Here is a 58,325-nt window from a genome sequence, read left to right on the forward strand (position 1 = left end):
ATCTTTATAACAAAATAATGAGAAAAGATTCATATTATCATCGAAAAAAAAAAAACATTGAATTTTTTTGTAAGTTCAACTTTGACCTCGAATAACTTTTGAAGGAGTGTGACTATCGAAAACTTTGTAAGGACTTTTTTTGTGGAGCGTCAAATTTCCTACAAAAATATGCTGTGCTCCGCCAATTTAATGATCCATTGCAAAAATACGAAATTGCAAAATTTAAAAAAATTTATTCCTGTGTTATTTAAACGGGAAATAGAAATTCCCGATGCGCGACCTCTTAATAATAATATTAAGGGCTCTGCTTCTTACAGGTGTCCTTTCACACCTTCTCGGAAGTTTTTCTGTAAGGATTTTGAAAAAAAAAAATTAGTCGTTTTTTTTGAATCAGCCTAATATATATATAGATCCTTCTCGAAGCTCGCTTTCGCTCGCGGATGCTGGAAGAAAGGACATCAAGGACCTTGCCACATTTCTTAAATTTTCGCACTGCCAAGCCGCGAGGATGTATTTTTAAACGTTGGTGAACCGACAATTTTTGAATTATAAAGAAAAATAAATATTTATCGATCAGTTTACGAAACGCTGAAAATCTCGGAGGTTTTTCTTCGATTGTCAGAAGACTATTTCACTTAAAGCAATTATCCTTGTTTTCTTCGATGATCAATTGAATATCGCTAATCTTTAATCGTAATCAATATCAGTACAATGTTTTCAAATTAAATATCCAGCGATTCCACCTAGAGTGATAAAATCAACGATTTCAGTGATTTTTTAAACATGGTCTTATATATAAAATAAACTATCGTAGAATAAAATTGAACACGTGTACCAGATTTTTAGCAATTTTAAAATGATTTGAAACGAAGCATCGATGTCTAAACTGTTATTTATAATTTTGGTACGTTCAATATTAATACTTTCACAGTATCGTCGAATACGAATATGATAATTTGATAAATACTCAATTCACGACTATACTTCGTAGTGAAATTAATTAAAGGATCGATTTTCGGCCAGCCAACCTTCTTAAATCTGCTACTCTTTTTTCCAAATTTCTTGCCGATATTACGAAATTTTCTCCCAACATTTCCGATACTTTGGAATCCTGCGAGATGTGAAAATCACTTTTCGATTCGGGGTAATTCCCATAAAAACAAGATCCGCATTTCGAAAACCGTATATCTATTTGTTTTCTTTCGATTTTTCTTCGTTATCTTTCCTCGCCGACAATTTCGGCTGCATTCTTAACCGCAGAACTGTAATTTAGACACCGATCTTTTAGCCTTAACTTACAATTAAACTCACTCGGAGATTCGATCAAGGTCTTCGTTGAAAGATCGAAGAAAGCCGGCCAGGCAACGCGAAACGGGGCCGCGGATTATACGTAGCCGCGGGTACGTTATGCGTTGCTTCTCTTATCTCTGTGAAACAAGCGTGTAACGTCAGATGGTATCAGAGTTGAATCGCAGCCCTGGTGAAAAATTTTCCCCATAAATGAAAAAGGAAAAAAAAAAAAAAACTTCGATATTAATACGCAATATATTCTGTAAATTAGCTGTTTTATTACGAAATCAATCAAAGATTTTTAGAAAAAGATATTAATTTTTTTAAATTTTGCTATTCCTCAATTTTTCTGTAAGGAAGCTGTTACATTAATATGAAAATATTCTTTTAGAATTTCTGCGAAAATTCTGTTTTATTTTTTATTAGTCCAACGTTTACGGAACTTTCGAGGTAATCGGGTCAAGTACCCGCACTTTTCAACTTCCTTCGAACGTTCCAGATCATCGTATTGTTCATTTTTCATCTAAGAAAACACCGACGATAAGAACACAAACGAGGATTGTAAATTATTGCAAATCATACCTGCATGCAGGGGGTGAAAAAGAAGAATGGTAATCTAGAAATGCGAAGTTATCGCACAAGTAACGAAAAATAAACAAGCAGGTAGAAACAGAAATTTCTAAAACTTGTCAAGTAAATTCATCGACTTATGATCTTGTAGCTGTATATTATGTGCGAGGAGTGATTTCGATACGAGGAATTTATTTTTACGATATTCAATCAAGAGTCTAATGAAACTGCTCATTACCTTGCGGCCTACAAGCTCGTTACTCGATCCGTTCGATAAAAGTTATTTTTTCATTATTTTCTATCCTGAAACTCGTAAAACGATCTCTTCAAACCGTTTTAATGGCGGCTAGCTAATCACCGGGACTTTATTTTTACAAAAATATATCATCTGCACGAGTATTAAACACGTAATTATGTTACATATACTGCAACAGTAATGGAAAGAAAACGAGTTCAATATTATACTTTCATGATCCATTGATTGTGATTCAACTGTAAATGCCTGATTTTTGTATTTCTGTAAATGAAAAGTAACACGAGTCATTCGAACAATAGATGGTGAACTCTACTTAATCACACCTTTGTTCGTTTGCAAAACATCGCTTTCAAATTCACCTAGAAATATTTAGCAACCTGCTGAAAAATCTGACAGCAAAATTTCCCTTGAGGCAAATGCATATATTCAATCTTTCTTTTTCGATCTCGTCGTAACTCTGGATAATTAACATTACCATAATGTTATTTTAAAAGCGTTTATCGGCTGCAGTATATAAACAGTCTAATTGCATCGGTTCGCGCTTGTAATTTCACCACCCGGTTAACCGATTAACGATTATCAAGTACGGATAATCGTCGTAATATTGCAGAATCTTCTGACCGAATTGATAAATATTTATATGGGGCATTCCACGTCAAATCACCGAGTCATCGGCCTGACTGATCAGCCCCTGGCATTCAGATGACCAATAAATTTTTTGTTTTGTTTCGGTAAAAAATAATACCTCTAAGTTTTCGAAATTTTTCCGCCATTTTATAAGAGTGAGGTGACCTCATAAAGTGAGAAAATGTCCACATTGACACGAAGATGGGTATTTTTCAAATACCGTGAAACTTTTTTACAAAATCAAAGAACTTGAAAACACATTTTTATGCCAAGGTTCAAAAATGGGATGAGAATGCTAAATATTTTTGTTCTTGTTGAACTTTGGTTTTTCAAAAAGCAAATAATTTTCATGGAAATTGTTTTAAATCATGGTTTCCTGTAGTGAAAAATGTGATAAAAAGAAACTGCGTTTTGGTAAAGTTCGATTTTCTTTTTGTTCCGAGAGTAAATAACGAAGGAAACGATGCTTGATTCGAAAAAAAATAACAGAACATCAATCAACAGTAACCTTGGATAAAATACATAATTTATTTAAGGAAATTAAGTAATTTTTATCATATTTCAATGTTACTTTCACAGAATTGTTCATTCCGAAGAACACCTGTACCTGTAATTTTCACTCGTTTTCAATACTCGTTGGTTTGACGTGGAGTGCTCCGTACACATTTTTTTGCTACAACAAGGTTTGAACATTATTCTTACCGAATTACGAATCCTCCCATAGTACGTAAGATTTTTAACTCAAGTCAACTACATTTTTAACACCGAACCATTATTTTCCCGTTGAAATTCGTCGACGAAAGCAGGATTCAAGACCCTTTTGCAGAAGAATCGTGACGACTCGGCTGTGACGACATCCAAAGTCCTTTGACTTTATTCTCGTCTTTTCGTCCCGGTCCTTGACTCAACAACGAAGTCAGAATTCCTCAACGAGCATCTCCTTCGAAACACCTGACGAAATTCGTAAGCGCCTTTCTCGGACATTGGCATCCACTTTAAATCTCAACTTTTCTCTTCTTTGCTCTCCTCTTCATCATCCTCGCTGCAATGTTTATGTTCTACAAATAAATGCCTCGTGCATCCCATCATCGCTGACTCACCGCACGGTGTGATTTGCACTCGTGTAAAAACAAGCGTTCGTTAAATAAAAAATAAAGAAAGCAAAGAATATTGCAACCGGTCATTTCTGGAAACGTCAAAAATTCTTTGGAGTTTCGCGCGATTGTATGCGAGTGCCTTTTCAAATTGATACACACGGAGAGACTTTCACTATCAATCTTTGCTTTGTTGATTATCCATAATTACAACAGGATGTATTAATTCAAGGGTAATCGAGGTAGTGTTGCAAGAAGTTGGATAAAGTGACTCTGAAAATTCAGAAATAATATCTTTCATTAGAATCATATCGTGAGATTCTTAGACTCTCACATCAAAACAATTACAGTATCTTAAAATCATTGTATTAAATTTTCTATTCTACTAGAATAACAAAAATTAGTTTAATCCTCTAGTAAGAGCGAAATAAAATTTTGAACGTTCGATACAAACGCATTGAAACGCATCTAAACCACCGTACAAAAAATGGGAGTCACATGATGTTGTGATTGACGTTGGCTCAGATTGATTTTGAATTTTTATTAATTCCCTTCTCTCTCCAGCATATATCGAGACAATCTCTCGAAACTTGAAAATCAACCGCGCATGCGCGAGTTTTATCGGCTGTTCGTGCAGGCTGGCCAACCCGAGTTTCAGCCGTCAAACTGTTTCTGCCGGCGATGTAGTTGTCACGAATTTTCGAGGTTAGAATCTCAAATAATTAAGGTAGCGATTCGGAAAGGCTTGGGAAGCATTTGTTATCGGGTCGGAAAGTTGATTCTTCAAAGAACGTTCGGAATTCAATGCTCATGCTCTTTGAAAATTCAAACGTACACATTTTGCGTAAGTTGGCCGGCCTGCATCGCAGACAAGAATATCGCTGCGGGAAGATTTCGCCGGCCAATGAGATTGAATTATTTGGCGCATGCGCGGTTGATTTTCAAGTTCCAAGTGATCGTCCCGGTACAATACTCGTCATAGAATTATTGGCGCATATTTTGAAATCATAAGTGTAACTTTGCGCCTATCGTCGAATGAAAAAAAGAAAAAATCATCAAATCCACCACGTACGCAGTGTTTTACTATCGCGAACGTACGTCGACTGCCATTGACCTCCAAAAATTGATCCGTTCTCCGGATCCTGCTTCCCCAATGTGACGCTTATATGGTAGACGTTACGTACGCAGATGTGACATTGTAAAATTGTACTTGCGCGAACGTCGGTGAGAGAGAGAGAGAGAGAGCGTCGAAATTGTACGACACAATGGGACAGGTGTGCAGGTGTTTGTGTGAAATGTGTATGTATTTGTCACACGATGTCGGCACTCATTCGTATACGTAAACGAGTGGCCTTGAACCTGACCTCCCGGTAACGTACGGTACGTGCGAAGAAGGTCATCCGATCTTGACGAGGTTTTACCGTCACCTCGACTCTTCGAACGTTGAGGATGTCTTTCTTTTTTCCTTTCTCTCTTTGGGGGGCGGAGTTGAAATTCCGAATTTGAAAACTGCCGAAAGCGACTGATTGCAAATTTTTTGGTAGCGAAACTTTAAACGAAGAAATCCAGCTTTTGACGAAACGTCAAGGTTTCGAATGGGCCGAAAGCCGAGACGCAAGATTCGAAAGTAGAAAGTTCCGAAAGGGCGTAATTCCGATAAGTCAAATTTCCGAAAGTGCGGGAATGAGAAACTTTTAAAACTCGAAACATCGAAATTCCGAATGATCGAAGATTTTCAGTTCCGTGAATTTTTAACTTGGTGAAATTTCAACACCTTGATCTTTCTTTGTCTTACATTTTCGATATTTTTACGTTCTGAATCCTGGTCATTCGGATTTTCGGTTTTTCTGATCTTTTACACCGATTCGTTGAGTAAACAACGCTCTGTGAGTATATTTTAATTTCCGGAATTTTACTCTATCGAAACTTTACTTTTCGGAACTTTGCTCTGCCGTAACATGAATTTCGGACTTTAAGCCGTCAGGTTTTCGACCTATCGAAACCTTATCGTTTCTTCAAAGTTTCATCTCTTCGTTTCAAGTTTCGCCAGCAAATAATTCGTAATCAGGCGCTTTCGGGCCATTTAAAATTTGAAACTTCAACCCCGCAAATTATATCAAAGAACGTGTCTCGTACAATTGTGCAGAGTGAAATAGTCGATGGTTATCATTCGATCGAGTCCAATCCGCGACTGGCTTCGAATCGCCGCAACTTTTGAGTCCATTCGTTTTATGACCGAACAAGAATAATTTTGGGAACAAATATGACCGACAATCGGATATTCAAGGCTCGATTCGAGGTGCAATGTCTAATAATCCGTTATATTATACGGTAATTCGAATAGTGTTCACCTTCGGAGAGACCGGGTAAAGTACCGCTATAGCTCTTGAACCGCTGGTATACCGATGTACATAATAATAATAATTCAGTCAGTCAGTCAGTCAGTCAGTCAGTCAGTCAGTCAGTCAGTCGAGTCCGAGTCCGAGGCCGGGTGCAAGAATTTGCGGCGTTTCAGGTGCTTGCCGGTGAACACGATCGTAAAGGAAAGTGGAACCCATCGGTCGTCAAATGACGCTTTGTACACCGCTACCGGTCATTATCCAATTACCGATGTAAGCGGCAGACGATTGATTGACGAAAAATATTGAGGAGAAGCGGCGAATTCTTTGATTCCTTGGGTGAAATTGATCTTCCCTATTTACGTTTAAGAAAATAATCACGCTTGTTTATTACGCGTATGATAAACGTGTAGAGAAAATTATTCATGTGCGTCGTTCAACGATGCCAATGATGAAAAATCGAATGGTACGACTTTGTGCGGGATTAAGAAAAATTATTAGATATTACAAGCCGTCACGATGCTGCGACGAAAAATTACTTGGAGTAAATTTTTCATTGCGTTACGTAACATTGCGGCGTTTTAGCGTAAATGAGAAGTATTGCGTTACGCGCAGGTGAATTAAACGTTTTTACAATTTCAAATTCCCCACTTTGCTCGACATCGCGTTTCAAATACCGAAGCAATGATTGCTCAATATTTTGTCGGCAGTGGAAACGATCGCCGGTGTTTTAAATCGCTTTTATTCCTTAGTTTGTATGTTTTTGTCGTTTATTCGCACTTTTCACCGCACTACGTGGAATTGCGTGAATTGCGTGAAATTAGAACAGCCACGCGGTGAAAAGTGAAAATAAATCAACGGTACAAGAGCCGAGTCGATGCGTTAAAAATAACCGAATCGAGTTGAATTTTTTTTTTTTTTTTTTATCAGTAGACGATAAAACCGTTCAAGCGATTTTATTCCTCTATACGATTACAATGAAAGTCGTAAAAAATCAAAGAAGATTCAAAGGTCAAGCCGTTGCAACCGGTTTCGAGTTTGCGCGCAACAAGGCCGACGAAAAATAGTTGCAATATTTTTTTATCCAATTTATAGCGTGGCTGTATAATGTGCGATTCGTTGATTGCTTAGCAATATAAATTTGCAAACCGCAGAAGACAATCGATATCTGCCTCGTGCAAAAACAAATTTGCAAATTATATGGTTGGTGAATATTTAAAGCTTGGAAACGATCCCATCGAGACAAAAGGGTTGCCTTGTATATAGAAATTTTGTAAATACTTGGAAAAAAAATATAAAAATTCTTTCCAAAATTTGAAACACCGGCACGTGTAGATATATTATTGAACTGGAAAGAATTTCGTCTTTATTCTGAATCATGGTTCGGGTCAGCAATTTCTGACGGTCGAAATTCATCACTTTGCGAAAATTTCTCGTGATCGATGATACGTTACAGTGATGAGGAGTTTTTATCGTTCGGTAAGTCGGAACTGCGTTAGGAGCTTTTAGCCATTCGGAATGATGAGATTGTACAGTAAATCTGCATTGCTGACCAGTAGGAATTTTGTCAAATAAATTTGAATATCGGTTCGGTATTTTCGTCAATTTTTCGAATTTCCTTGAGCGAAGGCACAAGCAAGATTTTAAACAATATCGTTTCCTATAATTTCAAAGAATTTTTGTGATCTCGACAAATGAAATCCGTCAAGTACAATTTACTCGCTTCGTCAGCACTCCGATACCTTTTTAAGGAGATTGTCAAACTAAGAGAATCTATTTAAAAATGCAATATCAGAAAATACTAAAACTCTAAACAAAAGCTTGTATTTCACTGTAAAACATTGTAAGAATTGATTACTGGAAAAGAAGGAAATCCGTTTCATCGCAACATTGTAGAATATGGTTTTCTAAGTAAAATGAGCCATCTCGGAATAAAAATTTAATTATAAACTTCCTATATTTTGCATTATAGACATGAATTTTAAAAATTACTTGATACACAACTTCTTACCAAACCTAATCGCTAACTCTGGGGTAAATTTCATTCCAAACATATTTCAAACTCCTCTCAAGAGTCCCTTAGTCGTAAAAATCGTCTTCTTAGCGCCATTCTTCGTGCTAAATGAAACCCTTTTTTGGAACTCTCTTCAACTCCGCCGATGTTTTAAAAAATTTGAACAATTGATTTCAGTTAGAAAAACTGAGACAGAGACCATTTTCCGCGATATTCAAACAATGATTAAATATTTTTGCTACGTTCTTAGAACTCATTTTTCACGCAAACTATCACGTTTGGGTTAAATCTCATCCAACGTGGCCGTAACGCGATTCAACCGACTTCCGATCGATCAAAAAGTATCGATCTTGGACCACCGATTCTCATCAAGAAAAAGCTCGACTCTCAAAGTGCGGCTACTTTCGATTCCCACATCCTGTTTGGCCGCACGACACGTTCACAAAACAGCCGCGAGGTTCCAATTCGACGTTCGCTTCTCGGACGTATCTGCGCCATGTACGTCGTCTAAATAAACAAATACATACATACATACGTAATTTCCGATGGGCGAGGACATGGCATCTCTCTCTCTCTCTCTCTTTCTCTCTCTCTAAGAGATCGTGAAACGCGGGTGTGTAATTGGTATTCGCAAGAAGACGAGAGGCCAACGTCGTCGTCCTATCTACGCACACAAGGAGGCAGACAGGCCTGAGCAATGACGCGTCATTCACCGCTAACCCAGTCAAAGCACGACCTTCCGGCTGCGATATGTGGCAAGCTTATTTTCCTCAAATCCTCCCCTCCCTTCCACCTAAACATCGTCGTCACTAAACGAGCTGCTCTCACAACGAACAACGTGCCACGGAGTTTTTCTTGCCCAACAACCTACGCCTCTACGTCACTACCGCGACCCGGCTTCCTGTTGTTCCATAATAACGATCCATCCATCCACTCATCGCGTGATGAATTCCTCCTCGCACGACACGTGACCAATGTATAGTATACCTATTAAGAAAAATTAGGATGAGAGAAATTTTTAGGTTCCGGTTCCGGTTACCGCTCGGTCCTTGACTATCTTCATTTTTTGAATCAGAATCAAAAAATGTAGTTCTAGGTAGAAAATGAAAATTTGTTTGTTGCCGCTTCTTCCGCGGCTTCACTTCCGGTTGCATTTTAATTTTGGTCTTTTCCCATTTTCTTTGCCCTTCGTTTGTCTTTTATTTTTTTTTTTTTTTTCTTCTTGTTTTTCTTTACTTAGTTTTATTTTTTCAGAGGCACAAAGACGCCGCGTGTCGCCCGCGGCTCAATACTCGCGCAAAGAGAGAGGGGCCTTGGGCCCCTTCAGGTGGGACTTCGTCGCTGAATCAGCGGAGCGTCGTCTATGACGAATACCGTTACTTACTGTATATAATAGTACCGCCGGTATGCGTGCGAGATACTCGCGTCGAATTCCTCGGGCGAATTTTTGTTTATTTATTTATCTATCTCTTTACTCGCTCAATTTCTTACGTACCGCTTGCTTACCCCTTCGCTGTTACTAATTTACCGTCTTACGTACTTCTTGATTGATCGATCGAATGGAATCGAGGGTACGCTGGAATCGTCATATTTTATAGATACTGGTAGATAAAAAAGGTGAGCTAATAGTGGAGAGGAAAGGAGACGGAAACTAGTCCCAATTTTACGGGAAGTTGTTACGTTGTCCAACCACCTGTGGTTTCCTGTTTGCACGCGAGGTACTCACGTGGATCAAAAAAGAAAATTATAAATCACGAATCTTTGTTCGTCTTTTTTGTTTCGTTAATTTATACGTCGAGCGGAAATTTTCCTAACCATGGCGTATCGGGCGGATAACCTTTTTTTTTTTTTATCAATTTTACACAATATTGATCATTTTCCGATAGACTGCGGTTCGGATAATTGTCAAATAGATAAAGTCTGTATATTCGCATGGATCTAGAAACTACGCAGTTTCTTTTTTTAAATATAAACTTTCAACCCAGCCATGGTGTATCAGGAACACGGAGGCTAAGGATTATTTGAGTCAAGTGATATTCGTTCGATTCAATTAAATGCTGTGGTCAAATACAATACTTGCTTAATTCAACAAAATATTTTTATGGCACGAAATACTTGTGACAACTTGATATAGAATCGAATCAAGCCTTTGAATGATCATGCTGACTATCACAATTTGTTCAAGATAAGACGGCGCGAGTTTCTTGCGATAATGTGAATTGTTATAAACAATAATATGTGATTGAGGTGACTAAAAATTTGATTGAACGCATCTCAATCGTTTTGTTTCAAAAATATAAACTTGTTCTATCAAAACCAATTAAGCTTGGTCTAATTCATGTTTTGTTAAGTCAAGAATTCTGTGTTAATTGTTAAGTCATTTATAATTCTGTGAACTAACAATTTTGCGGGCTTTATTCGAAGTTTAATGGGCAAAACCCGAAGACTTATTGTTGTATATGTAGAAATATAAATTGAACATGCGTCGATAGTTTCAATTCATTTATCGTTAATATCAAATTCGACGACTCGAAACTTGGTGTTATACTTTCTTCGTTTGTAGCAGGTCTGATGACAAATTTATTTTACGTTATCCGTATCTGACTTCCTAGTCGACTACCCGGTTTTATAACTATCTCTGAAGCTACTTCCGTAGCGAGAGACTCGACCGCCTAGTGAATTCGCTATGAATATATTCTCTACTTGTTTCAAAGCATGTGGCGTTTCTTTCACCTCGTAAACAAATTAGAGCAATTGATTCAACCAGTTACGCCAACACAACTTCCGGTTAGATCAACAAAGTACGGCATTCGATCGATGTAAATTTTTTGATGGCCAGATTCGCGTACTTATCTTATTTGAAGCACCTAATCGTTCCTGTCAACGAACATGCGACTTGGAGGAACAGCGCATAGACTTCGAATGAAATGACACTTAGTTGTCTCAATATCGGAAACGCATCGAAAAGTTCACTCGAAGCAATTCTTGACGAATCGAAGAATTTGATTGACCGAATCATTCTGACAAACTAAATCGAAATTGTTGAATCGAAGTCATCGTATTTGGAAGAAATAAGAGATACTAGATTGAAGTGAATATGCTCCAACGAAATCTATTTTCTTGGTTTAAGAGATTTCTTTCCCTCCGTGGTAGCTACCCTTTTAACACTTATGTGCAATAACGATTGTTGTAAGGTAGACTGCGTTTCGATTAATTAAAAAATGAGTAAAGCATACGTACAGAGCGATTAGCTAACGATCGAACATTCTAACGCGCATGCGTTAAATTTCAGGTCTACCAACCGTCGTAAGTACAGATGATAGGTCACCGCGATGTATGTTACCTTAAAAACAGTTGGTAGACCTTACAAAACAACTGCTTTCGCTTTAGATTTTTAACGCTGCGCGTTATAACATTCGATCGTTACCTAACCGCTCTATACGTACTTATATATATACATATATATATACGTATGCATACGAATCTAAAAGCTACGCAATTTCTTTTTCCAAATCCTAACGCACCTAGAAAAGAGTTGAATCGCAAATTAATTGGGACATTCGCGTGTAATCGCTGATGTGAAATAAAAAAAAAACCGGCGTTAAAAAGTCTCTTCGAAAGCTGCGTTCACCCGCGACATTGTAATAAACTATAACAAGTGTAATAGTGAGGCGAGAAAAGACGATTGCCCTTGTATTATATCCGGCCCCTTCGGCGTCGCATGATTTCTCCGTTCTCGTCGAGGATCCTCGATGTTACGAGCGTACACAATATATTAATGCTTGCAATATATTAATAATGGTTCCGGGGATTTACGCCAAACGCTAAACACCACGCGTCACACACACGCACTCCCGCATAATGTGACATGCAAAGCTGGCCGACGGCGACGTTAGCTAATAAACGTGAAAGATTCGAATCGTCTTTCTCTACGTACCTACCTACCTGCCTACGCATTGGGAAATCACACAACTTTACGTCAATCAAATCTACGCCAAATAATCTTTCGTCCCGGTACATAATAATGTTGTAAGCGAAAAAGTGTTGCGACAATGAAGCCTTTAAATGCTCGTCTGTCGATCACCTTGGATTACGATTCAATCGTTGGAGGATCTCTGGATCGCGATCGATTCGTGATCACGATCGCGGATGCGTCGCAAGTTTGTTTCACACATTTGTTGACTTTCAGAGGTTTTTTTGTTTTCTTGTTTTTTCCTTGTTTTTAAGCTGTTCTTAAATTCAAACTGGTTACTGAATTCCATCAAACTGCTCGGATTTCTAATCGTAAGCTGCCACTTCGTGAACTCATCCGCTGCACTCGGTATAATGTATAGTATAAAGCGAAAAAAAAAGGGTTGTACATCCGTATTCAAATAGGTGGTTGAAAATTACACCGTTTATAAGTAGTCGTATAGGAATGTCTGACAAACATTGATCATTTTCTACAGCTAATTTTACAATTTTAAAATCGTCCAGAAGAGGATAATTTTTAAGTCAGTCGAATTTTCAGTACGCATCGAGTTAATGTATGAAAATTTTCTTCAAAATGCTAATTCAAACAGAGTTTCTTTCATCGTACGAACAACTGCTTGCATATCGATTTTTTATTTCAAATAATTTTCAAACGACGAAGAGATTAGATTTCTTGACGGCATATTTTGTCGGAAGAAAATCATTTCAATCAATTTCCTCAAACAGATATTTTTTAAACACATCAAATTCAGTGTTGCTGTTACTTGATCATAACTTACATCAGTAGTCTAATCGTAAAAGACTAAATTACAGTCTAGTCGTTTGAATAAAATGAATCATCGCACAGTGAAATCGAATCTACGATAAATGTTTTTCAAAAACCATTAACCATAAATCTGCCGTTTATCGTATCATTAGCATCTATTTCTCGACTTGGATTATCAGAAAAATCAGCGTTACACCAATTCAAAAAACGCATAAATATGCAAAACTACCCAACGCGTAACGACATCATGGGTAATAAAATTACAAAAAAAAAAAAAAACAGGATTGTCGCTAAAGCATATCGAGCGGTTTTCTCAATCCTGAAAAGTCCGAAATCGAACGCCTTTGAGGATAATTGATGAGTACGATAAAAAAAAAAAACGTTTCAATCACAATCGATCAAAGAACGCAACCAGCGATTCTCAACGTCGTCTACCGAATCTGCGTTCCTCCCCCTCGGCGGTTGAAAAGGGGAAGTTTTGGGCCTCTCTTTGGGCCGCATCGGGGCGTAGGTCCCACCTTGGCACGTCGATTTCGGGACAGCCGAGGCCGCGAATTTCGGCGTTGCGTCGTCGCCGGCGATCGGCCGGTTCGCCTGGAAAGCCAAATGGCAACGACCTGCGGCGTCCCGACGCATGCGCGTCCCGTCTTTCCCCCCCCCCCCCCCCCTTCCCCCTCCTTCCCCCTCCCCGTTTTACCCTCCCCGCCGGTACCAGAACGCTCCGAAATGTCAAACCATTGACAGAAGTTGAGGCGGATTGTGGCGCGCGCACGTTGTCGTCGTTCTTGTCGGATCTTACGGGACTCTCGCGAATCTCGGCGTTACTTCGCGTTTTAAACGGATCCGGATAGTTGCGAGAGTCGATGTGTAATCCCGTTGATGAGAAAAATTCAGAGCTGTGAAAAAATAAAAAGTGACCACAGGGATACATTTCCGATAGGCGGTTTTTTTTTTTTTTTAGTGATTGTAATTTTATTTTTAGTGAACAGTGCACGATACGTTTAACAGGTATTCAATTTACGGTGGGAAATTTATTTTCCCATCGCGGTGAAGTTCGTGTATTATCATCGGATAGCCGATGAATTCCCGGCATTGATAATGGAATTTACAACATTTTTAACGTGAGTATTAACAAGTAAGCGTACGGTTTATGGTGTTTTAAATCTTACTTGTGCAAATGACGTTTACTCTGATATGAAATTTAAATATCGGAATAACGTGAGGGATGTGTCTTCAAACCAAGGAGTCGACGTTTTTTTACATTACAGAAAAAAAGCGATTCATCCAATCGACCGGTGATGAAAAGTATAGTTAATTACTGATAAATCGAGGCTATTGAAAACTTTGGAAAATCGTAGCATTTGTAAACGAGTATCGCGTTAAAGTCGCACCGAAAGTTTTCAAAATACTTGGAGTAAAACATTCAAAATATCGCTTGTGTTTTTACATAATGCCGGAGGAAATTTTTCGAATTCGCTAACGAATTGGCTGCAAAAGTTCGTCAACTTGTCGTTATTGAAATGTTTCTCGTTTTCAAAACCTTGGCATCGTCTTCGTCAAAGTTGTGTTGAACCTCCTTAAGAAGTCCCTGGTTTAAAATCCATATCACACTTTATTCTAAACTAATCGTCTTTTCACGGTGTACTTTCACCTCGTCACCGTAAGTCTTGCGATATGCGCAACGCGATCCGAAGAAAGCCTCTCTCTCTCTCTCTTTCTCTCTCTCATATCGGGAAATCGGCATTATTACTCCGGATAAAAAATTGGACATAAATGGGGCGGGTAAAGACAACGCGATCGCTAGATCACGGCGAATCGAAACGATCAATACTACCTCGTTCTCACACTCGAAGATCCTCCTCCACCTCTCCTCTCCTCTCCTCTATTCTCTCCTCTATTCTCTCCTCGAAGCCGCCGCACGCACCTGCGCCACACCGTTAATCGCATTAGACGGTACTTAACTCTCGGGTTAAGCGGTGCTCGGTGGGCATATAAAGTAGTTAAGGCCCGGAGAATACGTGCGGCGTAAAGTCCGGGAACCCGATACTTTTCGGCCGAGTCCGCCGATTTTTCCGATCGCGGCATCGTTCCGACGAACCCGAAACCCGCGGTGCCGATATTTTTACTCGCCGTAATTGCGGCCCGATCTTATCACGCGTAAAAAAATTAGAAAGAGAGAGAGAGAGAGAGAGAGACAGTTACGATGAGATCGCGAGAGCTGGAAGATGCGATTCCCACGTGTCCATTCACGTGTGTCGAGTCACCGGTATTGTGATGCCCGATGGTCGCTGCTCGGTAACTCTGCGTGGAAATACTTATTGCGTATGGGCGATAAGGCGTAAGAATGCCGGGAAGAATTGCACGTGACAATTATAGTTTGAAGATACGCGTGTGGGTCTTACTGTATTTTATTCGTTACATGTGTACGTAACGTGAAGGTGATTCACCGCGAGATTACAGGTCGCGTGGTGGGGATAAAAATTTATAAGTCTGCGAGGATCGAATAATAGAGAAGGATCGAAATTTTATAGAATTTTCAAAAAATACAAGTGTTCCGTTTGTACGATCTTAAAATGTAAATCGTTGAAATGTCGAAAGGTAAGTTGTCTCTGACAGCCGTAGGATATATTTTTATTCGTTATGACGAATCGGTATTTCAACTTTACTGAATTTAAAAATTCAGTTGTACAGAACTTTCCCGGATTACGAAATTCGATAAGACTTTTATCTTTCTATTTTACGATATTCTTGCATTGTTACCGTCCAGTTGTGGAGGAAAAATTTTAAACGCTCGGATTATTTCCCAATTGCAAAAATAATTAATTATTGCGTCTTGTTTTTTTTTTTTTTATTTTTATTTTTTTTTATTACCATTCTTTTGTTTATCGTTGCGTTTGATGGTTATTGTTGATCGTTTCGGAATTTCCACCAACGTCAAACTTCACCTTCGATCAGAGTTATGCTTTGTTTTGAAATGCCGGAATGACGTAGAACAACTACGACGTTGTAATCAGAACTGACGTAATAATTATGCTCGATTAATATAACCCTCAACCTACGTGCACGAAAAAATTGCATTATTATCCATTTCCCCGTTATTTGCAAACGAGATTGTGCGAAATCACTTGTGATCATCGAATCGCTGTCTACAAATACCAACAAAATATTGCAAGACAAAAGATAACTCGATAATTTAATTTCCGAATTTGTAAATACTGGGAACGCTGCTCTCGTTTATGAAATGACAATATTAAATATGCCTTGCTCGCGATGTGAAATTCACTGCATACGGGAAAAACGGAATTCAGGACAAATCTACAAAAAAAAAAAAAGAAAAGAAAATCAATCTAAAAAGAGAATATCAATAATTATTACAAGTTTAAGAAAACAAATACATAAAAACTTTACAATTTTGTCCCAGTTTTGGATTTATCAATGAAACAAGATTACCCGTAAATTCTGCCACTAAAAACAAATCCCTGTTCCTAAAAGATTAAATCAGGCGGCAGAAAAACCAGCGTTGCGTCGCGATTTGGGATGGAAGCGAAGTGGGGGTGAAATACGCGGGAGTGGGGGAAGCTGAAGCGTCAGTCAGCCGCGGACCGGCAGAGGAACAGGATCTCACGCCTCCGAGAAGGGGTTAAGAAACGCCAGTCCTCAAAGCGATGATTTCTTGGGATGAATATTTGCGCAGATCCTCGTAAATCGAGGCGGCTTCTTTCCCGTTCGTTGACAAATATTTCCGTCCTCGCACCGCGGCTGGAACAGAGATAAGCAATTAAAATTTAGCTCGATGGAACGGTTCCCCGTCGATATGTCCCGACGTAACTGTGTCGTACCTACAGGCGATGATCGAGAGAGCCGGAGAGTCGAGGAGAGAGAGAGGCGAGACGGTGAAAAAGCTCGGGGCAAGTTTAACCGAGCTACCAACATCTTCCGCAACGCAGGAACGACGAGTGGAGGAGGTAGGCGAGTTGTAGCCAGGGGCTTACAAATCGTTGGAAATCAATTGGTCATGCCTCGACTTGTTTTCTACACCGTTAAATTCGTTTTAACGCGTACCCGCATACATATTCCGCCGCTTTGCGTATACGGACGTGCATTTGCCACGCACAAATCGAGCGTTCCCTACCACCTCCCCCAACGACGTCACGCCTGAACAATTCGCTGATATTTCCCGTCGCTTGAGTACACAGACAGCTCGATTATTCGCTTTTATTTTTCTCTCTTTTATAATATCTTTCTTGTTATCATTGCCTCTGGGGACGATATTTCGGGCAAGAAAATTTATCCCGTCTTTCGAATTACTCGATCGAAAAAAGCTTTACTGTTAGGACGGGTCCAGGCTGTGTGTATAAAATGATCGGACCGCGGCCTGTGTACGTAGAAAAAGAACGATCTTTAACCGCTCTCGGGTTTAATACGTGCTCGTCTGCACCTGCAATTAGTTTTTATGAAATTGCTCGGATCTTTTAAGAAGAAAACGGTTCATTTTTCTCAACTGTTCACCGGTACGTCAAAACTCGTAACGTCTTTCCAATTTGTCGTCGTAAATTTTCGAAATACTTGACACTGTTCGGAAAATATCAACACGGAAAAGCAGGCTTGCGCATCGTCCGTGCCAACCTATTATACACAATGAACATTGATAAGCCGATCGATTAGTCACGACGACTAACTCGAATCGTGCGACATGGAGATAGTTAAGCGGTGTGAATACGGCTGTATACAAATAACTCGACAATGAATTATGACCGTTAACGGTCGGTTCGATCTGTCGATAAGTGGCTTATTGTTTATTTGTACAGAAGCATACACAGTGCACGATTAGTTTCCGCACCCTAAACAGCTACGGAATACGTCTGACTTTATCGTTAGCTAGTATAAGTGCGTGTTTGATATTGCATAGACGCCTAGACGGTAGGCAGCGAGAAGTACGAACATAAACAGTCGACCGCATTTATCCTCATCATCGTTATCATATACAAATATATGCGTTATGTGTCTAAGCGGGGCGGTTCTGTTTATTGAAACATTATGTGTATTGTTATTTTTCAACGAAGTCTCTCTCGACTCCCGTGCGGTATTTTACCTAACATATCGCACCCACACATGTTAAAACCATACTTCTATCGTAATGTTGTCGTGTTTTCACAAACTTGTACAACATGTCTCTCTCTCTCCCTCTCTCTCTCTCCCTCACACACACACACACACACACACGCGCGCGCATACACACCTGAGAAACCTGTTTCTGCTCAAATTTATATCCATGGAATATCAGGCTCGGACTTCTCCGGCATCGTGGACCAAGAATATATAATATACGAAAAGGTTCGTAGAGCGAAAATCTTCCAAGCTTCACCGGAAACTTGAATCCTTCGGTGTCGTTTGTATTGATGAAATTGAGAAAAATTTTACCTAACGGTTGTTCGAGTTTGACGAAAACTTCCCACCCTGAGCAACTAGGCTTTCCCAACTTTCTTACAGCGTATTACGGTCCTGCCGTTTGGGAATGCAGCAGCGTCAGAGCAACACGCGGTTCACGCACTAATTATCTTCGATAAAAAGCCGGAGATATCCTTGCTGGATAAGCGGCTGTGTGTAGGACGGTGTAGGCATTAGGTAGAGGAAACCGGCGAAACGAAAACAGCGAAACCGTGAGTGCCTACGCAGAGAAAGACTAACGGAGAAAGAGAGATTAGATTAGATTGGATGTAATTTGTCGTCCGTGTATATTCTGTTTTAGAAAAATTTTACAGAATATTAAAAGTCGTTAACAGTATTTGTATTGATAACACTAGTTAATAATGGAATTGTTATTCTCTCGTCGACCGTTGGAATGAAAATAATAATTTTGCTGTATCGCTGCTCATCTCTTATCTCTTGATCCATATAAACATTAGAGATGAGGAGTTTGATATTGGTCAATGTTGTTAGACGAACAATGGAAAGAGAAAGAGAATCAATTAATGCACCGACGATCAGCGTTGTGTTAATTAATATCAATCTCCCAAACTGAAATTATTGCACGCACAGCCACACGGAATTGAAAACACTTGTTTTTTACCGTACCCACTTTCTTTCACGTTTCACCCCCCATCCCCCCCGGTTACGAATCGGAATGAATCAGGCACGGACGATGCTGGATTGTAGATTAAACGCTGGCGAAGGGAGAAAACGCGCGGCTATAAGGTGAGATTCTATCTCCGAGTATCGACACGTGCATAATATCTCATGTGTACCTATAAAGTGTAATCAGCCGAGTGTGCAATGGCGCATAAATAACATCAGGTTTACGCGACACTTTGAGCGAGATATAATTAGAGTGAGAAATCTCTGGTGATTAAGTCGCTACTCTGTGTTGGTTTCGTTCCACACACGTACTGATGTGGCAAATTTTACACACTGCTGAATTAATCCGGCTGAAACCAATTCGCCTTCGCATAATGTACACTGTATAAGCTACCTGCATTAGGGTGTTTCAGAAAACAATAATTTACCTATTTTTTACCATGGCAACCCAGTAAAAAGTTTGTTTAGATTTGTAAAAGAAAGTTTCTGTCAAAAGGTGAGCGTTCTGAGTTATGCACTGAGAAAAATTTCATTCGTTACAGTAACTAGAAAGATTGAGTAAAACAGGTATGGCTAAAAAAAACTGTTTGAATATTATTAGAATTACGAAAAACGAGGCACGCCTAACCATTTTGCGCTATTGTCGGTCCTCTTTTGCTAATTGCAACGGAAAATCAGTTCGTATGATTTACTCCACTTTTTTTAGTTTCGCGCTCAGTTGATTTTTCACTTTTTTACACTTTTTACAATTTATAAAGAATCGTGTGTAACATTTTTTTTTTTTTTTTTATTGCCTACATTAATTACAATATCAATTTAAGTCACAAAGAAGACCCAAATTTGTAATATCGAATCTCCATCTGATGTTTGAGAAGTGTATCTGACGACTTTTTCATTATTAATTCAATCTCATAAAATCGTTATAATTTAATACGAACATTTAATTAAGGAGAATAAGATTACCGGTTCACATATCGTCGTGTTACGAATCGTGATCTTTGGGTTGAATTCAAACTTCAGGAAAAAGATGATAATTGAAGTGCTGCAACGTGTTTTTCACAAGTTCAAAAAAATGTGAAAAATCAAGTGAGCGCGATCTTTCACATAAAGTAGAAAGCTCATGCTTCCAGTGAATTTTTCTTTCAATCCAAAGAAACTTTTCACAGAGTGCCATGGTGGAAAATCGTAAATTATTTTTTGCTGAAACACATTGTGTCGATATTCTGCAGAGGCCTAAATGATCGGCGTACGGTGTCCAGTGAAATTTTTTTTCCTTTGACACAGTTCCCACGTGGCCGAAACCTTATTCAATGTGTAGTTTTAATTTTATTCAAGCCTGTAGCTTTGAGATTATAAACATTAAGAATGCAGGCGAAAAGGTCCGGGTCACTCGACTAATTGCACTCTTGATACTACACAGCCTCGACTTTTACCTTATCTTGATATATAACGTACGCGAAGTGCACGTGTAAAAACAGAGGATATTATCCCTGCCTGACTTTCCAAATTAACATGACCGCGTATCCCCGTCTTTAAATTCTTCTCCAGTTTTATCTAAAGATTCTTTCATATGACGTTCCCTCTAGTTTTTTGGTTTTTTAAGCGGTAAGAAATTTCTATTTAGAAAGGTTGTCCGTGTGTCGGACGGTAATTCGAATTATAAATATACGTCACAAGTGTCGGACAGTTTTAGGTATTTTACATTTTAAGCTGTAGAAATTGTCCGGAAATTGAATTCGCCTCGAGTATTATTGTCAGCGAAAGTTGTAAGCGAAACTCGCGTTGGTGGGAAAAATGCGAAAAAAATCCACCCGCGCAATCTCTCTTCTTAATCTTCGACTGAAAGTAAATTCGCAAATAGACGGAGTACCGATCCCTTTTTACAGCCGAACAAAATAATAATCTTTTGTATCCTGAGAAAAATAGGACACTGAGAAAAATTCCATTCGTTACAGTGACTAGAAAAATTGAGTAAAACAGGTATCGTTAAAAAAAAACTGTTTGAATATTGTTAGATTTACGAAAAACGAGGTACGCTTAACCATTTTGCGCTATCGTCGATCCTTTCTTGGTAATTGCAACGCAAAATCAGTTTGTAAGGTTTACTCTACTTTTTTAGTTAAACAAGGCTTCAACTTCAATTTATCGTTGCACGAGCATTAAATTTTCGAAACAGTTGAAAGAAAATCTAGTAACGGTTATCGTGATGTTTAACGGATACCAGACTTTCCGGTAACAGCTATAAAACTAATTTTCATTTTGCACCTGGAAGTATATTTTTCGCACTGTGGTAAAAAATGAAACTAGTTAAGGACTGAGCGGTAACCGGAACTAAAAATTTCTCTCAGCGCCGGACACTTGGCTAAAGAAGATACCGAATTTCAATCGTCAGAGAAAATGACGAAGAAGGCGTTTTTACTCGTTAAACGGTGAAAATAAAAATACACGTTACGTACGTTTAATACAAGCTAGTTTGAGCTATCATCAAGGCGGGCCGGTAAGAGTTACCGACTTTAATTTACGCTCACAGCATTATTACACACGGTATACCTTCGATAATAAAGAACAGCCGAAGATAATATCCATCCGCTGGTTTACAGCCCAATTAGGTATTAGAATAAATACGCTTCGCATGCGTGTAACAACCACAGACAAACGGTTTACTTTCGAATCGCAAACGTGTTATAAAAATAAAGGAATGATGAAAAATAAAAAACATTTAAATAAAGGATTAAAAAAATAGAAACATAAAAGAAATTATAAAAATCTCTACTCGTGTCCCTCGTGGCATATTATTATTTATACATGGATACCCATTCGTTGGTGAGAAGAAAAGAGAAAGAGGGAGTGAGAAAAGTTCAAATGTAAATTACCCGCCCGTTGCTGATATAAAATACAGGTTTAAATTCACAGTTATATCCTTTTCACTTTTCAAACCAAACTCCTGTCACGTATATATACGGTATACGGAGAGTATATAAACGTTAAGCTTAATTGTTGATTGCCTTGAATCGATGGCACGCCTTTAAATCACGTTTACGATATGCAGATAATGAACTTTCGTAAAGTTTAAAGTTAAAATTGCAACGAACAGACCCGTTAGATTCGACCAGTTTTTCTTGTTTCAACGTGTTACGCAATTTGCTTCGATTCTGACATACGTTTGGGCGAAGACGCGAAAAGATTTCCTATGATTTTTTCTAAAATAAAAATATTCCAGGCTTCTTCTCTATGCTTGTCACTCTCAAAGTCTTTTATCAGAGTTACGATATCAACAGCATTTCTTCGGCTCTGTTTCTTCTCGGGAGTTTCGGACAGTAAATTTAAAAACTAACCAGGCCTGAAAAACAGAGGCAAAGAACAGAGGCTTAATGTGAATAAATTCATTTAATAAAATGCACTTTTTACATTTACGAACATTATTTTACTCTGCATATGCGGTTATAATTGTATTGATTCTTTCGTTTCTCCTTATACGTACACGTTACGAGTTTAGGTAAAAAAGATCGTTATAGGTTACAAGATATAACAACGCATGCGGAGAGGTTGGAAAGCAATTAAAACGTAAACCGACATCGCAACAATTATTGGAGTAAATTATATAGGAACAATTTACATATACATATATATATATATATATATATATATATATATATATATATATATATATATATATATATATATATATATATATATATATATATATACCCTAGGATGATGATTCTTCTCAGGGCAAGCTAAACTTAATTACGAACACTGCGTGTATAATTTTCCACGGTCAAATTAGGACGTCGTCAATATTTGCCATGTGGTTGTGATATGTCTAGGTATATTATATACGCATGCAACACACATGTCTTCATTCGTACGGTTTATCATTAAAGTTACATACAATTTCTTCTCCGGAGAGAGATTTCATTCCATTTTAACCTCCTCTAATACGCCTATTCGTCTATACGTTAGACGATTATAATTTGCGAGAGTGAAAAGTATAAGAATCACTTTGCAGACAAACGTCGTTACCGCAAACGAAACTCTTCGTTTATACCTATATACTCGCCCTTATGTATCCACCTCGCTTAGAACTGTTAGGTACGCGCTGCCTCGGCCCGATTTACTGTTAGACACGCTGCATCCTCCAAATGATAAAGATGAATTTCGAAAGTCTGATTTACACTCATTGTCAGCTTGGGTGGGAGTAAAAATGTAGAAAGATTGAAAAAAAAATTTGAAGGGATAGAATATCAAATTTTTAAAGAAACGCAAACTTACCTTATTCCCGACTCAACCATAAAGTTCACTTTTTTTACCTCAAAAGCGGGACGAAAGTTGAATATTTTTCCCTAGAACACATTTGCGGGAAATATGAGATCTATTCCCTTGTTATATAATGTACTATTACACAACTCAAAAATTTTGAAAGTCGAACTATCGAGATGTAAAAGAATAGATAGGTCAGAACGAAAAATCCCAAACTGTAGAATCGTTAGAATTTCTCTCGATAATATAGAATCGTATACAGATTCTCGATTCTTCCGTTCTATGTTTCGATCTTTCTGTATTTCGCCATTCTGTATTTGGACTTTCTATATTTACAATTTTCTGTACCTGAACTCTTGACGTTTAAAAATTTTATGAATCAGCTTTTCGCATCTGTGAAAGTTTGATATTCTGTTCCTTCCATCAATCGGCATTTATAGTTTTTTACCCCTTCCCCTGGGTTTTAAACGTCTCTCTTACACATACATTTTGAATTTTCCTTTTTCACAGGTACGCCAATTTTTCCCCACTTCCATTTCATTCGACTTAACTGTCCGGTCGATTTTGCAATTACGCGAAGAAAGCTGCCGGTAAAGAGAAAGAAGAAAAAAAATTATAGGTTTCAAGAAATACAGTATCTAGTTTCAAACTTCGCCTAGAGGCGCTTCAAAGTGTATCCGTTTAAAATACAGAAAAATTTTCCTAATTACAGAGTACATTGTGACCTGTATCCCAGAGGATTATTTCTCGGCAACAATTAACTCGCCGAGGTAAAACGCTGTTGGTACTTGGAAGCTATAAATACACTTAGAATCGGTAATTGCAGTTATAGCTCGAAACGTGGAGCGTAACTGCAACGCGTTGCAAGTTTCTACACTGGACAATTTCGTTCGCCAATGCAGGTAACATCACGGCTTGGCGTTAAAACACTTTCGACGCTCCTTGCCGTGGATGTTCGCTTGGAAAAAAAAAAAACGTACAACGCGTTGCTCGATTCACTCGAGCCCATAATGTGAGCAATACGTAATAACTTCCAAACGCTTTTGACACCCGTCAAAAGCCGAAAGTCCTGTAACGCAGGCACTTAGATCACTCGAATCTCAGCTATATATCAACGCTGATTGTGAGAGACGTTTACACCTAGCGTACCTAAAACGACCGACTATAAAATCATCGCCAATCAGGATGCAAAGAGCTTTCTCCACATCATCGAGTCGAGACAAGATTTAGACGGCTCATCTGTCCGGTTTCAATCACGTCAGTACACACAGTGTCTTTCTTTCGCTGTTTAACGTCATGTTCGTATTATCGCATCTGTTTTGTTGGGAAATTAATCTATACTTGGAAAATCTGTGCGGTTGAATATACTAAAAGCTGATTAATTTCACAGATTCATTTTCGTCGAAAATTGGGGTGCCGAATTCTGTTGATAGTAGCTTTTGTGATAAAACTTCAGAATTGGAGGTTACACGTCGTAGGATGATGCTTAAATTTTCAGCCAAATTAATTTATCCTCATAAACATGGTCAGAGTCCGATTTCTTAGATTTCAACGAGCGCAAAATGTTTTTCGTGTCTGTATAAATCGAACGTACAAAAACAGTGATGAAAAATGAGCCTGATAAGTGACGAGGGACCTGTTTGGAAGTCAAACAAGCCAGCTTGTTTATATTCCATGAAGCGGATTTTGTCACGCTGTTAAATCACGATCCTGCCTGATAATGACAAAAAAGACAAGTAATCATGACGGAAGAGAAACGTGAAAATTTCGATACAACACCATACACGTAAATCGACATCCGGAATTTGGTCTACAGAAACTGCACGGCGAGCAGTAAGGAATAGAAAATAAATGCAACCAGAGTCTGGTACAGGATTCGGAAGTCGCGGTCTCTCCATCGATAAGAGTTGAGAAATGTCGCGTCGTAAGATTGCGAGATTTTTCATCGTCAGAGTGAGAAAAAAGTCAGTCTGTTTGCGCGTGTAATACAAAATAATAGTATGGCAGAGGTTGTTGCCGTGAGTATTTTTTTCAAGTATAATGTTGACCGAATACGGAAGTATTTGACCTGATCCAAACGATATTTTACTAGAGGAAAGTAAAGAGATGAAGCGTAGAAATAAAAAAAAAAAAAAAACAGAAAAAGAAATTATTATCGAGGATAATAAATTGTTTAGTACACTCTGAACATGATGACAGGTATATGCATCTACGGTACAATTTATAGTACTCTGTAATAAAACTGAATGTAATTTACTGTGCATAATTGCACGATGCATAATAGACGTATGGTTACACTCATCCGCTTGTGTAACACCACAGAGTGCAGAGAACGATATTTGTGACGTCTTGTACAGTGAGACATGAGAGAATAAGCTGATCAAAAGCCTGGTAATCGTTGTTTCTTTTTTTCTGTCTCCAATTCCATGCAATACAGAGTTCCGAAGAATAAACGTCTAATTACGTGTAGACATAATCCTGCCATCGTCGCGGTCGATAAAACGATCACCGCCCATGTCGACAATGAATTATTAAACAATTTCCCATATTTAGAAGCATTTCGTGTCGTATCTGGCTAAGTATCGCTTGAAACGGCTTTAAATTTGTACCTCGGATTCGGTTTCACGCAACACACACGCCGATGGATGCAGTATCACAATCTAGTTACGTGTAAAGATTTTTCGACTCATCAGTATTTACCGGCGGTTCCTAACCTCCAAAGAGCGAGAACTGTGGACAACCGAATGAAAACAAAGCGAGGAATCGTTCCTGTGTACCTAATCGTCTCAAAGTATTCGTCGTCGTTGTTTCCTGGAGACAGACGGTAGCATGTGTGCGGGTTCACGGCAAACACGCCGATGCGATGTAACGTGGCGCGGAGAGAGGTGGGGACAACCGGCGAGGCGAAGGCGGGGGCCAGGAAATCGAGCACTTGGAATCACGCAGCCCTGGTTGCCGTTCGAAAGTGGGGGATTCCCCGCGACGAGTAGTAGTGTACAGTTATAGTCAGTCCGGATCGGGCGTCTGGCCAGCTAAGACCTACTCCTCTGTAGGTCTTGCGCGTTAATCCTCGCGCATAATCGCAGTCTGTAATCTTCCGTGTAATACAGCCAGTGGTGTACACAGAACGGGGGGAAAAAAAAGGAATTAAAAAACGGTGGCGAAATGTTACAACGACGAGATTCTTTCGCGTATAAAATATACGGTAGTCAGTGAGATTGGAGCGGTTTTAAACCTCTTCGATCATACGACACAGGGCGGAATATGATTGCTTTAAATCAAAATTGTGTCTTGAGTGAATCGCCTTTATATCGGTGATAATTATCGTTACTGGAATAACGTTATTTCGCTCAACTTTTATATACGCTTGGTGCGCAAGTGGTTTTTACTCCGTTTCAGTGCGGTTTCTAATCGTTAAACTTTTTTTTTTTTTATTCCTTTCCTTTTTTTTTTTTTTTTTTCTTCAACTCAAATCGCAGTAAAATTCTAGTCTAACGCCTCATCTGTGCGACGGTGAATTTGTGTTCGTTGCGGACGGGGATTAGTTGAGGATGTGTTGCATGTGCGGAGTAATTAATTGATCATCTTAAGAGTACCACCACCACTGCCGCCGCCGCCTTCAGGCTGCACTTCGGGGTACCTCGACGTATTCCTCGGAAATAATAACCCGCATCGCTTGTGGGATGAGGAGTAGGTACAATAAACATGTTTATTACTGACTTGTACGTACTCATATGTAGGTATAAAACACTTGCCGTATGTACAGACACCGCAAACGTGTACTTAGAAATTACATATACCGAACTGCAATTTGCTGCATTACAATTTATTGTGACGCTGTGCGATTCTATTGAGAACTCCAGCCTCTTAGCACCTGATATTATATTTACGTACCTGGTCACGCATCGTTTAATCTTTTTTACACCCATTGTTTTTCACCACCGCAATTTATCGAGCTTTCTTCTTGATCGACGGCATAATTTTTGTCATATTTTAATCGACGTTGTTGAGACGTCTAAAAAATCATATATTATATGAAAATACTAGCCCATTTTTACTAATCGGCGAAATTTGATTTGTAAAATGGATCCTGTCACTACACTTTTGGCGAAAATGTCACTGACGCTTGTTTATTGATTATTAGCTACTAGCGACTGTTGTACGGAAATTATAAAGAAATCGCCATTTGTAGTCAAATGATTCTTTTTTGTCTTTGAAGGTAAATGTAACGGTTATTGACCCTGTTCCAAATATTGACCTTTTCTGATTGTATCTGTTTGATCCTTACTTTTAAAATTACCAAAAAATGAATTTGTAGTATCTAAGCCGCTGGCAAATGGTTTCAGTCATCGATAAATTGACAATTTGTGCCGTTAATTTATAATTTTGGAAATGAAAAGGGTCAATAATTATGTCTAATCGTATCAATAACTGGCACACTTACCTTGTCTGGTTTCAAAATCGATGAGTTAGTTTCACGTCAAGTACCGAGATCATCGACTAGATTCGAAATAGAATCGTTGATAGCGAATCATCTTGATATCAAAATTCAGAAAAAAAAACCTTGTAACTTCGACATTATTTAAAGTATCCCCTTGCAGTGTGAAGTTTCATCAAGATTTCCGCCATATCTGTGTAACGTTTCGATTTCAGAAAAGTTAAGTAGAGTTTGATTGATTGAAATCGGACCCACCTGTCAATGTGAAATGTCACAAAAAAAAGAAAAAAATCGACGTGGGCATTGCAACTTTGGTCAAATACGCAATAATTAAAAACCGATGAGTACAACTGATTGACTACAGAATTATTATCAGAGTCTAAATTTTAATTTGTAACGTTGCCAATTTTTGCTCTTCGTTCCGACCTTCGACTTGTCAAGTTTACCGACACAAAATCAGAGCTTGCAGACTACAGAATCTCCTTACTCGTTGTATCTAATTTCTCCAATTCCCTCGTCTTCACCAAGAAATAAAAAAAAAAAAACAAAAAACGTCCATGCACGAACCACGCGAAGTTACTGGGTGCTGAATATTTCAAGACCCTGATCCGAGCGCCGAAACAAACTTGATTTCACGCTCCCATGAACCCGCAGCACATACATAGTTAATACATACCCAGAAGACGCACCGTTAGACGGAAGACCAAATCCGGATATCGTAATTCGCGATGAATCAAAAAGCGGCTTAAGCTTATAATTAATGATGAGAATTAAAACAGGCTGTGATTTGTTTGGTTTGTTTTCAAAAGAAAAAACGAAATTTACCCCACGAAGGATGTTCTTTTCTGAAGTGAAATTTTTTTTACCCTTGTTTTCGGAAACAAAAGAAAACAACGGCAGAGAAAATTGCATATTTTGTTTTAATTCTCAACATCAATCGATCGTCATTTTTTCCGCGTCAATTCTGAAACGAAAAAATTTTCCCCTGCGACTCCAGTCAATGCGACTTGTTCGTAATTATTTTTATGATTTTAAGTTTTTTTAAACATTTGTGTGCGATGCGTGAAATAGGAGGTGAATTTAAAATAGGATATTCGACCAAATTGGGAGAAATTGATAAACAAATTCCGTTGATTAGCGTTTCGATACCTGCAGCTGGCCAACCTCCTCGATTATCGCCTCCGATATTGTTATACAATAATATTAAACTTTTTTTTTCGTATTTTCTTCATTCCTCGATCATCTCGCGATGAGAGTCGCAGAAAATTATCCAACCTGAATTAATTGTCTACGTACACGTTACGGTTGAACAACTGCTATGCCGATATTTTGAAGTGTGAGAGAGAAAAAGAGAAGCCGGATTATAGCACCTATCTAATCGCCCCGCGAATTGACGTCTGATTTTGATTTACTCCGTACGCTGGGTGGGTAATCTGATTTGGTGACAAGTATAATTAGCCGCGATTTTAAATCCGTCAAGGTCATCGCAGCCAAGTCCTTCTCCAATACGTCGCTCTATCTGTCGGTCAGAATTATCGTAATGCAGAATTAAAAGTTAGCGCAATTATACGCGGCTGGACTTTTCTTTAAAAGAAAAATCCTCTTTTTCGCTACTTTGTAGGAACAACGCGTATCTCGTATTTCAAAACACTTGGCAACTTGAAATTTATCGAAAAGTTGTCGAAATCGTTGACAGTTTTCTTCGATTTTTCGACAAGTCGTTATAGTTATTCGCAAATTCCATCTTCGACTGTAATTACAATCAATGAGGTAAAACTTCGGTTGACGAACAATTTTCAATTCCAAGTTCAATGTAAAATTTGACAAAAAATTTCAACAACTTACGCGATAGTTTATAAACAGTCTCGAAGTAAAGCTTGTTTCGAACGTACACGATATTGACGATTATGTAATTGGTTTTCAATTATATCGGTGTTTTGATTCTCGCATTGATATCGCGCTGAGAATTATTTTTCAGCCCGTCAAGTTACGGTTTTATCGGTCAAGTCGAGACGTTATCCAGGAAATTAAAGAGAGGTGCCGGACTTGGCTCGTATTCGCACCTAATTGTTAATTAAAATCAGTATACAGTGATCGCTTGTTGATGATATATATATATATGTTACGAGAAATAATATAAACGCTCTCTCAAATTCTACGATATATACTTGACATGTTTTATCAACGATTGATAACTCGCGAGTATATAATGTGTCTATATACGTAATAGGCGTACATAAACGTGAGCAATGTTCAACGAGAGATAAGACGTGATTTTTATTTTTCATCAAATTTCTCCTCTGTAGTTTTGTGTACAAAAATCATCCATGATATGTACCACGATAAGCATTTTATTTATCAACTTTGCAGTCGTCTTGTAAACCGGTGGATATACGTATAAATATATCGATCGATAAAATTACCGCGTTCATACAATATTTATTTTCTTTTGTCTACGTCTTTGGTGATCATCAACGATAATTCAGCGTATCTTTTTACAAATAATTATCAAAATCTCGAGTTCATTTTTTTTTTTTTTTTCTGTACCTGGAATTCAGTGCTCGGAGAAAAATGCGTTCTTGAATTATATAATTCACTTATATTCTAAGTTTCATAGCGACAAATGTTACGAAATGGCTTAATTGAATGAATTTTTTCTAAGAAACTTCAATTCTTACTTCGGGAGGATTTCTTATTTCAGCAAAGGTGTTTGCATTGTGAGAAACAAAAATTATTGAAAGATTACGAAATGACCTTACACAATTTTTTTCCGGATCCATCACGATAAGCGTCAATTGTTTTTTGTTTTTTCGTTTTTTTTATAATCGTCTCAATTCAGGAATGAAATGGAATTTATACTATGTAGTCGCATGATATTTATTCTCTTACAATTAGTACGGTCAAAGGTCCGACATGTGAGATCGAACGTTATTTCATTGGCATGAAAATTTTCGTAGGATAATCCAAATACAGATAACGATACTCTTACATGAAACTGATGAATTCCCAGCGATGAAAAACATCCCCGAGATAATCTCGCTGACAGAAGCGATGTTGAAATAATTACTATTTGTTTTCTCTCTCTCTCTCTCTCTCTCTCTCTCTTTACGTTGCTCAAATTTGCAGAACCAGTACAAAAGCAATCGAGAAACTATTTGTGATAAAATTTATTCGCATCGCAGTCGAATATAAGAGGCAAAAAAATTTAAACGATAGTGCAATCAATTTTCAAATCTATTGAAACTGAAACGACGAATCAAATTTCTTTATACGCACCTTGATTATTTATCTATTTTTGAAACGAAGCTTTTGCAGTCTCAAAATCTCGGTTACATGCGAAATTAGTACAAATTTTTTAAGATTATACATCTGAGGACATTTGCAACCTTGGAACTGATCAGAATAATTCAGCAGTAGATTTGTTTGTTTTTTTTTTTTTTCATTTTATTATGTGCTACGATGTACTTGAATTTCAGTAACCGTATAGGTATACATATAAGCATCATATAATATATACGTATAAATACCTCGCCTCCCGACCCTAGTCAACTGAAAATAAATAATCGCACCGTCTTTAACCGATCGGAATCGCGTTTCAAATGTGTCAATTAAAATGTAAATAAAATGGTCGGCCGTTGACGTGAGCGGAAAGTTTAATATCACCACCCACGAAATTTATTTGTACACAGTTACACGTATCAGTCGCATGTGTGTGAAAGCTGCATATATACCGAGGTGTTTTAAAAGCTGAATAGCTTGTTTTAAGTCAAAAGAAAGACTCTATGAAAAGATGAGCGTTCTACGTTGTGTGGAAGATCATTAGATTTTTCACTTTTTTCCATATTTTTTTTTTTTTTTTTTTTTTGAATTTGAAGAAACACGTCGTCGTAGCACTTTAATTATTATTTCTTTCCTGACATTCACGTTCAATCCAAATATCACGATTTATAACACAACGATATATCAACCGGGAATCTTATTTTTCTAAATGAAAAGTTTATATTCAATTATAACGATCTCACGAGATTTAATTAATAATGCAAAAAGTTGTCAGAAACACTTGTCAAACAACAACTGAAGACTTGATATTACACGTGTCGGTCTTCTTCGTAACTTAAATTGATATTATCATTTATGTAGTCTGTGAAAAAAAAAATTTATATAAGTGAAAAATCATACAAAAGTGATAAAAATTAATACCGAATTGTATAATAATGTATAAAATAATAAATATAGGTATAGTTTTTATAATAAACCTTTGGCCGTAATTATTCTAGTCTGTAATATTTACTTATCTGTGTATCTACGTATCTATTTGTTTATTTATTTGTATTTCTGTCTCCCTTGTTTCAGGGTAGCTAGGCCGTAGCTATTGTCCGAAGAATGCGCAGCCTGGAAAGGTTATCGGGCAGTGACCAGGACTGCGCTGATCAGGAGATGTACATCGACCTGGATGACGCCTCCGTTGATTCCCTGACCGGGAAACGAAGCCGGCATGACGTCGGCGGCGCGGAGGTAGATACCGAATCTCTTTTTCGAGTAACATTCCCGCGTTTGAATTTTATTCGAAATTTCGGAAAATAGAGAGAGAGAAAACCGTACGAGAAAAATATTTCCAACACCGAGATAAATTTTTAGTTCCGGTTACCGCTCACGTCCTTGACTATTTTCATTTTTTACCACAGTCGAAAAATATAGTTCTGGGTAGAAAGTGAAAATTAGTTTTACAGCCGTTACCGGAAAGTCTGGTATCCGTTGCTATTCTTTCTCATTACGATCACTGTTGCTATATTTTCTTGCAAGAATAAATTGACGTTAAAGCCTTGTTTAACTAAAAAAGTAGAGTAAACCTTGCAAACTGATTTTGAGTTGCAATTAGCAAAAAAGGATCGACGATAGCGCAAAATGGTTAGGCGTGCCTCGTTTTTCGTAATCCCAACAATATTGAAACAGTTTTTTTAACGATACCAGTTTAACTGTATTTTTCTAGTTACCGTAACAAATGAAATTTTTTCTTATTGAATAGTATTATTTGTAGCCAGGTTTTTCATCCGGCTCAAATATTTTTGGATTGATTTCGTAAAAAAATATGAAAAAATTGTGAATTTGCTTTCGGAAGTAGTAAAATTCGAAATTTCAACCCCGCCTCGATATCTCGAACCTTGTGTTGTTCGAATTCGCACAATTCATTTTTATCGCAGCACAAAAATGTTGTTTCATTCGAATTTCTCCGTTATTAACACAAATAACACAGCTGCCGAAGGTTTTTCGAACACCGTTTTTCTCCTTCCCCACTTCTGACTCATTGTCGGACTTCGACGAGCCCGTTCATCCTCAATCTGATAAAACATTTCCATTGTCGTACTTTCGACTTACATTTTGGGCCGCGTTAATACGCATCGGAAATTTGGCTCGTCCTGAAATTGGATGCCGTTAATCGACAAGTGAGGCTCCTCTGCGGGATTCCACTTAAATCTACAGGTGCCTGGCGCCTCGCTGATCCGTCTGCGCAAAACCAACGATAATATCGGTCATTGTACTCCTTGCATTCGGCATTTCGCCGAACACTAATTTCCGATCAATCGGGTTACCTGTAACGGCGTAATTATAATTTTATGCGAATTGAGGTCAGTATTTATTCGATGATTCGATTTCGTGCCTAAATTTTTAGTTTTTCTTGGTATCACTTTGAGGAGAAAGATGTCAGATTTTTCATCAAACTTTTTCGTTTTAAGGTATTCTTACAGTAGCAATTTATTATATTTCACTTAAAAAGCGATCAAAAATTAATTACATTTACGACCCTTGTTTCATCTCACCTTGTACGATTTTTATTAATCTTATACTTTCCTCGTTGATGTAGCCGGTTTAAATTGCAATTTTATAACGCCTGTTGTATGATTTAATGGTGAAATTATAGACAGATATTAATAATTATACTAAGCGAATTTGACGATTGCATGCGATTGATCGAAAACGCTAAGAGCAGTATAACGAATCTGTTAAATAATAATGATAATTCACGATTCGAAACGCGTACTTAAGTATGCTATTATAAGAAAAAATATGCTTTACGTATATATAATAATAAATATGTATATATATTTATATTTCATTGCTTATCGACGCGTAATTTTGTTTTTCCTGAGGCAAAACTTTACTGATGTTTAAAAATTGGGATATCAAACAATGTGGTACCTTGGAAAAAAAAGGGGGGGAGAAGGGAATTTTTATTTCACACCTTGCGTTACAAGCGAATAATATTCTTGTTAATTTACAGCTACATATTAATGTAGAAATAACAATTTTTCAAGGTGAATTGCAAACCAGCTGTGAAGATAAAGCGTGTATAAAATTTGCGCGTGTGTTCCTGCGTTTAGTAAAATTCGCGACATTGAAAGCTGTTGCGCGACGATATTTAGCACCGCTATAAAATTACCGTGATAAAATTATTAAGCACGATTTCCGATACCGTTTTCAATCCGTACGTCGAAATAGGCGGCCGGAATCGCTTCGCAAACAAATCGAACGAACCGTAAAGATCAACAATATATATATATATATATATATACGTTTCGACGTACGAACGACCGGCTGAGCAAATTTTCATCGCTCTCTTTCTCGCTCTTTCAATCCACGCGGAAATCGTCTAAACCTGCAACATCGGCGAATACTTAATTGAATTTTTGTCCGTTTTGTTCTTGGCCAAAAAGGCGGGCGAGGAAAGCGACAGCAGTGGGAGCGAAAGGAGCCCGAAACAGGCGAAAAGACGGAATCGAGGGGCGCCGCCGACGACGAGGAGACGCAAAAGCGGAATTTCGGCAAGAGAACGGAATCTCCGGAGGCTCGAGAGCAACGAGAGGGAAAGAATGAGGATGCACTCGCTCAACGACGCCTTCGAGGTGAATTATAATATTTCACGATTAGCGTGCAATTTCTCGACTGCGGTAATGCAATTGCGAAAGGACGGTCCAAAATCGTACCTATTTTTAGGAGTTTTTTTGTTTTTTTTTTTTCTTATTCTGTCAAGAAAATGAAAGTACTTGGAATGATTCGCGTTTGAGGGACTTATTATTCATAGTTTCAGGAACATTTTACAATTTCTTTCATTGAAATTAATAACAAAATGGCGGCATGGCGCATATAAGTAGCGAACGACTCCGAACTAGAGGGCTTTTTGCGGTGGCGCAACTCCTGACATCGTTGTCAAATTTGTAACAGATATAAAAGTTGTTTCGACTTAAAAATACGTTCTCGGGTTAAGGCTCGTACCCTAAATTAAAAAAAAAAAATTTGTTTCACGTATATACCATTATGAACTAAAAATTTTATATTCTGACCAAAAAATTGTTTACAAAATTCGGGTTAAAAAAATTTTTGGATCGATATTCTAAAATTTAGCTATATGAGCTGTGATTAATAAACAGATTTTGAAGATTGTAACAAAATTTCAAGTCCGTCGGATGAAAATTGACCGAGAAATCTGCGCCACCGGTTTGAAAACGTGGTCGTTCGCTACTTATATGCGCCATGCTGCCATTTTGTTATTAAATTCAATGAAAAAGTTCTCAAATAATTTTGAAACTACGAATAATGAAGCCTTGAAACTTGAATTGCTCTAAGTGATGTCAGTTCTTCAGATAAAAAAAAAAAAAATCCTAAAAATAGGTATGATTTTAGACCCCTTAAAAGATCATCCTAGTGTAACGTGTCGAAGAATAGCTGATTATCTCGATTTTTTTTTCAATGGTTAAAAGACGCTTATCAATCTGATTTCTTTACGTCAAATCAAAGCACTCGTAACTCGAAGAGAAAATACATTTATAAACTTTTTTTCTTTTATTATAATACTCGAATTTATACCGATAAAAGCTTAGATATCTAATTTTCATTTCAAATCGCTTTTGAATTTCCTAAAGTCTGTTGGATTTGTTCGATTTTGATGTACGTTTGGGTCGTTTTACCCAGAATACCATTTGTCATAACCAGTGAAACCAGTTAAAACAGGTTTCCCTTTTTTTAAGCAGTCCATTCAATGTTGCCATTTATCGATTGTCGAAATATGTTGTAAAATGGAATATCAACGATGCCAGCATGATAAATGAAAATATAAATAAATAAATAGTGTTTCAGTGATACTGTAGAAAATAATCTTCTAAATAAAGTAAGCATTCGTAAAAATAAAGTCGAACGAATTTAACTGGTTTTGAATAATTTTCAAATGATTTGAAACAAAGTATCGACGCATAAGTTTTTCTTTATAATTCCGGTAGTCTTCTATTTTTGTGCACGATCGATGCACAACTCACGACCATTTTTCAACAAGAATAATAACAAACATTAATTTTCGGCAAACCAAATTTTTCACTTTTATGGAAATTGCTTTTCGTCATCGTAATTTTCATTCCCTTTATCCTCAGCAACTCAGGGAAGTCATACCACACGTGAAAATGGAAAGGAAACTGAGCAAAATCGAAACACTGACGTTAGCCAAAAATTACATCATGGCCCTGACGAACGTCATATGCGAAATGCGAGGGGAGGAACAGCCTTACACGTAAGCATCTTGTCCGTCTTTTTTCAAAGTTAAAATTCATCGTCCAAACTGATCATTTGACATTTTTCCCATTCCTCGTAAATAAAGAGCATAATTTTTGCATCAATATCAACAGAATTAGTCGTTAAATCACGTGAATTGCTTTCTCGACGAAATCCGAAAGTCGCAATAAATTTGAGAATTCCGTAATTCCAAGTTATGCAAAAATCATCGAATACTCGAGATATTCATCGACTGCAGTCAGAAATCGAGTTTTCAATCTGACGAATTCTCTGCAATTTTTTCATTTTTTTATTTCGCTATAAAACCATATCTCAATTCACTTCGGATGAATTAAATTTTTTAACAATCACGTTCTCATATATTATTACAACATTAACACGGCAAGGTGGAAATAATTTTGCTTATCGCTTCTCTCGAGGCGCGTTGCAAATTTTTTACCGTACATTTGAACACAATCTATCTTATGTTGGCAAACATGTGATGCGGGTACAGTTTAGTTTTTTTTTTTTTCTTTTTCTCTCTTTCACTCCCTCTCGCTCTCTCTCTCTCTCTTATCGTTTGCGCGATAAAATTTGCGTCGATAAATAATCGATTCGAGCGACCCTGTAGCACCTGTCACGGATCAAACTGTAGTTAAATTACCGTCAAGGTCCTGACGGGCAGTCAGGTATGTACCTACAATTGCGAGGTCTCGTTATTAGGTACATACATACGTACATTAATACGCAGAAATCAATCGCTAAAGTATATAAAATTTATAACATTGTGTACAGTATTATATTGGTACACATGGATAATCAGCAAGGTGGAAAAAGTGTGGTACACCTTATGATCCGTCTTCCTAAGTAGATAAATATACGTGACGAACATGTGTGATCCTGATACAATCGATATCCTTCGACGGTATTTGTCGACGTTTATTGATTCGAATAAAAAAATTAAAGAATGGAAAAAAAAAAAATTAATTGAAACATCGAGACATCTTTTTACGTTGTTTAAACAGAAATGATGATTAAAGGATGCTTATTAATTATTAAATAAATATTTTAAACCGATCCAACAGTTGAGATTTCAAGACCTTGTATTAGTTTTTTTTTTTTTTTTTTTTTTCCCTCAACGTTAGACGAGAAATTTTAAGAATACGATATTCTTTCGATTTACGGCGACTTGTTTTTCGTCGAATTTGACCATTCTATTCGTTGGATCAAGAAGAAAAAAAAAATAAAATCGAAGCAACAAATACAGATACGTAACCGTAAGTCTTGTTTCAATTTTCCGTGCGTAGAAAACTAGTCGATTTTGATTTTCATCACTTGTCGGAAAACCGACGATTAATATACCTTGCCTTGTTCAATTTTTGCAGATCTATAAACGTAACTCGAGCCGAGGCTACTTTCCAGTTTTTTTGGACATGGAATGGCCAAATGGTTTGATTAAAAAAAAAAAGAAACAATTTCAATCCGCAACGTGTCACTGAATGACTATAAATACATCGGTTATTACTATTCGCGCACATGTAGCTACTTATGATTATGCATATACACACCTACACAGGTATATATATTCAACATGCCTGTGTCATTCCCTCGAGGTATATAACATTGAATACATACTGCATCAAATGCAAGATTATACCGCCGTCTCGTCTGGAAAGACCGGTTCCGATTTTATTCCGCCTGGCAATCTTCCAAAGGATCTCAAAAGTCCTTCGTTCACCCGTGATACGATAGAAGTTTCTACAAATACAAAATTAACAGCAAATTGCAGCCGCGTCTTCATATTCTATCTACTTTATGTCGTTCTATTGGTCGTTAAAAACGGAGTATATTAAAGGTTAAAAGTTTTCGCTGACATATATATATATATAACGACCAATAGAACGACCAATAGAACGAATATATATATATATATATAATGTATCATTTTCTTTTTTAATCAGACATATAAAAACTTATTTTCCCAAGAACTTGTAATATTTTTTTCTTCGATTTTGCACTGTTACATATATATATATATATATATATATATATATATATATATATATATATATATATATATATATATATATATATATATATATACATATATATATATATGTTAGTTAGATTTCACGAGACGATGCTCAAATTATTATTATTATTATTATTATCATATCATCATCATCATCCTTATCCTTGAATTAGAGCGTCAAATTGTGTTCCATACGGTACATTTATAATGTACGAGTCGTTAAAACTATTTCGAAGTCTGCGCGCCAATAAATCGCGGTTCAATGTATGAGTTATAGGTACGTATCAGAGTCCAAACCGTGAAAACGGGATCAAGTGCAATCATAATTGAACATATGTCTGTACTGTATGAAAGAGTTTTAGCTCCTTGAATGTGACAACACGAGGTCAATACCGATTTCATTTCAATAACGAATATATTCGTTATCGGCATTATACGATACTCTTGGCGATTACCGGCTATTAACAGGATTTTCAATTAAGTGCAGATGTCCGTTGATTGGGGGGGAAAAAAAAAACTACAACAACAAAACAATTCTCACAGAGTGGAAAGTGTTTCGGAAGTGTACTTTTTTTATGGTTTTTTTTTCCCTAGGTATTTTTTTATTTCCAATACGTCGAGCATTGATTTTTGTTGATCCAAAACGATCGAAGTGCTTTAAAAAAAAATATAAAATAAAATCGTTTCGTCGTAGTTATGACGAATCGATTCAAATGGTCTGACAACAAGAGAACAAAATTTTTGACTACTGCTGCAGAATATTGAAGAAAAAAAGGCACGACAAATGTTGAAATAAAAATTCAGGACCTTCAGAGATACGTTTTTTTCTTTCAATTTACGTTAACGGTAAATTTATGACATTTTTTTTTTTCTTTTGCCATTTTAGTATTCGCTTCGCGATAATTTATGTATCTCAACCGTACATTTGGCATTATTGTAGGTGGTATATGAAACCCCAGGCAGTGATAGGGTTGGTAGTCGGTCACTTTTTTCACTATTAGTAACTTGTCACTTAAAAGAAAAAAATAATCACTTTGGTCACTTTTTGGGTCGTAATTGAGTTTCGTGGATGAAAAATTTTGCTGCACAATTTTCTTTTTTCACGCGTCGTTCACTGGACGCGCTTTTGTTTGTCAAGTATTTCAATAATTTTAGCGAAAAAATCAACTGCGATCGATCACACCGATCATTGTTTTTGTATCGAAATGTTTCGCTCAGAGTTATCGTTCACTTTGTCATTCGTTTGCCAGATATCGCTTAGGCAGTGCTAAATTGTTGCAGTGCGAAAAAAGACGCTAAGAACATAATGAAAAAACCCGTATGCACAGCGACGTAATTGACAACAGCGTTGATTCTGATGATACGGATAACAAAATCGTGCGATATTAAACTCGGACATAATTTTTGACGATATTTTTTTTGATCAGACCAAAAGCGCAACTCTTCTCACATAATTTTGAGACGACTTATATCACGATTGAAAATAAAATTTATTTTTTTTCCTTGTTAATTTCAAGATTCGTGGATGGTGAATGCGGTTCGAACAGCGGCGACAGCACGGGGCAGCTTGAATTGAGCGGTGGTGAACAGCCGGAGGAAGCATCGCCAGAATCGATGCACGAAACCAACAACAACAATTTGCTACACGAGAATTTGGAGCGCCGGATACCATAATTGTCATAATCACGAAACAAATACGCATAACTTCAGACTGAAGACACAATTAAATAAATATCATTCATTCGTGTGTCGGTGTGTCCAACGAGAAACTTTATGAAATTTTTCAACCCCCACCCCCCGCCCCTATGATCGTGGAAGAAGGAGGAAGTCCCTATGGACCACAATAGTAATAATAATAATAATTTTTACGTACCCGTAATTCAACGTCGAATGGCACGTTTAATAAACGTGATTATTGTATTATAATTAATAATCGATAATTAATTAATAAACTATTTCATTTCAAGTCCCTGATCGGCAGACGATAAGAAACAATATTTTTGGGACGGAAGCGCGAAAGTATCATCACATTTAACAACGTTACATATAATATTATTAATAAAAATAATAACAACAACAACAACAACAATAATAACAATGATAATACTACTACTACCACTACCACTACTACTACTAATAATAATAATAATAATAATAATAATAATAATAATAATAATAATAATAATAATATCAAGCATAGTAATGATAACAATAACAATTCTAAGCATATGTGGTGTAATATCTATAATGTTAATAATAATACAATGAACTCAGCAACAAGAAAAATTACTATAAATAATCAGGATACAACTGATATTGTACGGTACTCGATTGTGTTTAAGGTATATACGTGATTATACCTTATATGACACATAATGTCGTGGTGTATTTTTATTTTATTTCTTGGCTTGTTGTGAACTGAAGTAACTGAATATTGCACACGCGTGAAATAATCGTAATATTAATAACACTATTAATTTTTTTATCATATGTGATACGTATGCGTGTATATGATACACAATTACACATATATGTTTAATGCATAATAATAGTGTAACGGGGAGACGAACGTTACTTGCGTAAACACGTACACGGATACGATTTTGAAATTGTTTTTTTTTTTTTTTTTTTAAATCTTTCAATTTTTTTGTTTTCATTTCTAATTCATTTTATTGTTGTTATTTTTAACCTTTTACAAGTTTAATCGTGTTATTCTCATTTCTTATTTGATATTATACGAATGAAAAATGTTATATACCTATAAATTTTATATATATATATATATTTTATAATATAATATATAATATATATATGTGACTTCGGCCACCAGGCATGGTGCAGTTTGAAAGAAGAGGTTTGTTTGTATTTTATTTTATTTTTTTTTTTTCTTTCTGTAATTTTGGTTTCGGAAACGGATGATAAACTGTGATATATATAGAACTTTCCTTCATTTTCACTTTGTTCTATATAAGTTTCGTTGAAGCGAAGGAGACGAAAAAAAGGTTGCTAAAATATTTATAAAAATATTTATAAAATTGACGTCATCTTGGTATTATTCGCTAAGTGTTGAGACGGCTAATTACTACGCGCAATTGAACTATATAATTGAACCACTGTGCAGTGCTATGTAATAGAATACAAAGTGTTGAGAAATGGATAAACGATAAAATAAACTTACTCGATATCAGTGATTTACAAACTCTGTAGTTATTGTGAGATAAAAAAAAAAAGGGGGCTAAAAAAATCAAGCAAAAGACGCTAACAAGAACGAGATGATATGGAAAAATTTTAAACGGTCGAAAAAAAAACCTATTATCCAGACGAAGACAGCGAAAATTACTTGTCGTACACATACAAGGATTGATTGCGGTGTTGAATTGCAGTGCGAAGTTGAAAGTTGCGTTGTAAAAATGTCTGATAAAAATTATACATTTACATGTTAACGACGTTGTTGTTTATTTAAAAAAGACATCGGATAATGCGTATGTAAATATATATATATGTATACATGTATGTATATATGTTATATACTTATCTATATGTAAGATATATTAAGTCAGCCGTCCGTCTAAAAGCTCGCATAAAATATATTATGTGTAAAATTTGGATTTATAGTTAAGTAACGAGCGTGAAAGTAAAACGAGAGAAGATATGAAAAAAAATAGTACAACTGTAGTGAAATATAGAAAAATTGTTGGAGCAAATACAATGTGTACATAATACACGTATGTATAATAAACACATACATACGTAGATACCTAAAAGAGTCCATCATACTGACCAACTTACGACAATTAAATACGCGTGGAATATCAATATTTGTATACAACATTATAGGCATATAAATTGTACATGTGACAGAAAATTTGTTTAACGCGAATTCCATATCACACGTATACGCAGAATGATACGAGTTACCATGTATTATTTTTATACTCATGTATATCAATATGATAGGAAGAAAATTATAACGAAGCAAAGAAAGAAATTGAATCGCTCCACGTTCAACATCTTTACACGACAATATTAAAGGATCGAGTTCTTGAACATTCAAATACATTTTTAAAGAGGCTTTGTATGTACGTGTATACAAAGTGGATAGCTAACGGTCGAATGATCTAACGCGCACGCGTTAAAATTCTAGAGCGCAAGCAGTTGTTTCGTCAGGTTGGCCAACCGTCATAAGTTCAGATGAGGGGTCGCCGCGATGTATGTAGCCTCAAAAATGTTGGTAGACCTGACAAAACAACTGCTTTTGTTTTGAGAATTTTAGCGCATGCGCGTTAGATCATTCGATCGTTGGCTATTCACCCTGTATATACACAAAAAAGTGAATAATAAATGAACGAAAAATGTTTCGGAAAGAACGATGGAAAAGAATAATAAATACCACGAGTTTCGCAAAATCCGACTGGATGATAAAATGTTGTTGCCCGCATTTATATTGCACTTTTGTAAATAAATCTGCACGTGTAGTGAGTTTTAATCGACGATATGAAGAATTGCGATCGGTGCACGAATTGCCTAATATATTTGTGTACTCGATGATTTCTCGGTAATGCTTGGACCAATTATTTGAATCGACTGATTGGTTATTCAATGACCGCAGTATCTGGTGTATTAATTAGCGTTTATTCCTCAGTCGTCTCATCACGATAAATTCGCGTATATATCTGTAGCGTGTATTACTGATTCTAGACGAGCAGATTATACAAAATAGAGAAAATCTATAAGTTAGCTCAATTTTAACTAGCGTGACTTTATTGCCTTGTATAATGATTTTCCTAATCAATTCGTGTGTACGTGTATATAAAACGAAACGACGTAGTCATCTACAAAATTCATGTATAATCGTTTGCGAATAATAATTACTCTTATCGATCGCCTTTCGACAACTATCGAGCATATATTTACAGATTTACAAATAATTCCCCGTGACCGGTTTACTCGCCAATTTTAGTTTTCTTATTTATTTTTCTCGCTTTTTCATATCGCATTATTTATCGCAGTGGTGTTTTCGAAACGCCATGTACTAAGTATTAAATATCAAAAAAAAAAAAAAAAATTATAGCAAAATATATGTACATTTTTTTTTTGTTATCTATTCTTCTTCTTCTTTCTCGTAATCTTCTCGTCGTCGTTGAAAATATTTATGCGAATTGCAGCGAATGAGATATTGTGATTCAGTAAAACATGTAATTGTTTTTCGAATAGTGACTGCTATTTAATACATAAATTAATTATATATAAATATGAAAATAGTCAGAAAAGTTGTTCAACTTTCTTTTCAACATTTCAATTCCTCGTTAGCTTAATTTAAAATCAATGTTGACACAGTTTTCGAAAACTGATCATACACATTATTGCATGTATGAGCGTAAATGTGTGCCTGGGCAGAGTGAATTACTGAAACGACTGCGTCGTCCGTCGTCTGTCAAAATTTATTGCGCACGCGCTAAAATCCGGGAGCAACTGTTTGCCAGGGCGGCCAACTGAATTGAGCATAACCGCCACTGACGACTGTCTTAACTTTTGAGGCTACGTATAAATAACGGTTGGTCACCCTGGGAAACATTTGTTCTCGGATTGCGGCGCGTGCGCATCAAGTTTTTAGCAGACGGCGGATGAAGCAGTCATTATTAGGAAATCACTCCGTATATCGGTAACATTCATTTGTCTTCCATGTGTATATTGTATAATACAATATGCAGATAAGTTTCCCGAGTTCAATGTACTTTAAAACCATTCCGAGTATAAATTCCAAATTCTTATATAAACTACTGTAAGAATATTTGTTGTACAACTGCGAAATATTGATAGATAAAACAATTGAAAACAAAATTTGGCGCATCAGTTTGTTACGCAGAGGTCGGGTGACTTTGCGATTAAAAATGAGGGACACAAACAATTCGATTGAAATGTACGAATTCAGTCGAGCGAATGAAAACAAAATAAGAGAATTGTTTCGTCTGACCTGCGAAATCTGCACTTTTATTTGTAAAGCGACATACGCATTGTGCATGCTTATACATAATATACATATATACATACATATATATATATACACATATAAATATGATACTATTATGTATAATACGATAAGTCGATTTTATAGAAATTTTTGTCAAAAACATGAATCTTGATATGGTTTTGAATGATTTTGAGATAAGAGGAACATGAAAAAGTATAAGAGAGTTCTATTCGGCTTGAAAAGGGATTGTGTGCAATTACGCGAAATATTCTATTTCATTATACATGTAATATATTTTATGCAAACGTCTTTTGCGGATGCGATGCTTCTCGTTTTGTTTGTGCGTGTTTTTTTCTTCGTTTTTTATGGAACTAAATCGACAACATTAAATTAAATTTGTATGACATATAAATATATCCAATTTTAATAAACAATATAAACATGTTATAGATATATATATTTTAAATAAATGAATTTTGTAAGTGACCATATTATACATATAAATATACCTATACGATTAATGTTACATACGCATAATTGTATGCGCTGATAAATAGATAGTTTATCACACGCACACACACACACACACACAATCACACATATTTTTATATAAATATATTTTTTGTTCAATATTATATAAAAACGAAATGATAATATATTTACACACGCTTCTGTTTCAAGAGTGTGCCTCGGCTCAGCATAAGTATTTTTAATCCTCGTTTATACGGTTAGAAGCGAGTATTTAAAGAAAAATAAAAACGAGGTCAAAGTAAAATAGAAACGAAAGGATGAATATAAAAATTCAGAGCCTCTTGATGGCTCATGTTTAGAATTATTCGGGTGAAAAAAATTTCACGCAAATGCAATGTACTTCATATATCCATAAATGCCTAATCCGAAAACCATATTCCTCTTATTATTATAGTTATACATATACATACATAAATAGTAAATACAGTATATATGTATATATTAATAATTACAATCACGCTAGTACAATTCTCTCTCGCGTTTAAATTGAGTAATACATTGTGTATGAAATTTCGGTGCCTGAAAAAAAAAAAAAAGTCGAAATTCAATTTCCTCGTTATTATTCTTTTTCGTTTATTTATTTTTTATAATATCGTATTTTTATTTTCTCATCACGCATAAACTGATTATACGCATGAAAATTTGTTTTACGTAAAACATGCATTTACACCCGTGCAATTCGCAAAGAAAGTAACTTGACAGAATTTTACTAGCGTATCATATTCTTCTTTAGTTACATACATACATGCATTGTAATGTACGTGTACCCGGATAATATTATGCAATGTATATATTATGTATATATATATATATAATATCCATTTTCACGTATATGCATATGCATGCGCGTATATGCAAAGAAAATTATTTGTAAAGAAAACTAAAAAAATCCGAAGACCTTCGCGATCAGCAGACGCGTTATTGTGTTTTCACAATCTTTACTACATACGTTCCATATACTTATTTATCTTACATGCCGCAGTACACGCTAATAAAGACGCCACATTCACATACCATTGAAAATAAAAAAATAAATAAAATAAAAGTAGATGAAAAATAAGGAAAAAATTCACGTAGCGGTATAACGACAAGGAAATGAATAAATATGCTGCTGCCAATTGTGTGTATAATATCGTCGAATAATAATTATTATAATATACCGTACGTCATAACGTAACGCACACACACACACACACACACGCATTTATGTATACATATGTTTATATACAAACACAGATACACTAGCGCGACTGTGTAACAAGAGGGATCTTCGGAAAAGCTCACTGATGGTTGTACATATTTGATAATCTGACATTAATTTAGACATAGATATACATATAATAACTTTATTATTTGAATAAAACAAATCTATAATAATGGTTTACTTAAAACCTTACATATATAGGTGTGTGTATATATATATATACATATATATGGGTGTATCCTCCGTCCATTACGAACAGCTGATCTGTCTCCCAGGGAGTCATGAAATTTTCAAATTGAAACAATATTTAAATTCCTTTCAATCATTCCAACTACCCACATTATACAAATATTTTTTTACATATCTTTATACATATTACTGTACATATACATATATACGTTGATTATTAATATTTTTCATTGATCGTGATGAGAGCATGGAAAACTATCTTGAATTTTTAACACCCGAAATTACAACATAACGTACAATTTGACGGAGAAAAAAAGTAAATTGGTGATCATAAAATCATTCGACTCAACAAGTTGCAGCGAAATTCATTGACCAACTTATTGTTAGTATGGAAGTTCGATTTATCGGACACCTGTTTAATTGATAACTTTGTTGTAATATACGTGTCTTGGAAATCGTCCAACAATGAGATACGGCTTGGCTGATACGATGACATTCAAACGTGATTCTTGAGAACCGATAACATGTTAATCTCAACGAGTGCGATGTGTAAAAAATATAATATATCATATCTGGTCTTCCTCTTTACTGTTATTTATTTATTTTTTATTTTTTTCTAAAGTTATTGATTAACAATTATAACCAACGGCGAAAGTTGTCACCGGAAAAAAGGCTCGTCAAATTGTAATATTTTACGCAGATGTATTGCTCGTTTTAAAATCTATGGAAAAAATCCAAGGCTTATATTAATAGTCGGTAATATTGCAGCCTTTTTAGCACCTCCGAATTACGGTACACTTTCGAATCTGCGACTTTTATGAGAAATTCACGAATACGCGGACTATCAAACCTGCTTAATTGCACCGCTTATATTATATACTTTAACGAGCTTTCGACAGACCTGGAGCATAAATTCATGCGCACAATTTACTTACAAAATCTGTCAGCAGGTAATTGCAAACCATCGAGCCGGAATTTTGCTATAACCACGAGCTATTCCAATCTCGATTGATTGGTGTTGAAAGTGTTGACATTCAAACTTCGATGGTAGTTAAATTCGAATTTATCTGAAATCAAAGTCCTGAAACGACGATACAATCACGAGTATATGACGAGTCATATATACAACGATTTGGCTGTACGCATATATTAACTGTGCAATGTGCAACATTCTTGTTCAGAAATTTCTTGGTTCGGAAGATTCTTTTTTTCACTACGGCGGAATTTAAATTTTTTACGCAGATTTTAGAGACACATGTAAAAATATGACTTTCTGTTATTGCACGAGTATAGTGATGGAAAAAAAAAGTTGTCTTACATAGCAGGGTGATCAATGTTTTAAGCGATATCAAAGATTTTGTTTATTTATTATTTTATATATCTTTTAGAGGAATAGCCGCCGGGCGTTTCTTTAGCACGTATTTATATTTGCTGAAAAGAAAAATGAAACTTGAAAAAACGCGCGGTCGCCGTTACTTAAAACGAATAATAAATGGATATATGTATATGTATAGTCAAGTTCGCTTTATATACGCTAAATTGCATAATTACCTTGAGATGCAAGCGAAATGCACTCTCTTATATATAATAACTGATGAATTGTTAGAAATAAGAAGGATATATGATTTCTCTGTTATATAGAAAACTGTATTCAATACAACATAAACACCTAGCCAATTGTGCTATCGAGCCTTAAAAATATATGAGCTGGCCTCTCAATAGGCCCTGTTTGATGTATTCGTTTGTTATATCTTCGACTTCGTTTTCCTCATACCTCCATGCCATTTCAAACAAGGTATTATCGAAAGCGTTGACTAAAGAACATCAAGACAGATACCACTGGCTAAATTTTGTGACCAGTTTTCGGCGGGCAAGTGGGCCCAGATAGGCCTTGAAGCGTTGGAGGGTTCTGCTCTATCTCTCTACCTAACAAGCTCGCACCGACATTCGTAGCAGCCAAAGTAGAGCCGGTATGAAAGCTTAAGATTGAGTCGGTACAAAGTGAGTACGTAAGCCTACTTGTCAACTGCATCATAGAAATGTCGAGTAGCTCAATCATACCCGTGAGAAGGAGCATAACCGCGTCCACCGCCAACGATCCCCAACTACGTCCGAGCACCTCCAACCCCTGTCAAACACCGCCGATCACCTTAGTCCTCCTAGTCCACCTGGTCCCCCTCCTCATCATCCTCCGCCCACTCATTATCATCGTTGTCCTCGTCCTCCTCCGATCACCGCCAACCACCACCAAACACCTCCTACGTTGACTGAAGAACTGACAGAGAGTTGCCCTAATGGGCTGTGGAGTGACAACCGAAAATCGTCGTGGCTTCCGCTCCGTGAGATGTTCCAATAACAAAAATGAGATCTTATTGCAGAACATCAGAGAGTTACCGATTTCGACATGATGCTGGCTGCATTCACCTTCCGAGTAACACAGTCTTCGCAATGGTAAGCCCAGGCCGGCGATACAATAAATTAATAAGAATAAATTACTTCCAAAATAAAGTTTAGGTACCCGAGGAAAGAATGTATACATAGATCATGAATAATAACAGATCAGATGTAATAATGATGCGGAGACCAAAAAGTATATGTATATGTATATGCGGTCCATGTACGACATTAATATACATGATCCACTTACGATTAAAACGTGATGCATACTATAAATTTTATAATTTTCCAGGAGACAAACTAGATTATCTACAATAATACGGCTATAATATGAAAATAGAAGAATTATTCATTTCGAAATGGGATTCTATTCGACACGCGCTCGATGTATTCCATCACATTAATATTCATAATTATTCCAACGACTTTTCATTTTCTCTCTCGATCTTGAATTTTCGGAGGCATAGAATCGAAACGCTGTTTTAGCTAGTCGCAAGTGAAATACTTCACGTTGGGTAGAGAAGGAGATTTGTTTTTCGTAAAGTGTATGGAAAAAAATTCAGAGTAACTGTAATACATCACGGATGCGCTAATTTTGATCGAGACGAAATGGATGCTCCGTATATGAGACAGTATTAAACACAGTGTCCTGATTTAAAGACCTAAAAAGATGATTGTCGGCGATTTTTTTTTTTTTTTTGATAGGGACAGAAAGAACGAAGCTTCTTAAAACTTCGAGTGTATTTTAACACCCATTTGAAAGGTACGAGCAAAAATTTTTATCATCCTAGTGTCGCAGAACGGCAGCGTTTATTAGCTGACCCGTTAACTAAAGAATATATCTTAAGTCAACGGCTGACCATCGAAGGGCCAAGCCGCTTGAGTCTGAAATCGGCAGGAAAGATAAAGTGCGTATTTCTTGTCTGAAATGTGAAAACTAAAATCATCATACATCATATCATATTATCGTACATCATACATGATACATCATCATACGTCATACATCATGCATAGTATTAAAGTGCGAAACTAAAGTTTGGATGTCGGATGTTTGGCTGTTCGGAAAGTGACGTCACTCAAAATTTTTTTTCTCTTGACGTCATCGATCTACAGTAATGAGCTAGCCAAATTCCTCAGTCTGGAAACAACCGCGCCGTAGCGCGGACGGATGGGAATCGCGCTCCGCAAATTTCGTGTACCGGGTTCTCTTCCTCCTGGATCCTGCGTTCCGGGTTCACTTCCTGGAGCAACTCGAATTCCAGGACAAGCGCTCCGTAGTTTCTGCGCTCCAGGTCGGTACCTGGTGAAACTCGACTTCAGGAAGAAGCGCTCCGTAGTTTCTAAGCTCCAGGTCCGCTACCTGATGAAATTAGACTTCCAGGACAAGCGCTCCGTGGTTCCTGCGCTCCAGGTCCACTACCTCGTGAAACTCGAGTTCCAGGACAAGCGCTCCGTAGTTATGGCTGTCCAGGTTTTTGAACTGGTGACTTTTGACCAAGCGCTCCGTAGTTTCTACGCTCAAGGTTCACTACCTGGAGAAACTCGACTTCCGGGACAAGCGCTCCATCGTTCCTGCACTCCAGGTCCGCTACCTAGCGAAACTCGACTTCAAGGAGAGGACGAGGAGGACGAGGATTTGTGCTCAATGAGTTAAACATTTTTATATTATTCAATGGCAATTGTAATTATATTTCATCTAAAATTTATCAAACTTGTCCTGTTTACAATAAATTATTTCAATTCATTTTTCGCGCAAGCACAAATTCAGTAGCTATAAATGCGCTGATAAAATTTGTTATATTATTAATTAATCAATTGATTATACCAATCCTTACACAATATTTTTTATGTGTTCTTATGCTGAAAATATTAATAACTATTCAAGGTATAACTTGAGGTGGTTATGGGTGGTTGTTGGAGGTGGTTGGCGGTGGTTGGAGGTAGTCGGAAGTGATGGAAGGTAGTCGCATGGTGGGGTGGTGGGGTGATGGGGTCATGAGGTAGTGGGGTGATTTGCATTTTTGGTGACATTTTTCGCGATTTTGAAAAAAGCTGGAATAAATTCGTTCTGGCATTATTCCGACGTAATTTTGCGAGACAAATCATTTAAGCGCAGTTCCGATACGCTGCGAGCAGCGGATCAGAAATTACGTCTAAAAAACCAGAACCTGTGTTTTCGACATTTTTCAGCAGGTGCTTTTTCCTCCGTAACTTCTTTCCTGTTGATCCCACGCTCTTTTCGCTGCATTCTCTGAGTTCCTGGGGATCCAATTAGTCAGGAAAGGGTCATACAAGTCGAATCTGAGACCACAAATTTTTGGCTCCAAAAATGAAGAAAGAAGTAAGGCTAACCCCTTTCCATTTTTGGCGAAAGTTTTCGCGATTTTGAAAAGTGCTGGAATGAATTCTTTCTGGCACTAATCAGACGTAATTTTGCGAGACAAATCGATTAAGCGCAGTCCCGATACGCTGCGAGCAGCGAATCAAAAGTTACAGCCAAAAAACAAAACCTGTGATTATATGAATCCTTACGTAATGTTTTTTATGTGTTCTTATACGGGAGAGATCAACGGGAGAGAAGATACGAGGAAAAAAGCACCTGTTGAAAAATGTCGAAAACACAGGTTATCGTTTTTTGGCAGTAACTTTTGATCCGTTGATCGCAGCCTATTGGAACTGCGCCCAATCGATTTCTCTCGCAAAATTACGTCCGAATAGTGCCAGAAAGAATTTATTCCAGCACTTTTCAAAATCGCGAAAATTTTCGCCAAAAATACAAAGGGGTTAACCTTCCTTTTTTTTTGACCGAAAAATTTTTCGTCTTAGAATCGATTTGTATGACCCTTTTCCGACCAATTGGACCCTCAGGAACTCAGAAAACGCAGCGGAAAGAGCGTGGAACCAACAGGAGAGCAATTACGAAGGAAAAAGCACCTGCTGAAAAATGTCGAAATCACAGGTTCTCGTTTTTTGGCAGTAACTTTTGATCCGTTGATCGCAGCGTATCGGGACTGCGCTTAATCGATTTGTCTCGCAAAATTGCGTCCGAATAGTGCCAGAAAAAATTTATTCCAGCACTTTTCAAATATTAATCCTCACGTAATATTTTTGATGTGTTCTGATACTGAAAATATTTATTGCTATTCCAGGTACAACCCGAGGTGGTTATCGGTGGTTGTTCGAGGTGGTTGGCGATTGTTGGAGGTGGTCGGAGGTGGACGAGGAGGAGGACGAACTGAACTGAGTCTCAAAGCCCTGTTGACATAAAAGCAGCTATTCGATAGAAATTATAGTTTATAGTTTACACAGCCCATTGCATGATATTTCATTATAAATACATATGTTTCAATGTATTTAGGAATAATTTATCAAATATACAGAGGTCATGTGCAAATAATAAATGAATTGATTCGACCGCAGTTTGATGTATTCATTAGAGCTTTAACAATAAATTTAAGCTTTGTTACTTCTTTTATTTTATTATGGATAATCGAAAACATTTCCGACTAATCGTGCTGTGGAAGCATAGGGATTAAACCAAATGTAGCAAAAGATTAGAAACAGTGTATGTAGAGTACGGGTATTTTTCTAATAATGCAAATAGAATAGAATACCACGCCTTGCGAATTGGCTTTCCAGTCAGAGATGAATGATGAATTTTAAGGACTGCATTATCGTTGTTGAATACTCTATGCCTCATGGGAAAAGAAAATCTGTAACGACAAACTTGATGCACCGGATCATCGTCGACTTTAACTTTTGAAATGTCCTACCATTTTCTAACGCCTCCTACCTCCCCCTGCCACCTCCGACCATCAACGGCCACTTTCGAGCACCCCCTATCACCTTCTGCCAGCGCCGACCACCTCCTACCATTTCCGAACACCTCCAACCATCCTATTTACCTATATTACCAGATTAGCTATGATATGAAAAGAGAAGAATTATTCATTTCGAAATGGGATTCTATTCGACGCGCGCTCGATATATTCCATAACATTAGTATTCATAATTATTTCAACAACTTTTCATTTGCTCTCTCGATCTTGAAGTTTCATAGGCATAGAATCGAAACGTTGTTTTAGCTGGTCGCAAGTGAAGTATCTGCGTTGGGTGGAGGAGCAGAATTGTTTTTCGAAAAGTATTCGGATGGCAAAAAATTCAGAGTAACTGTAATACATCACGGATGCGTTAATTTTGAACGAGATGAAACGGATGCTTCGTATATGAGACAGTATTTAACGCTGCGTAGTGATTTAAAGACCTAGAAAGGTGATAGGGAGAGAAAGAACGACGCTTCTTAACATTTCGAGTGTATTTTAACACACATTTGAAAGATACGAGCGAAATTTTTCATCATCCAACTGTCGCAGAACGGCAGCGTTATTAGCCGAGCCGTTCACTGAAGAATATATCCTCAATCAACGGCTGACCATCGAAGGGCCTGGCCGCTTGAGTCTGGAATCGGCAGGAGAGACGAGGTGTGTATTTCTTGTATGAAACGTGAAAACTAAAATCATTATACAACATACATCATACATCAAACATCGTACATCATACATCATACATCATACATCATACATCATACATCGTACATCATACATCATACAACATCATACCTAGTATTACAGTTCGAAACCAAAGTTTGAATTTTCGGATGTTCGGAAAGTGACGTCACCAATCTAAAATCGGCTAGCCGAGTTCCTCAGTCTGGTAACAACCGCGCAGTAGAGCGGACGGTTGAGAGTCGCGCTCCGCAAATTTCGAGTACCGGGTTCTCAACCTCCCGGATCCCGCGCTTCGGATCCGCTACGCGGTGAAACTCGACTTCCAGGATAAGCGCTCCGTGGTTCCTGGTTCATGTTTACAATAAATTATTTCAATTCGTTTTTCGCGCAAGCCCATATTCAGTAGCTGTCGGTCCGCTAATAAAATTTCTCGACTTCCAGGATAAGCGCTCCGTGGTTCCTGGTTCATGTTTACAATAAATTATCTCAATTCGTTTTTCGCGCAACCCCAAATTCGGTAGCTGTCGGTCCGCTAATAAAATTTCTCGACTTCCAGGATAAGCGCTCCGTGGTTCCTGGTTCATGTTTACAATAAATTATTTCAATTCGTTTTTCGCGCAAGCCCATATTCAGTAGCTGTCGGTCCGCTAATAAAATTTCTATAACTTTACAATCTTCTCATGATCTTTTTGGTAAAATATGTCGATAAAAAAATTATATCAAACCTTACACATTATTTTTGATTTGTTCTCACGCTGAAAATATTTATTAGTATTCGAGGTATAACTCGAGGTGGTTGGCGGTTTTCGTTGGACGTAGTTAGGGGTGGTTGCGGGTAATCTCGGTGATTCAGGAGGAGGGGGACGAGGATTTGTGCTCGGTGAGTAAAACACTTTTATAATATTTCATGGCAATTGTAATTATATTTCATCTGAAATATTACAAACTTGTCACGTTTACAATAAATTATTTCAATTCATTTTTCGTGCAAGCACATATTCAGTTGCTATGAATAATCTTGTACAATTTATTATATTATTAATTAATTAATTAATATTCCTATAATATTTAATGGCAATTGTAATTATATTTCATCTGAAATATTACAAACTTGTCACGTTTACAATAAATTATTTCAATTCATTTTTCGTGCAAGCACATATTTAGTAGCTATGAATAATCTTACACAATTTATTATATTATTAATTAATTAATTAATATTCTTGTAATATTTGATGGCAATTGTAATTATATTTCATCTGAAATATTACAAACTTGTCACCTTTACAATAAATTATTTCAATTCATTTTTCGTGCAAGCACAAATTCAGTAGCTACGAATAAGCTTATACAATTTATTATATTATTAATTAATTATTTAATCAATTACTCAATTATATTAATCCTTACACAATATTTTCGATGTGTTCTTATACTGAAAATATTTATTACTATTCAAGGTATAACCTGAGGTGGTTGAAGGTGGTCGGAGGTGGACGAGGATTTGTGCTGGGTGAGTAAAACACTTTTATAATATTTGATGGCAATTGTAATTATATTTCATCTGAAATATTACAAACTTGTCACGTTTGCAATAAATTATTTCAATTCATTTTTCGTGCAAGCACATATTCAGTAGCTATGAATAATCTTGTACAATTTATTATATTATTAATTAATTAATTAATATTCTTATAATATTTGATGGCAATTGTAATTATATTTCATCTGAAATATTACAAACTTGTCACGTTTACAATAAATTGTTTCATTTCATTTCTCGTGCAAGCACATATTCAGTAGCTATGAATAATCTTGTACAGTTCATTGTATCATTAATTAATTGATTAATTACATTAATCCTTACACAATATTTTTGATGTGTTCCTATACTAAAAATATTCATTACTATTCCAGGTATTATCCGAGGTGGTCGGAGGTGGACGAGGAGGAGGACGAGCTGGACGAGGAGGAGGACCAGGTGGACGAGGAGGAGGACGAGGTGGACGAGGGGGAGGCGGGGTGGGTCGGGGGAGAGGACCTCTCCTCTCCTCAGAGGAGGGAAGGGGGAGGAGTAGGGAAGGGGGAGAGGTGGGCGGGGAGGGGGAGGGGAAGGGAAGGGAAGGGAAGGGGTGGGGCGGAGGGAGGGAGGGTGGGTGGGCGGGCGGGAGGGTGGGGAGGGTGGGAGGGAGGGAGGGCGGGCGGGAGGGCGGGAGGGAGAGAGTGGAGGACAGATGTCGATGCGAGCCCATTAAAGTTAATAGAGCAAAACACCCCCCGCCCGCCCGCCCGCCCGCCCACCCTCCCTCCCTCCCTCCCTCCCGCCCACCCACCCTCCCTCCCTCCCTCCCGCCCGCCCTCCCTCCCTTCCTCCTCCCCTCCCCACCCCACCCCTTCCCTTCCCCACCCCACCCCTTCCCTTCCCTTCCCTTCCCTTCCCCTCCCCCTCCCCGCCCACCTCTCCCCCTTCCCTACCCCTCCCCCTTCCCTCCTCTGAGGAGAGGAGAGGTCCTCTCCCCCGACCCACCCCGCCTCCCCCTCGTCCACCTCGTCCTCCTCCTCGTCCACCTGGTCCTCCTCCTCGTCCAGCTCGTCCTCCTCCTCGTCCACCTCCGACCACCTCGGATAATACCTGGAATAGTAATGAATATTTTTAGTATAGGAACACATCAAAAATATTGTGTAAGGATTAATGTAATTAATCAATTAATTAATGATACAATGAACTGTACAAGATTATTCATAGCTACTGAATATGTGCTTGCACGAGAAATGAAATGAAACAATTTATTGTAAACGTGACAAGTTTGTAATATTTCAGATGAAATATAATTACAATTGCCATCAAATATTATAAGAATATTAATTAATTAATTAATAATATAATAAATTGTATAAGATTATTCATAGCTACTGAATATGTGCTTGCACGAAAAATGAATTGAAATGATTTAATGTAAATATTTTCAGTATAGGAACACATCAAAAATATTGTATAAGGATTAATATAATTGATTAATTATTTAATAATATAATGAATTGTATAAGCTTATTCATAGCTACTGAATATGTGCTTGCGCGAAAAATGAATTGAAATAATTTATTGTAAACATGACTAGTTTGAAATATTTTAAATGAAATATAATTACAATTGCCATGAAATATTATAAAAGTGTTTTACTCACCGAGCACAAATCCTCGTCCTCCTCGTCCTCCTCCTCGTCCACCTCCGACCACCTTCAACCACCTCAGGTTATACCTTGAATAGTAATAAATATTTTCAGTATAAGAACACATCGAAAATATTGTGTAAGGATTAATATAATTGAGTAATTGATTAAATAATTAATTAATAATATAATAAATTGTATAAGCTTATTCGTAGCTACTGAATTTGTGCTTGCACGAAAAATGAATTGAAATAATTTATTGTAAAGGTGACAAGTTTGTAATATTTCAGATGAAATATAATTACAATTGCCATCAAATATTATAAGAATATTAATTAATTAATTAATAATATAATAAATTGTGTAAGATTATTCATAGCTACTAAATATGTGCTTGCACGAAAAATGAATTGAAATAATTTATTGTAAACGTGACAAGTTTGTAATATTTCAGATGAAATATAATTACAATTGCCATTAAATATTATAGGAATATTAATTAATTAATTAATAATATAATAAATTGTACAAGATTATTCATAGCTACTGAATATGTGCTTGCACGAAAAATGAATTGAAATAATTTATTGTAAACGTGACAAGTTTGTAATATTTCAGATGAAATATAATTACAATTGCCATGAAATATTATAAAAGTGTTTTACTCACCGAGCACAAATCCTCGTCCCCCTCCTCCTGAATCACCGAGATTACCCGCAACCACCCCTAACTACGTCCAACGAAAACCGCCAACCACCTCGAGTTATACCTCGAATACTAATAAATATTTTCAGCGTGAGAACAAATCAAAAATAATGTGTAAGGTTTGATATAATTTTTTTATCGACATATTTTACCAAAAAGATCATGAGAAGATTGTAAAGTTATAGAAATTTTATTAGCGGACCGACAGCTACCGAATTTGGGGTTGCGCGAAAAACGAATTGAAATAATTTATTGTAAACATGAACCAGGAACCACGGAGCGCTTATCCTGGAAGTCGAGAAATTTTATTAGCGGACCGACAGCTACCGAATTTGGGGTTGCGCGAAAAACGAATTGAAATAATTTATTGTAAACATGAACCAGGAACCACGGAGCGCTTATCCTGGAAGTCGAGAAATTTTATTAGCGGACCGACAGCTACTGAATATGGGCTTGCGCGAAAAACGAATTGAAATAATTTATTGTAAACATGAACCAGGAACCACGGAGCGCTTATCCTGGAAGTCGAGAAATTTTATTAGCGGACCGACAGCTACCGAATTTGGGGTTGCGCGAAAAACGAATTGAGATAATTTATTGTAAACATGAACCAGGAACCACGGAGCGCTTATCCTGGAAGTCGAGAAATTTTATTAGCGGACCGACAGCTACCGAATTTGGGGTTGCGCGAAAAACGAATTGAAATAATTTATTGTAAACATGAACCAGGAACCACGGAGCGCTTATCCTGGAAGTCGAGAAATTTTATTAGCGGACCGACAGCTACCGAATTTGGGGTTGCGCGAAAAACGAATTGAAATAATTTATTGTAAACATGAACCAGGAACCACGGAGCGCTTATCCTGGAAGTCGAGTTTCACCGCGTAGCGGACTCGAAGCGCGGGATCCGGGAGGTTGAGAACCCGGTACTCGAAATACGTAGCGGACCCGAAGCGCGGGATCCGGGAGGTTGAGAACCCGGTACTCGAAATTTGCGGAGCGCGACTCTCAACCGTCCGCTCTACTGCGCGGTTGTTACCAGACTGAGGAACTCGGCTAGCCGATTTTAGATTGGTGACGTCACTTTCCGAACATCCGAAAATTCAAACTTTGGTTTCGAACTGTAATACTAGGTATGATGTTGTATGATGTATGATGTACGATGTATGATGTATGATGATATGATATGATGTATAATGCTTTTAGTTTTCACGTTTCATACAAGAAATACACACTTCATCTCTCCTGCCGATTCCAGACTCAAGCAGCCAGGCCCTTCGATGGTCAGCCGTTGACTGAATAGATTCTTGCATGCACTATGCCGACGTAATTTTTCGAGAGAAATCGATTGGGCGCAGTCCCAATACGCTGCGATCAAC

At 37.0% G+C, this 58,325-nt stretch overlaps 1 protein-coding gene across 3 annotated transcripts; it reads left to right on the plus strand.

Moving 5' to 3' along the window:
* The first annotated feature begins 13,687 nt into the window (after window positions 1-13,687).
* On the plus strand, window positions 13,688-47,903 carry LOC107227444 (protein dimmed). 3 transcript variants are annotated; one of them, XM_046741173.1, is made up of 5 exons: window positions 13,688-14,049; window positions 32,055-32,216; window positions 34,415-34,603; window positions 36,122-36,258; window positions 39,789-47,903. In XM_046741173.1, exons 2-5 carry the CDS (start codon window positions 32,085-32,087, stop codon window positions 39,943-39,945), a joined length of 615 nt encoding a protein of 204 aa, XP_046597129.1. In that variant the 5' UTR covers window positions 13,688-14,049; window positions 32,055-32,084; the 3' UTR covers window positions 39,946-47,903. The 3 variants fall into 3 exon arrangements, with proteins under 3 accessions (XP_046597129.1, XP_046597131.1, XP_015524074.1); XM_046741175.1 differs by lacking the exon at window positions 13,688-14,049 and adding an exon at window positions 26,258-26,957; XM_015668588.2 differs by lacking the exon at window positions 13,688-14,049 and adding an exon at window positions 26,258-26,953.
* The last annotated feature ends 10,422 nt before the right edge of the window (window positions 47,904-58,325 follow it).

Source organism: Neodiprion lecontei, chromosome 5 (assembly GCF_021901455.1).
Source record: "Neodiprion lecontei isolate iyNeoLeco1 chromosome 5, iyNeoLeco1.1, whole genome shotgun sequence".
Taxonomy (NCBI): Eukaryota; Metazoa; Arthropoda; class Insecta; order Hymenoptera; family Diprionidae; genus Neodiprion; species Neodiprion lecontei.

Coding starts and splice junctions, on each gene's coding strand:
- LOC107227444 (XM_046741173.1), top strand. CDS start 32,085: ATGCGCAGCCTGGAAAGGTTATCGGGCAGTGACCAGGACTGCGCTGAT. Junction 32,217..34,414: donor ATGACGTCGGCGGCGCGGAG/GTAGATACCGAA, acceptor TTGGCCAAAAAG/GCGGGCGAGGAAAGCGACAG. Junction 36,259..39,788: donor GGGGAGGAACAGCCTTACAC/GTAAGCATCTTG, acceptor GTTAATTTCAAG/ATTCGTGGATGGTGAATGCG.